The sequence below is a fragment of the Protomyctophum parallelum genome, assembly GCF_964188405.1.
Source record: "Protomyctophum parallelum genome assembly, chromosome: 4".
Classification (NCBI taxonomy): domain Eukaryota; kingdom Metazoa; phylum Chordata; class Actinopteri; order Myctophiformes; family Myctophidae; genus Protomyctophum; species Protomyctophum parallelum.
The window spans coordinates 54,977,398-55,049,486 of record NC_139700.1 but is presented as its reverse complement, the minus strand read 5'-3'; the positions used below and the strand labels follow the sequence as shown (position 1 = coordinate 55,049,486).

Sequence of the window (72,089 nt, the reverse complement as noted above, 5' to 3'; positions counted from 1 at the left end):
TGCCTCACGTGGGCGCGACACGGCTTCATGGAGGACCCCGAGGATGACGTCATCACTGCGCGACACTTGGGTCAAAACCAGAGTGTGAAGTAGGAGAGTAGCGACACGCTTTGGTCTCGCCACAATGGGCTATAGTTCCAAACATTGGAACTATCCCATAGCAGTGTTGTTTTCGTCGACTAAAACTAAGACGAAAAATGTTCGTCGACTACCTTTTTCCACTGACTAAAACTAAATTAAAACGAATCTATGATGACTAAAACTAAGACTAAATATACTGACAATTTCGTCAACAAATAAAAACTAGACTAAAATGTTAGGAAGGGACTAGTGGACAAGAGATCCAGTTTTATGCTGGGTTGCATGCTGAAAATAGCAGATATACAATCTATATATATTGTATAGGCCTATCTGCTATTTTCAGCATGCAACCAAAGTGTAAAATATGTCATTACAACGACATCAAGGCCTGTCAAAACACACACACACAGTCGACTAAATCAACTGTAGATTTAGTCGACTAAAATCATATGACATTTAGTCGACTAAAACTAGACTAAACACTAGAACATTCCAGTTGACTAAAATGTGACTAAAACTAAGTGAAAACTATTCAAGAGACTAATGACTAAAACTAAAATAGAAATTTGCTGCCAAAAACAACACTGTCCCATAGAGATAGAATGAGCACTTTCGCATTCCATTATTACAATGGGAGTCAACCCTCAACGCTATGGTCGCCACTCTTACTATATTACTCTGGTCAAAACCATAGGTCAACTCAAGATATGACTTTATGTATTCATTTATATTATAATTAATTATGCTTATTATGATTCACTGTGATTCATTTAGCTTTTGTTTAGCAACGTTCATCAGTATAGGCCCAGGTTTCCACAACAACTTTTGATGGATAACATAATAAAAAATTAATAACACATTCATGAATTGATAGGGCACTTAAAATGTGTTGGCACTCTAACGTTGGCACACCAAAAGTATTGCTTTTCGCAAAACAGGTTTAAGTGTGACTAGTGGCTGAATATCGACGTGCATCACCTATTGGAGGAAGTGGAATTATTATTTGTCTTCACTTTTTAATGAAATGTTTAACTAAGTAGCAATACCACAATGTAGAATTAATTATACCGTACCAAATATAAACATTGTGCAGAATGGTTGGTTTCACAATCCCAGTATTTGTAACACATGATTAACTAGAAAGAGGCAATTCCGGGAAATTGCAAAGTGTGGTTGCCCACATCACACCCGTCGAAAATGGAATCGCTTTTGGCTCTGCGTTGATTAAGCCACCCTCGACATGTGATTCAGATTTGGGATGGATCGGACATTCCGTGCGTGAATTGTGGCGTGTTTTGTAAAGTAGGCCCCTCCCACTAACTTCGGAAGACGATTACGGCCGAACGATACAGAATATCTAAATTCTGACTGTGCTGTTTTAATCGGATAGGTCCGGAGATCATGTGTACCGATTTTTGTGAAATTTGGACAAAATCTGTAGGAGGAGGAGCAAAAAGTGTGTTTTGAACAAAATTCAAAATGGCGGGAAATCTATCTAGACGCAAATGGGCGGGGCCTATATGGGGAGATGCGTCATGACCCAAGGAATCCAGGGAAAAAATATTTTTGATTTTACGACCTACGGTTCAAGAGTTATACCCCAAAAGGTAAAGTTGGCTGTTATAGCGCCACCATGAGGCCGACCGATATACTTCTAAGGTAATTAATTTGAGTAATTATTATGAATCTCTCCTCCAAGTCTTGTAAGTATAGCCCTTATGGTCTCAGAGGAAAAAATACTTGAAAGTGAGTTTTTGCATTTTCCCATTCATGTCTATGGGGAAATTTAATGCACTAATTAATTCATATCAATTAAACTATTCAACAAATGTCTTAGCAAAATACGAGCACACGATTCCCGATGTAGCCCGCCGTTTTGACATATGGCTCGAGTGCGTGCGACAAAACTGTGGGAGGTATAACGCGACAAAATAAAGTTTATCTATAATAAAAACAAAAATAATAAAAGGTCACAAAAACAATAGTATGGTTGCCTTCAGGCAACCACACTAATAATAAAGTGTTACAATTACTAGAGTCTGGTTGCCCATTCGGGCAACCACACTAATAACAGCAGGAAGGCATGGGCCACAATCCACCGTCTTGGCAAAGACCACACCACCCATAATTCACAACGGTCACAGCAAACTCTATTGCATCACAACTGGTGTAGTTATTGGATGGAGCCCGCACACCACCAAAAAAAGAAAAACAACATACTATAGTATGCCCTCCGTGACCATGGACTTTAGCCTTTCGCTTTTCTGCGATTTAACCTTTTTTCAAATCCTCAACAATGATGAAGAATCGTGCACTATAGCGTGCCACTTAATGACCTTGACCAATATCAATGACCTTGAGCAGTATAAATTACCTTCAATAAGACTAGTAAATGACCTTGACCAGTATAAATGACCTTGACAAGTACAAATGACCTTGACCAGTATAAATGACCTTCACCAGTAGAAATGACCGTGACCAGTATATGACTGTGACCAGTATACATGACCTTCATGAGACTAGTAAATTACCTTGACCAGTATAAATGACCTTTATAAGACTAGTAAATGATCTTCACCAGTATAAATGACCTTGACCAGTATGCGGTCCGTGACCATGGACTATAGCCTTTTGCTTTTCCTTGATTTTCACCTTTAAAAAATCCTCAACAATGATGAAGAATCGCGCACTATAGCGCGCCGCTCAATGACCTGAGACCATGGACCAATGAATGAAATACAACACATTGAGCAGGGCACTGCAGGGAGTTGAACCCCGTTCCGGTAAACCAGAAGTCCGACACCAGTGCCTTAGTTTTTGTGTTGTTGTTCATTTAAAGGTCCAGGTGTGCATACGCATGTGCGCCTGTGCGTGTGTAGGTGCATGTGTGCATGTGTGTGTGCACGCTTCAATGACCACTGTTGGACCCAATGGCGATCAAGGACCTCAGGGAGCCACCCATAATTCACAACGGTCACAGCAAACTCTGTTGCATCACAACTGGTGGCCAACAGTCGTAACCAACACCGCCGCCGACCCACAGGAGAATACCATCGCACAGTGGTATCAGACCAACCACAATCAGCCAGCCCTCAAACCAAACCATTCGACCTAGAAGAACTCGAAACCCGGAAAAGCAGCAGGGATTGATGACATACTGGCAAAAATTATACAGCACCTGGAACCTAACGCAAAGACCTGGCTCGTGGGGATGCTGAACACATGCATGGCACAGAAAACCATCCCTTCTGTCTGGAGAAAGGTCAAAGTGGTTGCAATCCCCAAACCTGGCAAAGACCCATCATCCTCAAAGAGCTACCGACCCATTTCCCTCCTCTGCATCACCTACAAGAGAGGCTGCTACTCCAACGCCTCATACCACTCATAGACACCAAGCTGACTAAAGACCAAGGTGGTTTCCGTCCCGTCCTGTGCTGGACAGAGCTCAACCTCACCCAACACATTGAGGATGGGTTTGAGGGAAAACAAATAACTGGAGCAGCAACTGGAGGGCGAAGCAAGCACGCAGGCAGCTTGTGCCTGCCTGCGTGCCTGCCTGCCTTCCTGCCTGCCTTCCTCATGTGGAAGCTGCATAGTTGACTTTGTGTGTGTCTTTCTTTTTCTGTCTGTCTTTCTTAGGATGAAGATCAAGGTAGACGCCGTTGGAAGGCTCAACACAAGCCGATGCCCCTAGAGATCCATCCCAAAGCTTCCCTCAGGGAGTCCAGCAAGCCAGCTAGCCAGCAAGCCCGCCCAGTCAGCCAACGCAGCCAGCCAGCTCCGCCAGTCAGCCAGTGTAGAAAGTCAGGCTGACAAGCCAGAGCATATCAGCCCTTGCAGTCCGCCATTGCAGCCATACCAGCCTTGCTCAGTCAGCTCAGCCAGGCCTCTCTCGAGGCCTGGCTCTCTGTCTGCCTGGCCCGGTCTGCCCTGCCCTGCCTTGCAGCAACAGAACCAGCCTTGCTAGCAAGCCAGCCAGCTCAGAATACGAGCTCAGCAAGCCAGCGCAGCTGGCAAGCACGCAGTTAGTCTTAACCAGTTTCAGACAGGCAGGCCAAGGCAGACAGACAGGAAGACCGAGGCGCCTAGGCAGGCAGACAGGCCAGGAAGGCAACAAAGTGCAGGCAGGGGGACTATCCGGCCTAAGGCTGCGCTGCAAGGGTTGGAGCCTGGCCAGCTCCTGCTGATCTCCGCTGAGTGGCTGTGGCTGCACAGTAAGGCTGCAGTAACCTAGTCTGGGCTTGTTGCTGCACTGGCTTGCTCAGCTCGCATTCTGAGCTGGCTGGCTTGCCAGAAAGGCTGGTTCTGTTGCTGCAAGGCAGGGCGGGGCAGACCGGGCCAGGCAGACAGAGAGCCAGGCCTCGAGAGAGGCCTGGCTGAGCTGACTGAGCAAGGCTGGCATGGCTGCAGTGGCTGACTGCAAGGGCTGATATGCTCTGGCTTGGCAGCCTGACTATCTACACTGGCTGACTGGCGGAGCTGACTGGCTGCGTTCGCTGACTGGGCAGGCTTGCTGGCTAGCTGGCATGCTGGGCTCCCTGAGGGAAGCTTTGGGATGGATCTCTAGGGGCACCGGCTTGTGTTGAGCCTTCCAACGACGTCTACCTTGATCTCCGTCCTAAGAAAGAAAGACAGAAAAAGAAAGACACACAAACCCAACTATGCAGCTTCCACCTGAGGAACCGAGACGCGAAAAAAGAACTGAGCGTCACTTGGGATGGTCACAAACTCTCCAACCATACCCACCCCATGTATCTTGGAGTTACACTGGACAGGACACTCTTCTTCAAAAAACACCTGGAGAACACAAAAGCCACGGTCAACACCCACAATAACATCCTGTGAAAACTAGTGAAATCCAAGAGGGGCGCAGACCCACAAACAATCTGTGCAACTGCCATGGCCCTGTCTTTCTCTACAGCAGAGTATGCCTGCTCAAGCTGGAGCCGATCACGTCACACCAAATTGGTCGACACAGCCCTAAATGACACCTGTCGCATCAACACGGGATGCGTCAAGACAACACCTGTCCCGTGCCTTTATGCGCTAGCCGGCACCTCCCCCCGCACATCAGACGACTGTGTATCGCTCAAGATGAATGGAGAACACAGGAGATAGACAGTGAAGTTGGGAATGAACGAAGGAAAGTCTGGAATGAAATGATAGAGAACACCTCACACACACATAGTTTCCTTTTGTGGCTGTTTACATTCGAGGGTCGCCGGTCCTCTCGAACGGAACAGTTTAACGTCATGCCCAGGACGAAAAGATATAGAGAACACCAACATGACAAATAACAGCAGGAAGGCATGGGCCACAATCCACCGTCTTGGCAAAGACCACACCACCCATAATTCACAACGGTCACAGCAAACTCTATTGCATCACAACTGGTGTAGTTATTGGATGGAGCCCGCACACCACCAAAAAATGAAAAACAACATACTATAGTATGCCCTCCGTGACCATGGACTTTAGCCTTTCGCTTTTCTGCGATTTAACCTTTTTTCAAATCCTCAACAATGATGAAGAATCGCGCACTATAGCGTGCCACTTAATGACCTTGACCAATATCAATGACCTTGAGCAGTATAAATTACCTTCAATAAGGCTAGTAAATGACCTTGACCAGTATAAATGACCTTGACAAGTACAAATGACCTTGACCAGTATAAATGACCTTCACCAGTAGAAATGACCGTGACCAGTATATGACTGTGACCAGTATAAATTACCTTCATGAGACTAGTAAATGACCTTGACCAGTGTAAATGACCTTTACAAGACTAGTAAATGATCTTCCCCAGTATAAATTACCTTGACCAGTATGCGGTCCGTGACCATGGACTATAGCCTTTTGCTTTTCCTTGATTTTCACCTTTAAAAAATCCTCAACAATGATGAAGAATCGCGCACAATAGCGCGCCGCTCAATGACCTGAGACCATGGACCAATGAATGAAATACAACACATTTGAGCAGGGCACTGCAGGGAGTTGAACCCCGTTCCGGTAAACCAGAAGTCCGACACCAGTGCCTTAGTTTTTGTGTTGTTGTTCATTTAAAGGTCCAGGTGTGCATACGCATGTGCGCCTGTGCGTGTGTAGGTGCATGTGTGCATGTGTGTGTGCACGCTTCACCACTGTTGGACCCCATGGGGATCAAGGACCTCAGGGAGCCACCCATAATTCACAACGGTCACAGCGAACTCTGTTGCATCACAACTGGTGGCCAACAGTCGTAACCAACACCGCCGCCGACCCACAGGAGAATACAATCGCACAGTGGTATCAGACCAACCACAATCAGCCAGCTCTCAAACCAAACCCTTCGACCTAGAAGAACTCGAAACTGCAATGGGAAAGTTGAAACCCGGAAAAGCAGCAGGGATTGATGACATACTGGCAGAAATGATACAGCACCTGGAACCTAACGCAAAGACCTGGCTCGTGGGGATGCTGAACACATGCATGGCACAGAAAACCATCCCTTCTGTCTGGAGAAAGGCCAAAGTGGTTGCAATCCCCAAACCTGGCAAAGACCCATCATCCTCAAAGAGCTACCGACCCATTTCCCTCCTCTGCATCACCTACAAGAGAGGCTGCTACTCCAACGCCTCATACCACTCATAGACACCAAGCTGACTAAAGACCAAGGTGGTTTCCGTCCCGTCCTGTGCTGGACAGAGCTCAACCTCACCCAACACATTGAGGATGGGTTTGAGAGAAAACAAATAACTGGAGCAGCAACTGGAGGGCGAAGCAAGCACGCAGGCAGCTTGTGCCTGCGTGCCTGCCTTCCTGCCTGCCTTCCTCATGTGGAAGCTGCATAGTTGACTTTGTGTGTGTCTTTCTTTTTCTGTCTGTCTTTCTTAGGATGAAGATCAAGGTAGACGCCGTTGGAAGGCTCAACACAAGCCGATGCCCCTAGAGATCCATCCCAAAGCTTCCCTCAGGGAGTCCAGCAAGCCAGCTAGCCAGCAAGCCCGCCCAGTCAGCCAACGCAGCCAGCCAGCTCCGCCAGTCAGCCAGTGTAGAAAGTCAGGCTGACAAGCCAGAGCATATCAGCCCTTGCAGTCCACCATTGCAGCCATACCAGCCTTGCTCAGTCAGCTCAGCCAGGCCTCTCTCGAGGCCTGGCTCTCTGTCTGCCTGGCCCGGTCTGCCCTGCCCTGCCTTGCAGCAACAGAACCAGCCTTGCTAGCAAGCCAGCCAGCTCAGAATACGAGCTCAGCAAGCCAGCGCAGCTGGCAAGCACGCAGTTAGTCTTAACCAGTTTCAGACAGGCAGGCCAAGGCAGACAGACAGGAAGACCGAGGCGCCTAGGCAGGCAGACAGGCCAGGAAGGCAACAAAGTGCAGGCAGGGGGACTATCCGGCCTAAGGCTGCGCTGCAAGGGTTGGAGCCTGGCCAGCTCCTGCTGATCTCCGCTGAGTGGCTGTGGCTGCACAGTAAGGCTGCAGTAACCTAGTCTGGGCTTGTTGCTGCACTGGCTTGCTCAGCTCGCATTCTGAGCTGGCTGGCTTGCCAGAAAGGCTGGTTCTGTTGCTGCAAGGCAGGGCGGGGCAGACCGGGCCAGGCAGACAGAGAGCCAGGCCTCGAGAGAGGCCTGGCTGAGCTGACTGAGCAAGGCTGGCATGGCTGCAGTGGCTGACTGCAAGGGCTGATATGCTCTGGCTTGGCAGCCTGACTATCTACACTGGCTGACTGGCGGAGCTGACTGGCTGCGTTCGCTGACTGGGCAGGCTTGCTGGCTAGCTGGCATGCTGGGCTCCCTGAGGGAAGCTTTGGGATGGATCTCTAGGGGCACCGGCTTGTGTTGAGCCTTCCAACGGCGTCTACCTTGATCTCCGTCCTAAGAAAGAAAGACAGAAAAAGAAAGACACACAAACCCAACTATGCAGCTTCCACCTGAGGAACCGAGACGCGAAAAAAGAACTGAGCGTCACTTGGGATGGTCACAAACTCTCCAACCATACCCACCCCATGTATCTTGGAGTTACACTGGACAGGACACTCTTCTTCAAAAAACACCTGGAGAACACAAAAGCCACGGTCAACACCCACAATAACATCCTGTGAAAACTAGTGAAATCCAAGAGGGGCGCAGACCCACAAACAATCTGTGCAACTGCCATGGCCCTGTCTTTCTCTACAGCAGAGTATGCCTGCTCAAGCTGGAGCCGATCACGTCACACCAAATTGGTCGACACAGCCCTAAATGACACCTGTCGCATCAACACGGGATGCGTCAAGACAACACCTGTCCCGTGCCTTTATGCGCTAGCCGGCACCTCCCCCCGCACATCAGACGACTGTGTATCGCTCAAGATGAATGGAGAACACAGGAGATAGACAGTGAAGTTGGGAATGAACGAAGGAAAGTCTGGAATTAAATGATAGAGAACACCTCACACACACATAGTTTCCTTTTGTGGCTGTTTACATTCGAGGGTCGCCGGTCCTCTCGAACGGAACAGTTTAACGTCATGCCCAGGACGAAAAGATATAGAGAACACCAACATGACAAATAACAGCAGGAAGGCATGGGCCACAATCCACCGTCTTGGCAAAGACCACACCACCCATAATTCACAACGGTCACAGCAAACTCTATTGCATCACAACTGGTGTAGTTATTGGATGGAGCCCGCACACCACCAAAAAATGAAAAACAACATACTATAGTATGCCCTCCGTGACCATGGACTTTAGCCTTTCGCTTTTCTGCGATTTAACCTTTTTTCAAATCCTCAACAATGATGAAGAATCGCGCACTATAGCGCGCCACTTAATGACCTTGACCAATATCAATGACCTTGAGCAGTATAAATTACCTTCAATAAGGCTAGTAAATGACCTTGACCAGTATAAATGACCTTGACAAGTACAAATGACCTTGACCAGTATAAATGACCTTCACCAGTAGAAATGACCGTGACCAGTATATGACTGTGACCAGTATAAATTACCTTCATGAGACTAGTAAATGACCTTGACCAGTGTAAATGACCTTTACAAGACTAGTAAATGATCTTCCCCAGTATAAATGACCTTGACCAGTATGCGGTCCGTGACCATGGACTATAGCCTTTTGCTTTTCCTTGATTTTCACCTTTAAAAAATCCTCAACAATGATGAAGAATCGCGCACAATAGCGCGCTGCTCAATGACCTGAGACCATGGACCAATGAATGAAATACAACACATTTGAGCAGGGCACTGCAGGGAGTTGAACCCCGTTCCGGTAAACCAGAAGTCCGACACCAGTGCCTTAGTTTTTGTGTTGTTGTTCATTTAAAGGTCCAGGTGTGCATACGCATGTGCGCCTGTGCGTGTGTAGGTGCATGTGTGCATGCTTCACCACTGTTGGACCCCATGGGGATCAAGGACCTCAGGGAGCCACCCATAATTCACAACGGTCACAGCGAACTCTGTTGCATCACAACTGGTGGCCAACAGTCGTAACCAACACCGCCGCCGACCCAAAGGAGAATACAATCGCACAGTGGTATCAGACCAACCACAATCAGCCAGCTCTCAAACCAAACCCTTCGACCTAGAAGAACTCGAAACTGCAATGGGAAAGTTGAAACCCGGAAAAGCAGCAGGGATTGATGACATACTGGCAGAAATGATACAGCACCTGGAACCTAACGCAAAGACCTGGCTCGTGGGGATGCTGAACACATGCATGGCACAGAAAACCATCCCTTCTGTCTGGAGAAAGGCCAAAGTGGTTGCAATCCCCAAACCTGGCAAAGACCCATCATCCTCAAAGAGCTACCGACCCATTTCCCTCCTCTGCATCACCTACAAGAGAGGCTGCTACTCCAACGCCTCATACCACTCATAGACACCAAGCTGACTAAAGACCAAGGTGGTTTCCGTCCCGTCCTGTGCTGGACAGAGCTCAACCTCACCCAACACATTGAGGATGGGTTTGAGAGAAAACAAATAACTGGAGCAGCAACTGGAGGGCGAAGCAAGCACGCAGGCAGCTTGTGCCTGCGTGCCTGCCTTCCTGCCTGCCTTCCTCATGTGGAAGCTGCATAGTTGACTTTGTGTGTGTCTTTCTTTTTCTGTCTGTCTTTCTTAGGATGAAGATCAAGGTAGACGCCGTTGGAAGGCTCAACACAAGCCGATGCCCCTAGAGATCCATCCCAAAGCTTCCCTCAGGGAGTCCAGCAAGCCAGCTAGCCAGCAAGCCCGCCCAGTCAGCCAACGCAGCCAGCCAGCTCCGCCAGTCAGCCAGTGTAGAAAGTCAGGCTGACAAGCCAGAGCATATCAGCCCTTGCAGTCCACCAATGCAGCCATACCAGCCTTGCTCAGTCAGCTCAGCCAGGCCTCTCTCGAGGCCTGGCTCTCTGTCTGCCTGGCCCGGTCTGCCCTGCCCTGCCTTGCAGCAACAGAACCAGCCTTGCTAGCAAGCCAGCCAGCTCAGAATACGAGCTCAGCAAGCCAGCGCAGCTGGCAAGCACGCAGTTAGTCTTAACCAGTTTCAGACAGGCAGGCCAAGGCAGACAGACAGGAAGACCGAGGCGCCTAGGCAGGCAGACAGGCCAGGAAGGCAACAAAGTGCAGGCAGGGGGACTATCCGGCCTAAGGCTGCGCTGCAAGGGTTGGAGCCTGGCCAGCTCCTGCTGATCTCCGCTGAGTGGCTGTGGCTGCACAGTAAGGCTGCAGTAACCTAGTCTGGGCTTGTTGCTGCACTGGCTTGCTCAGCTCGCATTCTGAGCTGGCTGGCTTGCCAGAAAGGCTGGTTCTGTTGCTGCAAGGCAGGGCGGGGCAGACCGGGCCAGGCAGACAGAGAGCCAGGCCTCGAGAGAGGCCTGGCTGAGCTGACTGAGCAAGGCTGGCATGGCTGCAGTGGCTGACTGCAAGGGCTGATATGCTCTGGCTTGGCAGCCTGACTATCTACACTGGCTGACTGGCGGAGCTGACTGGCTGCGTTCGCTGACTGGGCAGGCTTGCTGGCTAGCTGGCATGCTGGGCTCCCTGAGGGAAGCTTTGGGATGGATCTCTAGGGGCACCGGCTTGTGTTGAGCCTTCCAACGGCGTCTACCTTGATCTCCGTCCTAAGAAAGAAAGACAGAAAAAGAAAGACACACAAACCCAACTATGCAGCTTCCACCTGAGGAACCGAGACGCGAAAAAAGAACTGAGCGTCACTTGGGATGGTCACAAACTCTCCAACCATACCCACCCCATGTATCTTGGAGTTACACTGGACAGGACACTCTTCTTCAAAAAACACCTGGAGAACACAAAAGCCACGGTCAACACCCACAATAACATCCTGTGAAAACTAGTGAAATCCAAGAGGGGCGCAGACCCACAAACAATCTGTGCAACTGCCATGGCCCTGTCTTTCTCTACAGCAGAGTATGCCTGCTCAAGCTGGAGCCGATCACGTCACACCAAATTGGTCGACACAGCCCTAAATGACACCTGTCGCATCAACACGGGATGCGTCAAGACAACACCTGTCCCGTGCCTTTATGCGCTAGCCGGCACCTCCCCCCGCACATCAGACGACTGTGTATCGCTCAAGATGAATGGAGAACACAGGAGATAGACAGTGAAGTTGGGAATGAACGAAGGAAAGTCTGGAATTAAATGATAGAGAACACCTCACACACACATAGTTTCCTTTTGTGGCTGTTTACATTCGAGGGTCGCCGGTCCTCTCGAACGGAACAGTTTAACGTCATGCCCAGGACGAAAAGATATAGAGAACACCAACATGACAAATAACAGCAGGAAGGCATGGGCCACAATCCACCGTCTTGGCAAAGACCACACCACCCATAATTCACAACGGTCACAGCAAACTCTATTGCGTCACAACTGGTGTAGTTATTGGATGGAGATGAAGAATCGCGCACTATAGCGCGCCGCTCAATGACCTGAGACCATGGACCAATGAATGAAATACAACACATTGAGCAGGGCACTGCAGGGAGTTGAACCCCGTTCCGGTAAACCAGAAGTCCGACACCAGCGCCTTAGTTTTTGTGTTGTTGTTCATTTAAAGGCCCATGTGTGCATGTGTGTGTGCACGCTTCAATGGCCACTGTTGGACCCCATGGGGATCAAGGACCTCAGGGAGCCACCCATAATTCACAACGGTCACAGCGAACTCTGTTGCATCACAACTGGTGGCCAACAGTCGTAACCAACACCGCCGCCGACACACAGGAGATTACCATTGCACAGTGGCATCAGACCAACCACAATCAGCCAGCCCTCAAACCAAACCCTTCGACCTAGAAGAACTCGAAACTGCAATGGGAAAGTTGAAACCCGGAAAAGCAGCAGGGATTGATGACATACTGGCAGAAATGATACAGCACCTGGGACCTAGCACAAAGACCTGGCTCGTGGGGATACTGAATAAATGCATGGCACAGAAAACCATCCCTTCTGTCTGGAGAAAGGCCAAAGTGGTTGCAATCCCCAAACCTGGCAAAGACCCATCATCCTCAAAGAGCTACCGACACATTTCCCTCCTCTGCATCACCTACAAGAGAGGCTGCTACTCCAACGCCTCATACCACTCATAGACACCAAGCTGACTAAAGACCAAGCTGGTTTCCGTCCAGGCCGCTCCTGTGCTGGACAGAGCTCAACCTCACCCAACACATTGAGGATGGGTTTGAGGGAAAACAAATAACTGGAGCAGCATTCAGAGATCTCTCTGCTGCCTACGACACTGTCCAACACCGCACAATGGTCAGGAAAAGCCTCCTCAACAACAGGCGCTTCTATGTCCAGTTAAATGACCAGAGGAGTAAATGGAAAGCCCAAAAGAACGGCCTACCACAAGGTAGCCTGCTCGCCCCCTCCTTTTCAATATCTACACAAATGTCCAGCCACTACCCAAAGTAGTAGTACTGGAATGAAATGATAGAGAACACCTCACACACACACATAGTTTCCTTTCGTGGCTGTTTACATTCGAGGGTCGCCGGTCCTCTCGAACGGAACAGTTTAACGTCATGCCCAGGACGAAAAGATATAGAGAACACCAACATGACAAATAACAGCAGGAAGGCATGAGCCACAATCCACCGTCTTGGCAAAGACCACACCACCCATAATTCACAACAGTCACAGCAAACTCTGTTGCATCACAACTGGTGTAGGTATTGGATGGAGCCCGCACATCACAGGTATAAAAAAAAAAACGTTCTGTATTGAAATACTGACAACGTTTCGATCTATTTGATCTTCATCAGGTCATGTGTACACAAAACATACACTTTTATACTAAGGGAGTGCCCCCATCAACCAATCAAAACACCACATTTTGGTGCCCCTCCCATCACTGCAGGTGTGACACGTCAACCCTGAGTGAGTAGGTGGGGACCCAGACATATTGATGTAAATATAGTCTGTTCAGAAATGTTAGTGCCTCTCATAGAGCTTGTAGGTGATGCAGGAGGGAAATGGGTCGGTAGCTCTTCGGGGATAATGGGTCTTTGCCAGGTTTAGGGATTGCAACCACTTCGGCCTTTTTCCAAACAGAAGGGATGGTTTTCTGTGCTATGCATGTGTTCAGCATCCCCACAAGCCAGGTCCTTGCGTTAGGTCCCAGGTGCTGTATCATTTCTGCCAGTATGCCATCAATCCCTGCTGCTTTTCCGGGTTTCAACTTTCCCATTGCAGTTTCACGTTCTTCTAAGTCGAAGGGTTTGGTTTGAGGGCTGGCTGATTGTGGTTGGTCTGATACCACTGTGCGATGGTATTCTATGTGAGTCGGTGGCGGTGTTGGTTACAACTGTTGGCCACCAGTTGTGACCAAGACCGCCACCGACCCACAGGAGAATACCATCGCACAGTGGTATCAGACCAACCACAATCAGCCAGCCCTCAAACCAAACCCTTCGACCTAGAAGAACTTGAAACTGCAATGGGAAAGTTGAAACCCGGAAAAGCAGCAGGGATTGATGACCTACTGGCAGAAATGTTACAGCACCTGGGACCCAACGCAAAGACCTGGCTTGTGGGGATGCTGAACACATGCATAGCACAGAAAACCATCCCTTCTGTCTGGGAAAAGGCCAAAGTGGTTGCAATCCTTAAACCTGGCAAAGACCCATTATCCACAAAGAGCTACCAACCCATTTCCCTCTGCATCACCTACAAGGCTATATGAGAAGCTGCTACTCCAACGCCTCGTTGCCACTCATAGACACCAAGCTGACTAAAGACCAAGCTGGTTTCCGTCCTGGCCGCTCCTGTGCTGGACAGAGCTCAACCTCACCCAACACATTGAGGATGGGTTTGAGGGAAAACAAATAACTGGAGCAGCATTCAGAGATCTCTCTGCTGCCTACGACACTGTCCAACACCGCACAATGGTCAGGAAAAGCCTCCTCAACAACAGGCGCTTCTATGTCCAGTTAAATGACCAGAGGAGTAAATGGAAAGCCCAAAAGAACGGCCTACCACAAGGTAGCCTGCTCGCCCCCTCCTTTTCAATATCTACACAAATGTCCAGCCACTACCCAAAGTAGTAGTACTGGAATGAAATGATAGAGAACACCTCACACACACACATAGTTTCCTTTCGTGGCTGTTTACATTCGAGGGTCGCCGGTCCTCTCGAACGGAACAGTTTAACGTCATGCCCAGGACGAAAAGATATAGAGAACACCAACATGACAAATAACAGCAGGAAGGCATGAGCCACAATCCACCGTCTTGGCAAAGACCACACCACCCATAATTCACAACAGTCACAGCAAACTCTGTTGCATCACAACTGGTGTAGGTATTGGATGGAGCCCGCACATCACAGGTATAAAAAAAAAAACGTTCTGTATTGAAATACTGACAACGTTTCGATCTATTTGATCTTCATCAGGTCATGTGTACACAAAACATACACTTTTATACTAAGGGAGTGCCCCCATCAACCAATCAAAACACCACATTTTGGTGCCCCTCCCATCACTGCAGGTGTGACACGTCAACCCTGAGTGAGTAGGTGGGGACCCAGACATATTGATGTAAATATAGTCTGTTCAGAAATGTTAGTGCCTCTCATAGAGCTTGTAGGTGATGCAGGAGGGAAATGGGTCGGTAGCTCTTCGGGGATAATGGGTCTTTGCCAGGTTTAGGGATTGCAACCACTTCGGCCTTTTTCCAAACAGAAGGGATGGTTTTCTGTGCTATGCATGTGTTCAGCATCCCCACAAGCCAGGTCCTTGCGTTAGGTCCCAGGTGCTGTATCATTTCTGCCAGTATGCCATCAATCCCTGCTGCTTTTCCGGGTTTCAACTTTCCCATTGCAGTTTCACGTTCTTCTAAGTCGAAGGGTTTGGTTTGAGGGCTGGCTGATTGTGGTTGGTCTGATACCACTGTGCGATGGTATTCTATGTGAGTCGGTGGCGGTGTTGGTTACAACTGTTGGCCACCAGTTGTGACCAAGACCGCCACCGACCCACAGGAGAATACCATCGCACAGTGGTATCAGACCAACCACAATCAGCCAGCCCTCAAACCAAACCCTTCGACCTAGAAGAACTTGAAACTGCAATGGGAAAGTTGAAACCCGGAAAAGCAGCAGGGATTGATGACCTACTGGCAGAAATGTTACAGCACCTGGGACCCAACGCAAAGACCTGGCTTGTGGGGATGCTGAACACATGCATAGCACAGAAAACCATCCCTTCTGTCTGGGAAAAGGCCAAAGTGGTTGCAATCCTTAAACCTGGCAAAGACCCATTATCCACAAAGAGCTACCAACCCATTTCCCTCTGCATCACCTACAAGGCTATATGAGAAGCTGCTACTCCAACGCCTCGTTGCCACTCATAGACACCAAGCTGACTAAAGACCAAGCTGGTTTCCGTCCTGGCCGCTCCTGTGCTGGACAGAGCTCAACCTCACCCAACACATTGAGGATGGGTTTGAGGGAAAACAAATAACTGGAGCAGCATTCAGAGATCTCTCTGCTGCCTACGACACTGTCCAACACCGCACAATGGTCAGGAAAAGCCTCCTCAACAACAGGCGCTTCTATGTCCAGTTAAATGACCAGAGGAGTAAATGGAAAGCCCAAAAGAACGGCCTACCACAAGGTAGCCTGCTCGCCCCCTCCTTTTCAATATCTACACAAACGTCCAGCCACTACCCAAAGTAGTAGTACTGGAATGAAATGATAGAGAACACCTCACACACACATAGTTTCCTTTCGTGGCTGTTTACATTCGAGGGTCGCCGGTCCTCTCGAACGGAACAGTTTAACGTCATGCCCAGGACGAAAAGATATAGAGAACACCAACATGACAAATAACAGCAGGAAGGCATTATAAATTACCTTCATGAGACTAGTAAATGACCTTGACCAGTATAAATGACCTTCATAAGACTAGTAAATGATCTTCACCAGTATAAATGACCTTGACCAGTATGTGGTCCGTGACCATGGACTATAGCCTTTTGCTTTTCCTTGATTTTCACCTTTTTTTTTAATCCTCAACAATGATGAAGAATCGCGCACTATAGCGCGCCGCTCAATGACCTCTGAGACCATGGACCAATGAATGAAATACAACACATTGAGCAGGGCACTGCAGGGAGTTGAACCCCGTTCCGGTAAACCAGAAGTCCGACACCAGTGCCTTAGTTTTTGTGTTGTTGTTCATTTAAAGGTCCAGGTGTGCATACGCATGTGCGCCTGTGCGTGTGTAGGTGCATGTGTGCGCACGCTTCAATGACCACTGTTGGACCCAATGGCGATCAAGGACCTCAGGGAGCCACCCATAATTCACAACGGTCACAGCGAACTCTGTTGCATCACAACTGGTGGCCAACAGTCGTAACCAACACCGCCGCCGACCCACAGGAGAATACCATCGCACAGTGGTATCAGACCAACCACAATCAGCCAGCCCTCAAACCAAACCCTTCGACCTAGAAGAACTCGAAACTGCAATGGGAAAGTTGAAACCCGGAAAAGCAGCAGAGATTGATGACATACTGGCAGAAATTATACAGCACCTGGAACCTAACGCAAAGACCTGGCTCGTGAGGATGCTGAATACATGCATGGCACAGAAAACCATCCCTTCTGTCTGGAGAAAGGCCAAAGTGGTTGCAATCCCCAAACCTGGCAAAGACCCATCATCCTCAAAGAGCTACTGACCCATTTCCCTCCTCTGCATCACCTACAAGAGAGGCTGCTACTCCTGTTTACATTCGAGGGTCGCCGGTCCTCTCGAACGGAACAGTTTAACGTCATGTCCAGGACGAAAAGATATAGAGAACACCAACATGACAAATAACAGCAGGAAGGCATGAGCCACAATCCACCGTCTTGGCAAAGACCACACCACCCATAATTCACAACGGTCACAGCAAACTCTGTTGCATCACAACTGGTGTAGGTATTGGATGGAGCCCGCACATCACAGGTATAAAAAAAACGTTCTGTATTGAAATACTGACAACGTTTCGATCTATTTGATCTTCATCAGGTCATGTGTACACAAAACATACACTTTTATACTAAGGGAGTGCCCCCATCAACCAATCAAAACACCACATTTTGGTGCCCCTCCCATCACTGCAGGTGTGACACGTCAACCCTGAGTGAGTAGGTGGGGACCCAGACATATTGATGTAAATATAGTCTGTTCAGAAATGTTAGTGCCTCTCATAGAGCTTGTAGGTGATGCAGGAGGGAAATGGGTCGGTAGCTCTTCGGGGATAATGGGTCTTTGCCAGGTTTAGGGATTGCAACCACTTCGGCCTTTTTCCAAACAGAAGGGATGGTTTTCTGTGCTATGCATGTGTTCAGCATCCCCACAAGCCAGGTCCTTGCGTTAGGTCCCAGGTGCTGTATCATTTCTGCCAGTATGCCATCAATCCCTGCTGCTTTTCCGGGTTTCAACTTTCCCATTGCAGTTTCACGTTCTTCTAAGTCGAAGGGTTTGGTTTGAGGGCTGGCTGATTGTGGTTGGTCTGATACCACTGTGCGATGGTATTCTATGTGAGTCGGTGGCGGTGTTGGTTACAACTGTTGGCCACCAGTTGTGACCAAGACCGCCACCGACCCACAGGAGAATACCATTGCACAGTGGTATCAGACCAAGCACAATCAGCCAGCCCTCAAACCAAACCCTTCGACCTAGAAGAACTTGAAACTGCAATGGGAAAGTTGAAACCCGGAAAAGCAGCAGAGATTGATGACCTACTGGCAGAAATGTTACAGCACCTGGGACCCAACACAAAGACCTGGCTTGTGGGGATGCTGAACACATGCATAGCACAGAAAACCATCCCTTCTGTCTGGGAAAAGGCCAAAGTGGTTGCAACCCTTAAACCTGGCAAAGACCCATTATCCACAAAGAGCTACCGACCCATTTCCCTCTGCATCACCTACAAGGCTATATGAGAAGCTGCTACTCCAACGCCTCGTTGCCACTCATAGATACCAAGCTGACTAAAGACCAAGCTGGTTTCCGTCCCAGCCGCTCCTGTGCTGGACAGAGCTCAACCTCACCCAACACATTGAGGATGGGTTTGAGGGGAAACAAATAACTGGAGCAGCATTCAGAGATCTCTCTGCTGCCTACGACACTGTCCAACACCGCACAATGGTCAGGAAAAGCCTCCTCAACAACAGGCGCTTCTATGTCCAGTTAAATGACCAGAGGAGTAAATGGAAAGCCCAAAAGAACGGCCTCCCACAAGGTAGTGTGCTCGCCCCCCTCCTTTTCAATATCTACACAAACGACCAGCCACTACCCAATGCCTAATGCCAGCATTTCATCTACGCCGACAACCTCTGCATTACGACCCAACAAGCAGACTTCCAGAAGATTGAGTCTGTCCTTGAAAGTGCCCTCCAAGAAATGTCAAGCTACTACAATACAACCACCTGAAACCCAACCCATAGAGAACACCTCACACACACATAATTTCCTTTCGTGGCCGTTTACATTCGAGGGTCGCTGGTACTCTCGAACGGAACAGTTTAACGTCATGCCCAGGACGAAAAGATATAGAGAACACCAACATGACAAATAACAGCAGGAAGGCATGAGCCACAATCCACCGTCTTGGCAAAAACCACACCACCCATAATTCACAACGGTCACAGCAAACTCTGTTGCATCACAACTGGTGTAGGTATTGGATGGAGCCCGCACTTCACAGGTATAAAAAAAACGTTCTGTATTGAAATACTGACAACGTTTCGATCTATTTGATCTTCATCAGGTCATGTGTACACAAAACATACACTTTTATACTAAGGGAGTGCCCCCATCAACCAATCAAAACACCACATTTTGGTACCCCTCCCATCACTGCAGGTGTGACACGTCAACCCTGAGTGAGTAGGTGGGGACCCAGACATATTGATGTAAATATAGTCTGTTCAGAAATGTTAGTGCCTCTCATAGAGCTTGTAGGTGATGCAGGAGGGAAATGGGTCGGTAGCTCTTCGGGGATAATGGGTCTTTGCCAGGTTTAGGGATTGCAACCACTTCGGCCTTTTTCCAAACAGAAGGGATGGTTTTCTGTGCTATGCATGTGTTCAGCATCCCCACAAGCCAGGTCCTTGCGTTAGGTCCCAGGTGCTGTATCATTTCTGCCAGTATGCCATCAATCCCTGCTGCTTTTCCGGGTTTCAACTTTCCCATTGCAGTTTCACGTTCTTCTAAGTCGAAGGGTTTGGTTTGAGGGCTGGCTGATTGTGGTTGGTCTGATACCACTGTGCGATGGTATTCTATGTGAGTCGGTGGCGGTGTTGGTTACAACTGTTGGCCACCAGTTGTGACCAAGACCGCCACCGACCCACAGGAGAATACCATTGCACAGTGGTATCAGACCAAGCACAATCAGCCAGCCCTCAAACCAAACCCTTCGACCTAGAAGAACTTGAAACTGCAATGGGAAAGTTGAAACCCGGAAAAGCAGCAGAGATTGATGACCTACTGGCAGAAATGTTACAGCACCTGGGACCCAACACAAAGACCTGGCTTGTGGGGATGCTGAACACATGCATAGCACAGAAAACCATCCCTTCTGTCTGGGAAAAGGCCAAAGTGGTTGCAATCCTTAAACCTGGCAAAGACCCATTATCCACAAAGAGCTACCGACCCATTTCCCTCCTCTGCATCACCTAGAAGAGAGGCTGCTACTCCAACGCCTCTTGCCACTCATAGACACCAAGCTGACTAAAGACCAAGGTGGTTTCCGTCCTGGCCGCTCCTGTGCTGGACAGAGCTCAACCTCAACCAACACATTGAGGATGGGTTTGAGGGAAAACAAATAACTGGAGCAGCATTCAGAGATCTCTCTGCTGCCTACGACACTGTCCAACACCGCACAATGGTCAGGAAAAGCCTCCTCAACAACAGGCGCTTCTATGTCCAGTTAAATGACCAGAGGAGTAAATGGAAAGCCCAAAAGAACGGCCTACCACAAGGTAGCCTGCTCGCCCCCTCCTTTTCAATATCTACACAAACGTCCAGCCACTACCCAAAGTAGTAGTACTGGAATGAAATGATAGAGAACACCTCACACACACATAGTTTCCTTTCGTGGCTGTTTACATTCGAGGGTCGCCGGTCCTCTCGAACGGAACAGTTTAACGTCATGCCCAGGACGAAAAGATATAGAGAACACCAACATGACAAATAACAGCAGGAAGGCATGGGCCACAATCCACCGTCTTGGGGAAAAAATAGCTGATCAATAAGCCCCAAACGCGTTGCACTGCGACGCGTTTTGAGCTTGTACATCGGCTATTTTTGCTACAACAGTAATATGCAACGTGGCCCTCTGGAGTGAGAGTGGAAATATAGTGGACTGTGGAAATATAGTCTCTATCGTCAAAGTTGCCCACCCCCATTCTAAACACTACAACATGCAGAGGAGAAGTCATAACAGAACCATCTAAACACTACAGCATGCAGAGGAGAAGTCATAACAGAACCATCTAAACACTACAACATGCAGAGGAGAAGTCATAACAGAACCATCTAAACACTACAACATGCAGAGGAGAAGTCATAACAGAACCATCTAAACACTACAGCATGCAGAGGAGAAGTCATAACAGAACCATCTAAACACTACAGCATGCAGAGGAGAAGTCATAACAGAACCATCTAAACACTACAACATGCAGAGGAGAAGTCATAGCAGAACCATCTAAACACTACAGCATGCAGAGGAGAAGTCATAACAGAACCATCTAAACACTACAGCATGCAGAGGAGAAGTCATAACAGAACCATCTAAATACTACAACATGCAGAGAAGTCATAACAGAACCATCTAAATACTACAGCATGCAGAGGAGAAGTCATAACAGAACCATCTAAACACTACAGCATGCAGAGGGGAAGTCATAACAGAACCATCTAAATACTACAGCATGCAGAGGAGAAGTCATAACAGAACCATCTAAATACTACAGCATGCAGAGGAGAAGTCATAACAGAACCATCTAAACACTACAACATGCAGAGGGGAAGTCATAACAGAACCATCTAAATACTACGACATGCAGTCATAACAGAACCATCTAAACACTACAGCATGCAGAGGAGAAGTCATAACAGAACCATCTAAACACTACAACATGCAGAGGGGAAGTCATAACAGAACCATCTAAATACTACAACATTCAGTCATAACAGAACCATCTAAACACTACAGCATGCAGTCATAACAGAACCATCTAAATACTACAGCATGCAGAGGAGAAGTCATAACAGAACCATCTAAATACTACAGCATGCAGAGGAGAAGTCATAACAGAACCATCTAAATACTACAACATGCAGAGGGGAAGTCATAACAGAACCATCTAAATAGTAATACTACGACATGCAGTCATAACAGAACCATCTAAACACTACAGCATGCAGAGGAGAAGTCATAACAGAACCATCTAAACACTACAACATGCAGAGGGGAAGTCATAACAGAACCATCTAAATACTACAACATTCAGTCATAACAGAACCATCTAAACACTACAGCATGCAGTCATAACAGAACCATCTAAACACTACTCTGTTCACCTCTAGTCGATTATTTATTCAGCCACGGACCACCATTGTGAGCATAGAGTATATTATGAATAGAGAAGGCACCCAGAGGAAACCCTGAGGCGAAATGGACATAGTGGCCGAATGAAGGTATTGCAGCCTGGCCCCAAACACATGAACGCGCTGGTCCGTTGACTATCATTGTGCACGTTCACGACGGCAGCACGCTAGCTAGCTAACGAACTAGCGTGCATCCCAGAATGCTGTTCCTACTGTGTTGTGTTCATATATGTTACTACTACTAATTTATAAAACCATGATCCAGTAGCCGAATGGTTAAGCCGATGGTATGTGAACATCCGGGCCCGGGTTCACTTCCCAGTCGATGACCGAGTTTATTTTCTTCTTAACAAACACAACACTGTTTGTTTGCATCAAGTCGAGGTCCTTTATTCATTCCGTATCTGAGCCACGGGACCACCATTTTTAGGCTCAAATACTGAATGAATAATGGACCTCGACGAGAAAAGCTAAAACAATTGTGCTAGTTTGGTAAGAATGAAGCTAACTCTCAGTCCTCGATGGGGACTCGAACCCGGGCCCTGTTGTCTACTAGGCGCCGAGAATAACCATTGGGCTACTGGAACACGGTTTTACAGAGTGGCACGAACATAATATATAAACATCACAACAAGTTAACATATAAAGTGATCACAGATGTTTGAACAACAACAACGTTAAGTATTAAATAACATTGAACGTACCTGCTTGCTGCGGACACGACGACGACCGACATGGTGACGTGGCAAAACAACACTGAGCAAAACCCCCTCCACGCGTCTCTTCCGTATTTGAGGGGGGGCGGCACTTCCTTCCGGGTATGACGTGAGGCCACGCCCGCGAGGACGTGGAGCTTTCTTGATTTGAAGGGGGGCGGCACTTCCTTCCGGGTATGACGTGAGGCCACGCCCGCGAGGACGTGGAGCTTTCTTGATTTGAGGGGGGGCGGCACTTCCTTCCGGGTATGACGTGAGGCCACGCCCGCGAGGACGTGGAGCTTTCTTGAGTAAGACCCGGAAGCGGGTTACGTCACGGCTTATAAATAGTCAATACAGACATGAGTCCCCTTCCTGGCAGCGTCCTCAGTGGTCTAGCGGTTTAGACACCCGACTTTGAATTAAACTTTATATAACTTCACGGGTTCAAACCCCTCTGATGTTTTTCTCAATCATTGATTCACAATACCAGAATGCACGTTTAATCATAGTACATAAAGCAGACAGCCCTGTGATTAAACCTTCAGCATTACATTACACTGCAACCCCACTGTGGCTATTGAAATTGATTGATTGATTGATTGAAATATTTATTAACAGTTTGTAGAATTTACAGTACATTTTAAGCACAAACTCAATACAAAGACTGTCAACTGTGAGTGGACGACCCAATTAAGCATTACACTTGTTTACAACAGGGTCCACATTGTTCAATTCATCAAAACATTTAAAGACATACAACCATTTAGAGACATACAAATAGACATTTCTATGTAGCTAAAGAACAGAACAGGAATTCATCATATGGGAAGCAAAAAAGGGAAAATATACAAGCACTGGGAAAATATACAATATACAGTGAGGGAAATGGGGTGGGGGGGATTCAGATTTTACAGAGGCCAGTTTCGAATTGCAGCCATCCGTAGGTGCCCTTTGAGAGCGGTTTTGAAGGAGTCAAGGGATTCACATGTCTTAATGACTGTTGGTAGGGCGTTCCACATTTTGGTGGCATAGGAGCGAAAAGAATTTAGTCCCTTGTTTGTGCCGAATCTGGGTTGTACATGGTTTGTTGCACTCCCTCTGGTGTTGTGGGTGTGGACTTCGTTTACATTAAGGAAGTATTTAGACAGGTACATGGGTATCTTGGTGGTGTATCGAATCTTGTGGACCAGACCCATTGCAAGATGCTGTACTCTGTCGACGACCCTAAGCCATCCCAGCCTGTCAAAGTGGGCAGGGGTGAGGTGGGTTCGGGGGGTGAGGCCAAGTAGGAGCCTGACCAGTTTGTTTTGGGAGGTCTGGAGCCTTGTTTTAAGGGCCTTTGAGGTGCTGTGGTACCAAGAGGTGGATGCATAGTCAAAGAAACCTTGTACGAGGGCTCCTGTTAAGGTCTTCAAGGTGTTTTTGCTGACCAGTGAGGAGATCCTGTAAAGGAATCTTGTTCTTTGATTGACTTTTTTGATTACGTTGGTGGCCATTTTATCACCGGAAAGATTAGCCTCCAGGATGGAACCTAGGTAGGTAATTTGATCTTTTCTTGTGATAATATTGTCACCCACTCTAACCAAGAAGCCATCTGCCTTGCTGAGTTTACTATTTGATCCGAAGAGGATGGATTCAGTTTTTCCCAGGTGTAAGGATAGTTTGTTATCAGCGAGCCAGGTGCTATACCTTTTTATTCACAATGCAAAGTTATTGTACTCCTAATAATATATCATGGTGTAGTCTAGCTCTGGTTTGATTGATTGATTTAAATATTTTATTAATAGTTTGTAGAATTACAGTACATTTCAAGCACAAACTCAATACAAAGACTGTTAACTGTGAGTGGACGACCCAATTAAGCATTACACTTGTTTTAGAGGGTCCACATTGTTCAATTCATCAAAAGTCCACATTGTTCAATTCATCAAAAAACAACATTATTACAAACGTACATTATGTGGGATCCTTTAGCTTACAAACGGAGTGACATTTCTGGCCACAACGTGGGTGTCGCTGGGCTGTGGCGCTGCCAACTGACTTTTGTGTTTCCCTCTGCTTCATGATCACCTTTTAGTTCCTTTATTACAGCGAATCAAAGGTGTGTGAAATACTTCTGTAATTAATGACTTGCTGACTATCTCGCGATTTTAGCCTGGATTTAGTGTTCACGCCACATAGGCTATACATTGAAGACCACATAGGCTATAGCCTACATGAAGACCCGACTCCAGCAGCAGAACTGACAGGTAGGCTACAGTACAAAAAAAAAGCCCTATCTTGACCACAGAAACGCCCCTAAAAGACACGGTATCCTACCGTCGGTATACGTATACGTGTAACATAGTGTGTATAAATTGGCAGATTTTATTTTTTATTTTGCACGTCACTTTCTGACTTTCCAAAGGAAACGTTTTAATGCCTTATTGCTGTGTTGTTGGTGATTTGTGGATTCGTTTTAGATCAATCAGGGATCTGTTAATAACGTAATACTGTACTGCAGTCTGCAGTTGTTCCCAAATCCACATTTGTTGAGCCCCCATTAGACCCCCATTAGACACTACTTGATATGTATCAAACAAATTTGGCTATGTCATGTAAATGTATAACGCACAAAATGTATGTCACCATAACCAAACATGTATTTCTACTTGATAAACCTTATTTATTGGAAGACGGAGCACTTGCAGCATGTATAGATTTTGAGTCTATAATTTTGTTCTAAATACCTGCAAATTGACAAATTGTACATAACTCCTGTACTGGACGCTTTATCGTATAAAGTAAAGAAAATAAAGAACCAGACCACGTGATTAGACAAAAAGTCTCTGCAAAAAAAAAAACAGTTTCTTACCCAAACTTACAAGTGAAACTTCAGTAGTATTTAACCCATTCTGACCTGAGATCAGATTCATACGAGGTTTCCACATGGACACACACTGGTCTGATTAACCCATTCTGACCTGAGATCAGATTCATACGAGGTTTCCACATGGACACACACTGGTCTGATTAACACGGTTCTGAATGTGAAAATCTGACATAACATTTCTATGTTCCGCATCTAGAGCCATACTGTAAAATAGATTCCAGCCTCACAAGAACTATGCATACATTTCACCTGGGCTGGTGGTGATTCACATTAAATGCCAGCAAAGCCATCCATCCTTTAATCACTTGAAACATGTGAAATTATCCTTTACAAATGTTCAAAAACAGCCTCACAATGCTGTGTTGTGAGTTTGTAGATCAGCCATTTTTACAATTGAACATTGTTGTGCGACTAAGTGTATATATTATGTAGGACTTAAGAGGTTAATTACAAAATGATGTAACAATAACTGAACGACTTCTACAAACATCTGTCAAAGGCATCACAAATTAAAAAAAATTGCAGAGTGTGGTTGCCGCAGTGGCTTACATATGCCCCTCCCACTAGTATTGCCAGCCAATTACAATTTCAAGTCACGCCTTAGATCATGCGTAAGTAATTCGGAGGGGATTTAACCCCCGAAATTCATGTTTTTGCGACAAACGGTTACATTTCTCGCATTTGCGGCGCCCCCTATGGATGAAAATGGAATTGCTTTGACATGTGATTGAAATGTGGGATGGATTGGACATTCCGTTCGTGATTTATGGCATTTTTTGTGATATAGGCCCCTCCTACTAACTTCGGAAGACGATTACGGCCGAACGATACGCACTTTCAAAATTCTGCAGTTCAGTTTTAATTGGATGGGTCCAGAGATCACGTGTGCCGATTTCTGTGAGATTTGGACAAAATCTGTAGGAGGAAAAGCAAAAAGTGTGTTTTGGACAAAATTCAAAATGGCGGAAAATCTATCATGGCGGAAATGGGCGTGGCCTATATGGGGAGATGCGTCATGACCCAAGGAATCCAGGGAAAACATATTTTTTATTTTACGACCTATGGTTCAAGAGTTATAAGCCAAAAGGTAAAGTGGGCTGTTATAGCGCCACCATGAGGCCGACCGATAAAATTTTAAGGTTAAATAATTTTAGGGATAATGTGGAATTATCCCTAAAAGTTTTGTAACTATAGTGATTACAGTCTCCGAGGAACAAATACTTGAATGTGAATTTTTGCCTTTTCCCATTCATGTCAATGGGGAAATTTAATTCACTAATAAATTCATATCAATTAAACTATACAACATTTCTCTTAACAAAATACAAGCACACGATTCCCGATTTTTCCGGTCAATTTGACATATGGCTCAAGTGCGTACAGCGTACAGTGTGGGAGGTATAAAGCGTCAAAATAAAGACTACTCCAGTGAAATAATAAAGTGTCACAGTTACAAGAGTCTGGTTGCCCATTCGGGCAACCACACTAATAATGCATTAAATGCAGCTGGTTGGGGTGGGGGTTGAGTTTAATACTTCATGTGCTGCTGGGCTTACCCCTAAGTCAATAATAATAGTCAATACAAAATTATATAATATATATAATATGACTGTAGTAGTAGTATAAAAAATACAATATCTGCCTCTGAGATGAAGTGTAGAGAAAGTAAATACCCAAGAGAAAAATAAAAGCACCTCTAAATGGTAAGAAACTGCTGGTGAAGAAACACCATGTCTAGTTACAATAGAAAATAACCACTTAACAAACCTTTTTAATAAAATGAATTGGTTGTAAATGTGTGATTGTGACATTGGTATAAAATAAAAAATAAAATTATCCAAGCCCTGGGTATGCAACACATCTTTATTGAAACTGAAGCCACACCAATTTACAAACCAAGGAAACAAGCTTCTTAAAAATAATAAAATGTTTTTTTTTCCCGAACCCAAAATGACAAACAAAAAAAGGGGGGGGGGGGGGGAGGCCTGCAGACAGGAGTCCCAGCGATTGGACCAGCGGTTTTGCAGATGACTGTTGAGTTTTCCGTACAAAAAAAATAACTTAGAAGTCTTTCAAGTTTACAGGAATATGCGAACACAGGCTCGGTAAGAAAAGACAAAAAAAAAAAACGAGAAAAAAAAAGAAACGAAAAAAAGAACGATAGGACTTTTACAGCTTGGCTTGTGTTTAGGCGAACATTATCAAAGCAGGAATACTTTGATCAATGGAGCCTATACAAAAAATAAGAGACCAGTGATGAAAAGGGAAAAAAACTGAACATTGAGTTATCTGGGGCAGATGCATTCTGGATGTGTGAATTCTTAGGCTTCTGCCTGTGTTTGATGGCCGCCTCAATGCTTTTCCAGTGGAAGTCACGTGGTTTTCCATTGGAAAAGCATTGAGGTGGCCATGAAACACGGACAGCACAGAGCATGTGGGTCTGATGTGTGTGTACAGGGCCTCAGTGGGGGTGTCGTGAAGGCAACAGGAAGAGTGGGCACTAAAGGGAAAGTGGGCACATCGATGTAAAATTGGCAATCTTTTTCCAAAAATGTTACAACTACAATATTTGAAAGGCAAGTCATAATTCCTCCAGTCTGCCACTCTGACAGAACTCACTTCAAGAATAAAGTACTCCATCATTGTGATAGATTAGTCCTCTGATGTATACTTTTTTTCACAGTTCCTGTAAGTAAAAAAAGAAAAAAAAAGAATCTGTTTTCCATTGAATAAAGCTGAAGAGCTGGATGCAGTCGTTTCCATAATCCAAAGACCATCGACTCTGAAAATGACTCTCCCCAGTTGAGGACTTGGATGCCAATTTAGGCCTAATATTTCTACAATTGCAACAAATTGCTACCAAACCCGTTTATCCAATCCTTTTGGGGGCATGAACAAGAAGTTGAAGGATACATTTTTGGTATGTTGTACCGTGCATGACAGTTCACGTCATGTATACTTACATTACTTATTTAAGACCCCTTTTTACCAAATATTTAATTTCTTTACATTTTTTGGACAAAATGGCCAGTTTTAAATCGAGGTGCCCACTCTTCCTTAGCGGCCATGACTTCTTCTTGTGTCCGTTGTAGAGTTAGTGGGTTAGTCAAAGTCATTAGGATCAGTGGTCGTTCAGGAGCGCATGGCCTGGCCGGTGCCTCGAGAGGCTCCTCTGGGGCCCTGGCTGGCTCCTCGCTTGTAGTTGCTCTGCTGGTAACCGTCCTGGAGGGAGGGAGGGAGGCAGGCAGGCACACACACACGAACATTATGACATTGGTTTTCAAAGTGGGGTCCTTGGTGGCGTCATTATGGATCCCACCGCAGCTCTAGGCAAACCCTGCTGTGATTGGCCAGTAGCAGCTGTGAATTACATTATATACAGTTCTCGTTTTTGCAACTATGCGTCGTAAACCTAACCTCAGTAAGACTATGCCTAAAACTAATTTCAGTCAAAGTATACGTAAACTTAAGCTTACCCCTAAGCTAGGGCTTTAAGCAACTCGTCGACTATTCCACTAGTCGACCTTGTTGGTACTAGTTGACTACGTAGTTGATGGGGGGGGGGGTTCCCCGTTTTTGTAGGCCTCAAGATCAGATAGATTATAGTTATACTCACCAATGTACAGTTTTTAAATGTAACTACTATAAACTGTAAACTACTATGAAAACTAGTCAACTAGTAAAAATCACTAGAAGTGAAAGCCCTACCCTAACCTCAGTAAAACTACGGCAGCCCAGGAGCCAATCAGACGGGTCTATCCTAGAGTTAAGGTGGGATTCATAACCACGCCTCCTTGGGGAATAGATCTACAAACTACCATTTGCAATCTGCAATTATTATTTTTTATACGGATTTTATTTTGGTCCACGGCTATACATAACTTTTTGAGGTGTCCTTGACATGATAGATGTTTGAGAACCAGTGCGTTGAGGATCTACTGTGATTTGAGACCAAGGACGATGCAATCTGTACATTACGTCACCAAGCACCATAACTACAGTATAACCATTGTCCATGTTATAGTTGTGGACTCTGCCAGCCACTTCAGTAACTTATTACTACCGTAATTTCCGGACTATAAGCCGCGGCTTTTTACCCATGATTTGAACCCTGCGGCTTATACAACGGTGCGGCTAATCTATGGATTTTTACAGCTAACGCAGAGCCATCTCAGGCTCTGAGCTAACGTAGCTGCGGCTTATAGTCCGGTGCGGCTTATAGTCCGGTGCGGCTTGTATATGGGATTTTCCCTAAATTTGGCTGGTGCGGCTTATATTCAGGTGCGGCTTATAGTCCGGAAATTACGGTAGTTATTCTTTTATATGCATCTTTATAGTTCCACTCGGTGTGGAATGGATGGCCTCTCTATACCCAGGTCTTCTGCACAAAGCTCTACTGCTGCAGAGCTAAGACAGAAAGCCGGCCTGTTCGGACTGGGGAAATATTATGCAATTTATCTCAGACTGTCCAAAACTTGTTTTTATCATACATTTAAAAAAAAACGTGTGAAAGTAGCTGATCTACAAGATCACGATGCGTCCATTTTCATTACTTTTGTGTGCCACTCTTGTATAACAATGTAGGAGGGGAAAAAAACCCTAATATAAAGGTTACAATAGAAGAAGAATAATGCCTATACGGAACTTACCCGCTGGTAGTTTCCGTTTGGGTATTCTCGTGGTGCGCTGAACTGAGTCTGTCCATATCCAGAGTTTGGAGTGTTGGCGAAGGGAGGCCGGTAATCGTAACCGCCTGCAATACAAAATAATTAGAAATTTTTACATTATAATTAATTTGTTCAAACCATTGTATTAAGCCATTTAGACCCGAGGACGATTCTACAAATGTCTTCTAAATCATCAGGACAGTTTTCTGAAAAACCTCATGTTTCTATATTAGTGGTTCTCAAATTATTTCATGTCAAGGAACCCCAGAAAAAGTATGAAATTGCCGACGCCCATCTGAAAATATGTTGTTCCAGGGACCCCCCAGAAGCAAGGTTGAGTTAAAAACGTTCGCCATCAGACCTACAGCGCAGACCTAATAGCAGACCTCGTAGCGCGGCACTCGGTGCCACGCTATGAGCTTTATGAGATCTGCTATTTTTTTTAAAAGTATAACACATGCTTAACCTATTTTGGGGCGGGAACCCCTTTTGGTGTTTCAAGCATTACGTTATACTTTAGCTATTGAAAAATAGCAGATCTACAAGCTCATAGCGCGGCACCGAGTACGAGCTTGTAGGTCTGTTCATTTAGAAAAATCGTGAAAATGTGGCACAAATCTTTGAATATATGCTTTCAGAGAAAACGTTTTTTAACTCAAATCTTTGCTTCTGGGGGGGTTCCTGGAACAACATATTTTCAGATGGGGGGGTCGGTGGCCAAATGCATATAATTCTGGGGGTCCTTGACATGAAAAAGGTTGAGCACCACTGACACAGAAACATAGGGCTTTTCAGAAAACTCTTAGGCCCTCATTTATCAACCGTGCGTACGCCAAAATATGGGCGCACGCCGAAATTACCGACATTTTCGGCATTTAACATTTCCGGCAAAGCTTGAAATTGAACTTGAGTAGGACAAATAGTCACGTCTACTCTTCAGCTGGCGTACGCTGTTTTTCTGTTTTACACAAGCGGAGCAGCCTTGTCTGAACTGCTGAGAGGCTGTCACAGGCATCTAAACATATGTATTCACTCCTAAAATGTTTATATAAAAGGTATGTATAATGTATATGGGCTACATGTAAAAAATAAATAAATAAAAATGTTAAGGAATACATGTGTCATATGAAATTAGTAGGAGATAAAATCGCGCAATTAAAAACAATGTTGCAAGAGATGCTTAAGCCATTTAAACAGTGTTTTGCATGAGCGCATACATGCGAGGATTTGGGCTGTCTGTGCTGAAATATTTCCATGACGGGACGTTGGAGAGTATAGTGCAGCAGTCCCAACGTGGTATAGCCTACTGTAGCCTAATCTACAGCATGAAGGCCGATGTCTTTCTTACGGTATGTGCAATATAATAAACCCGACGCGTCGCTCAATGCCAAATGTACCGTGCCAGGCTCCCAGCGCAAGTGGGAACTGCATCGGAGATATATAGGTATATTACCCAGCCAAGCAACCACCAGCCACATGAGGCTATATACGGTTTTTGCTGCACATTCATATGACAGTTGACAGCCCGGCCGGCGGCCACTGCAGTGACTAACGTCTGCGAGGCAATCTAAATAGACTGTCGAACGTCGGAACGTGCATGGTCAGTTGGTCACGGACGGACCACTGTGATAGAGAGAGACAGACAGACAGACAGACAGACAGACAGACACACTGGACAGGAGGAGCACCTGCAAAACAGCAGCGTGTGTGTGGTGTGCCTATTTGTTATTTAATTATGGTTCACAGGTTCAGGTTTTCGTTCACTAATATATCTTGTTGTATATTAAATAAAAAATACTTTAATGATTTAATATACAACTAACAACACACAGTGAAAAATTGCGATATGTGTGCGGGGGGTGAGGCGGGCAGCAAGGGAAACGAAGCGAGAGGAGAAACAGACAGCTTTATTTAATGTGTCATGTAGGTGCGTGCGTGCGTGGACATGACAGCAAGGCAAGCGAGGTGAGAGGGAACAGACGGGTAGGCCTACAACTTTATTTAATTCATGCAGGTGTTCGTTGTTTATTTATTTAACAACACACCAGTTAGTTGGGCTTGCAAGTTGCGTGTGCGTGCAGCTTGTGTGCGTCTGTGTGTGTGTGTGTGTGTGTGTGTGTGTGTGTGTATGAGAGAGGGGGGTGAGGCGGGCAGAAAGGCACGGTAACCATGGTTTCCAGATCGTATAGCAGTGGTTCAGGTCGCAAAAACGAGGGCGAGGCTTGATTTCTTAGGGCGTGCCAGATCAAATTCAGCCGTGACATTTATTAACGTGAGAACGAAATTAAGGAAGGATCAGCTGTTTGCGATCACTTTATAAATGCCGTGGAGACGTGGGTGTACTACGAAACCTGCACTCGAATTTGTGGCAGATTTTACACTCGATTGATAAATGAGGGCCTTAGGATTTGGAAGACATTTGTAGAATATGGTGTCAGGTCAAAATAACACCAAAATGGGTTAACCCATTTTGAGCGGGAACCCCTTTTGGTGTTTTAACTAAGCATTATGTTATACTTTAGCTATTGAAAAATAGCAGATCTACAAGCTCATAGCGCGCTACGAGCTTGTGGGTCTGCTATTTTTGAAAAATCATGAAAATGTGGCACAAATCTTTGAATATATATTCTTTCAGAAAACTTTTTCTTTTATTTCGACATTTTTAAAAACAACGCTCATACGTTTTGTCCAGTCCAGTCCAGTGTTACCTCTGAATCCGTTGGCAGAGCCTCGGTATCCGTTGATCATCCCCCGGGCGTTGCGCGGTCCACCGCGGGACATCCCCCCCCGGCTGTTGTAGAAGGACTGAGGCCTGCCGCCGAAGGCTGCGTTCTGCTGGCCCGCCGCCGCAGCGTCTTGGGAATGGAAGGCACCGACTAGTGGAAACATTACAGCAGTGGTTTTTTATTTTAAACGCATTATCTATTCGGCATTTAACTTTTTCCTCTGCTATTTTTAATCCCACGATTTTGTCTTTATCTAATTATTAATTAATTATCTAATGTGATCCTGGGCTCTACACACCCTCCACCAACCTAGTCCCCATATATGGGGGACAAGGGGAGAGCAACGGACTTGAACTCATGCTTCCTTCATGCCTGAGTGTCCAAGTTGCTCCTTTACACCTGACAGGGGGGAGTTTCCCTGGTTGGACGTCGTAGCGCGTGGAGGAAGGAACACGTTGTTCCGACCAGATCCTTTCCCCTCCATCAGGCGCCCCGGCTGGCCAGGGGGAGGCAGTTTAGAGACCAGGATTACTGCATGTCTTTTGTGAGGGTACCTACCCTAGGGGACACGGGGAGAACATGCAAACTCCACACAAAAGGACAGTGTTTTGGCTCCATTCTCTTGGGGCCCACTAGCCCACAGGTTGAGAAGCAGCGTTTTTTGTAGGGGGAACGGTTAAACGGTTGCACGGCTGCTCACCAGACTGCAGCTGCTCCGACGGCATGTCCACCTGCTCCACAGGGAGAGCCTGGGATTGGCCGTTGAAGCCCTGGCTGTAACTGTTCTGGTATTGGCTGGCCGGGTTCAAGGCCTCCGTCTCATTGGCTGGAGGGACCGGGGCGTTGAGGTTGAAGACCTTGAGTGGGACGAAACGAACAAAGAGCAGGATTGTGTCAAAAACGGAATCCCACGGGAAAGGCAGAGCTGGGGGTCATGGTCGGCTCATTGCAAACCAAGACCATGGATACAGACTAGAGCAGTGCTTCCCAAACCTTTTCATGTCCAGGACCCCCAAATTGACACCAAGTATCCCACGGACCCCCACTTAAAATACATGCCAGGGACCCCCAAATTGACACAATTATCCCGCGGACCCCCATTTGAAAAGACATGCCAGGGACCCCCATAATAAGAGAAGATTCTTATGGCTTTAGCAGTGATTCTCAACCAGTTTAATTTCAAGGAACCCCCAGTTTTACATGCATTAGTCTAGTCCATTTAGCTGGGGACCCCCTGGAACTCCCTCAAGGACCCCTGGGGCTCTCAAAGTTAAGGAAGGGGTTCCCCAGAATAATTAGTTATTAGTAATATAGCATCAAAATCCATTTTAACACTTTTACCCCGTTTCATAGCTCAGCTATTTAGAAATACTACATTTTTAAATTAAATTAAAACCTTTGATTTTTTTTTTTTACATTTTAAACAAAAAAAGTCTACAGCCAAATACATAAAAAGAAATGTGGAGGGGGGGGGGGGGGGTCCTTTACATTCTCGGCACTATAGAGCCACACCACGCAATGTCAGTAAGATGTCATTTCAGAATTCATGTCAAAAAGGAAAAACAGGGAGGTTGAAATACCACATGATCCAAGAATTTGGTTACTGGGTGACGTTACATTGATCAACACAAATTTCAACAAAGCATACTTTGTGTTACTCGCCAGTACAGCTGCGAAGAAAATAATTTTGGTTAATTGGAAATCTGAAAAATCACCTTCACAGAGACACTGGCTGAATGAGCTTTCATCATACTGTACCCCTGAAAAGATACTGTACAATGTAAGAAGAAGGCCTGCCACTTTTGAAAAGATATGGGGCAGGTTCTTTGAGGTTCTACCTTCAATATCTCCTCTGGGTTGATTTAGTTTGAGTTTTCTTTTATTTATATTGTTATTTTCATGTATTTATCCGAGTTGTTGCTGTCAAGAGGTGTTGTGTACATACAGAATAATGAGAGCTGTGTAGTTTTCCTTTCTGGGGTGGGTGGGGGGGGTTTGTTTTTACTGTTTTTTGTCTTTTCTTTTTGAGTTTGTCTTGTCTTGTTAAAAAAAAAAAAAAAAAAAATCATGATTCTGTAACTTGTTGTTAATATCTGCATTTTCAATAAATAAATCTTAAAAAAAAAAAAAAAGGAAAAACAGGGTGAAGTCTAAAGTCACCTACAATGGATGATGGCTTTCTATTGTCCATAAAAGTAGCAGCAGTGCTTGTTATTGTTCTATTGAATTCAGCTATATGGCAACACGCAAACAGACACCTCTCTCAGAACGCAACATAAGCACCATGACCCACTTTAATAACAGCTTAATTATTATACAGGAAGACACCAATTTAGTTTGGGTCTGAGCAATAAAAAGCAAGGCTTTTGCACACCTACAGGAGACAGGTGCGTATAAGGAGAGGGCACGGGGCCCAACAATGAAAAAGGAACAAACACCCGCACACTGTCTTCAAATGCAGTGAACCAACTTTTAGTATCTATGCAGCCTTCATAAGGCTATCTTTTTCGGTCTGAGCAAACACTCAAACCTCCTGAGCAGACATCAGCAACTACTGAGCAAACATTACGTCACCTTGACACCAACTATCCAAACGTTAGATAATGCGAAGTGAGCGCCCCTCACTTCACACAGGTGTGATCTCTTTTTTCCAAATGGTATACGAGTGAATCAGTGAATAGTTACATAAGTTTACGCACTACAAGTTACATTTCTATTTTATATCAAGGTGGTAGGCTAACAATTTTAGGAATATTCAGGTAGTCTACATCAGTGGTTCTCAACCTTTTCAGGCTTGTGACCCCACAAAGTAATCATATTTGAACTGGGGAGTCGGGACCCCCCCCACCCAGACAAGCAACAGAATGGTTCCACAGATAAATATTGTGAAAATAGCCGATCTACAAGCTCGTTGTGAACTTGTAGATCGGCGTTGAAAAGCCGCCGAGCCTACTAGTCAAAGCTGGAAGTGCATATAGAGACTGTGTACCAATTTGCGTGATGTTTGGACAAAATCTGTAGGTGTACTGTGCAAAAACTTGTTTTGCACAAAGCGGCCTCCTGGTGGCGCTATAACAGGCCGTTCTGGAAAGTTTGGGGCAGAGGTTCATGGTTGGCATCCAGGGAGTGTGTGTGCAAAATATGGCATCGAAAAACTTGTTTTGCACAAAGCGGCCTCCTGGTGGCGCTATAACAGGCCGTTCTGGAAAGTTTGGGACAGAGGTTCATGGTTGGCATCCAGGGAGTGTGTGTGCAAAATATGGCATCGACCGGGTTAACGGTGGCCGAGATTAGCTGTTCACGGACACACGGACACACACACGCGGACGGACGGAGTGCAAAACATACTCTCCCCACATGCCTTCGGCCTGGTGGAGACAATAACTGAGAAAGGAGAGCTTTCGTCAGGTATGACCTGACGAAAGCTCCTGAGGCCCAAACGTTGTTGCCCTGAGGCTGAAATCGTTGTGGGAGCCTTTTTAAAAACCGGTGTGTGGGATCTCCCCCTTTCCTTTCTCAGAAACCTCATAATCTTTTTAAAAACCGGTGTGTGGGATCTCCCTCTTTCCTTTCTCAGAAACCTCATAATCTTTTTAAAAACCGGTGTGTGGGATCTCCCTCTTTCCTTTCTCAGAAACCTCATAATCTTTTTAAAAACCGGTGTGTGGGATCTCCCTCTTTCCTCTCTCAGAAACCTGATAATCTTTTTAAAAACCGGTGTGTGGGATCTCCCTCTTTCCTTTCTCAGAAACCTCATAATCTTTTTAAAAACCGGTGTGTGGGATCTCCCTCTTTCCTTTCTCAGAAACCTCATAATCTTTTTAAAAACCGGTGTGTGGGATCTCCCCCTTTCCTTTCTCAGAAACCTCATAATCTTTTTAAAAACCGGTGTGTGGGATCTCCCTCTTTCCTCTCTCAGAAACCTGATAATCTTTTTAAAAACCGGTGTGTGGGATCTCCCTCTTTCCTTTCTCAGAAACCTCATAATCTTTTTAAAAACCGGTGTGTGGGATCTCCCTCTTTCCTTTCTCAGAAACCTCATAATCTTTTTAAAAACCGGTGTGTGGGATCTCCCTCTTTCCTTTCTCAGAAACCTCATAATCTTTTTAAAAACCGGTGTGTGGGATCTCCCTCTTTCCTTTCTCAGAAACCTCATAATCTTTTTAAAAACCGGTGTGTGGGATCTCCCTCTTTCCTCTCTCAGAAACCTGATAATCTTTTTAAAAACCGGTGTGTGGGATCTCCCTCTTTCCTTTCTCAGAAACCTCATAATCTTTTTAAAAACCGGTGTGTGGGATCTCCCTCTTTCCTTTCTCAGAAACCTCATAATCTTTTTAAAAACCGGTGTGTGGGATCTCCCTCTTTCCTTTCTCAGAAACCTCATAATCTTTTTAAAAACCGGTGTGTGGGATCTCCCTCTTTCCTTTCTCAGAAACCTCATAAGCTTTTTAAAAACCGGTGTGTGGGATCTCCCTCTTTCCTTTCTCAGAAACCTCATAATCTTTTTTAAAAACCGGTGTGTGGGATCTCCCTCTTTCCTTTCTCAGAAACCTGATAGTTTGGTCTTACCGTCTGCATGGACTGGAATGGCGCTGCGTTGACGTTGATGCCGCTGCCCACGGCGGCGGGGGGAGGAGCTTTGGAGAACGCTGGCGGCGTCTGCGAGGCGGCGGGGGGGAGCGATGTGGGGGGAGGGGGCTGCTCTGAGCCCAACGACATGGAGGGCTGAAGAGGGCAGAGACACACGTGTCACATACAGTACATACTAATGCACCAGTGTTGTTGTTTTAGTTTTAGTAATGAGTCTTTTGAATAGTTTTCCTTTAGTTTGTCGTCACATTTTAGTCACCTGGAATTTCTTAGTGTTAAGTCTAGTTTTGGGTGATTTAGTCGACTAAAATGTATTTTGGCGGAACTTGATGTTGCGGAACTCGTAATGACTGATTTTACACTTGCTGAAAATAGCCGATCGACACGTTGTGAGCTTGTAGATCTGCTATTTTCAGCATGCAAACAAGTTTAAAATGACTTATACTCTTGTCCACTATAGTCCCTTCCTAACATTTTAGTCTAGTTTTTATTTGTTGACACAATTGTCAGTATATTTAGTCTTAGATATCATAGCTTAGTTTTCATCTAGTTTCCATTTAGAGTTTGTCAGTGAAAAAAGGTAGTGGACGAACAGTTAGTTTTAGTTGACAAAAAACAACACTGTACTACAACGCAAAACGTGGACATGTGGACTGGGCTTAACACTTTCAAAATGACACACAGGCCGTTTAACCATTAACTTCCCTTATTTGCAGTTGAGCTTGGTGTTGTAACATCACTGTCAACTGAGCCACTCCACTGCTCAACAGGTTTTCTTCACAGCCATGTACTGTAAATGATAGTGGATCTACAAATACATTTTGGGGCGGGAACCCCTTTTGGTGTTTTAAACATTATGTTATAATTTAGCTATTGGAAAATAGCTAAAATGTATTTCAGAAAACTGGACGATTTAAATTTTGAGGTCAGGCCTAAATGGGTTAAATTCGTATCAAGGATTTAATCCCAAGTTGGCCCACACCCTTTTCTCCCTCTACACCAAATGTCTTTGCCCGAAAGTAGCCAATCTACTGTAGATCTGCTACTCTCGAGCTCACAATTCTATCACATTGCGACTTTCTATTTTCACAAGTCTTGACCATTTCCCTCCGTTTATGCCATGCCCGGCCGGAACAGGGCCGCTATACTACATGTCCATCCAGTCCACCAGACCTGGGGCTATTCTGTTCTTACAGAACGGTCCATTCCACCAGACCTGGGGCTATTCTGTTCTTACAGAACGGTCCATTCCACCAGACCTGGGGCTATTCTGTTCTTACAGAACGGTCCATTCCACCAGACCTGGGGGTATTCTGTTCTTACAGAACGGTCCATTCCACCAGACCTGGGGCTATTCTGTTCTTACAGAACGGTCCATTCCACCAGACCTGGGGCTATTCTGTTCTTACAGAACGGTCCATTCCACCAGACCTGGGGCTATTCTGTTCTTACAGAACGGTCCATTCCACCAGACCTGGGGGTATTCTGTTCTTACAGAACGGTCCATTCCACCAGACCTGGGGCTATTCTGTTCTTACAGAACGGTCCATTCCACCAGACCTGGGGCTATTCTGTTCTTACAGAACGGTCCATTCCACCAGACCTGGGGGTATTCTGTTCTTACAGAACGGTCCAGTCCACCAGACCTGGGGGTATTCTGTTCTTACAAAACGGTCCATTCCACCAGACCTGGGGGTATTCTGTTCTTACAGAACGGTCCATTCCACCAGACCTGGGGCTGTTCTGTTCTTACAGGAATGTGAAACTTTCAGGCCTTGAAAGTTCACTGATAATCCATTCACAGAAAGGTGAAAGTGCCTCAGTGGTTTGTTCACATAAATTACCTCGATTGGATCGATGGGTTCTGTCGCTGCTCTAGAGTCTGGTGTGTGAGAGGTCTGGAACATGGGAGGAGGAGTGGAGATGATGGCAACCTGACAGCCATAGGGAGCAAGTAGCAACGGTTACTCAAACTTTTTTTTTTAATTATTTGTATCCCACGATTTTGTAACCCACTTTTCTTTTCACCCAGTGCCAATTATCTAATGTAATCCTGGGCGCTACACTTCCTCTGCCAACCTGGGGGGGCAGCGGACTGACCTCATGCCTCCTTCTATGCATGAGGAGTCCAAGCTGCTTCTTTTCACCTGACAGAGGGGAATTTCCCCGGCCAGACGTAGCGTGTGGAAGGGACACGTTATTCCGACCAGTTCCTTTCCCCTCCATCAGGCCCCGTGCCCTTACGGTTACTCAAACTTGTAGAACAATTTAATTTTAATGAACGACAATACATTCTTAACAGAACTGTATTAACAGAGCTGCTGAACGACTTCTGAATGAATGAAGTTGCTGAATGTTAAATATACATGTTGGCCTATTATTGAACAACTTATTATTAAAATGATTTACCCGTGTCTTATTAAAAGATCCAATTGAGCCATGTAGCTTTAATTACATGGCTGGACATTACTTGCTAAAGAGAAAGTGGACATTACTTGTTAAAGAGAAAGTAAGATATGAGACAGATGATTTGGGTGAATTATTTCCCCAATACAATTAATAAATCACATTTCCCATATTGTAATATATCGTGGAGCTCTACAGAGCCCGTTTGTGAGTGTACTCACTTGCGTTGGCTCAGGTGGGACAGAAACAGGGTTGGGTTGCGAGAGTCGAGATTCTGGGTGAACTGAAATGGAAAGGCAACGAGTGCATTAAACACACACCGCGAGACATGATGGCCAAAGCATCTCTGGGGATCCCCAGACATGGCCAAAGCATTTCTGGGGGTCCCCAGCCAAAAACCTCGTAAAGATCTGGTAGTTTTTAACTCAAATCTTTGCTTCTTGGGGTTGCGGTCCCTGGAACAACATTTTTGGGGGTCCTTGGCATGAAAATGTTTGAGAACGACAGACATAGAAACATGGGTTTATCAGAAAACTGTCAGGATTTAGAAGGCATTTGTAGAATCTTACTCAGGTCTAAATGGGTTTGAGAAGGACCAGCACAGCTGGACTACTGTGCAATCAGTAGTATTTGGTGCAGTTGTTGTGGTCAACATACCAGGAGGACACACCATCTGTGGCAGGTCCATGTTCTGGCCTGGTTTCATGGGCTGAGCGGACACGATGGCCGGATCCATGGGCTGTCCGTCAAACAACTCCAACATGGAGTCCTGAGAGAAACACACACACACACACACACACACACTTAGCCGCACAGCTACAATACAGACTATTTTCAGCCGGATTATCATGATACGGAGCTAGAATTACGAGGCATTGACTCTCCAAAAGGTAACTGTAAACATCGGCAGCGACCGTAACTTCTTGAGGCCTATTAATACTCTGGATTGTCTGTGGTGAGGTGACCACCGCTCCGGTGGTGAGGGTGACCACCACTCCGGTGGTGAAGGTGACCACCGCTCCGGTGGTGAAGGTGACCACCGCTCCGGTGGTGAGGGTGACCACCGCTCCGGTGGTGAGGTGACCACCGCTCCGGTGGTGAGGTGACCACCGCTCCGGTGGTGAGGTGACCACAGAGTGAGTAAAAACAGAGAGAAGGGCTGGGGAGAGCAGTGGTTTGCTCTTCACCGCGGCTCAGTGACGTCATGTTGTAGTTTCGGTTGTCACCTCACCACCGAAAATATTAAGACTATGAATAACGCTTTATAATGTTAACTACGGCAATAAAGGTGTTAAACCACTTCCCCCGGGAGCACCTATCGGGCGCAGATTGTTCACATTTGTTCAAAGGAATTTAAAAATGTTTTGTCATAAGATGACGGCATGCCGGTGGTGCGCCGCCCGCCTCACCTGCATGAAGTTGTACGTCCCCTGCATCTGCTCCATCAGGTCCTGGACCACCTGCTTGCGCACCACGGGGTCAGCAGGGGGCGCCACAGCAGCAGCGGGTGATGATGTCAGCGGGTGGGCGGCGGTCTCCAGGGGGGCGGGGGGAGGAGGAGGGGTGGTCTGGACAAGGCGTGGCTGCATGGCGCAGACCGCCTGAGAGGGAATGGAGATCTGAGACACACAGACAGACAGACGTCAGGGTAAAGACATCTGACGGACGTTGCACCCCAAGCACTTTTTCTGAGGCCTCAATCGCACTATTGAGACGGCGGTCTTGTCCGTGTCTTGTCCGTGTTTTAATGGCCACCCCCAAATGCATTTCCAATGCTAGTCACATGGAAATGCATTGGGGCGGCCATTAAACACGGACAAGACAGTGCTGTGCAGTGTTACTAGTGTAGCGTACCTCCGTTTCTGACGTGGTCCACTCGTCTCCCTGCTCCTTGTCACTACTGCTGAACGCGTCTGGAATGAACTGTCGGTTTACAAACTGGACAGACAGACAGACAGACAGGTCACACATGGGGTGCATACTTAGTTTAGACTAGTCATTTGTTAGACATGGGGTTAAGGTTAGGTTTAGGTGTGCTGCCCCATGGGAGGTTAGGTTTAGGGAGATAGGTTGTAGTTGTAGGACTAATGACTGGTCTAACCAATGACTAGTCTAAACCAAGTACTGTCTAAACTAAGTACTGCACCCGGCACACATCACCTTGACACAATCTCAACCCGTTCCATTTCAAGGACAGGTCTGCGTTCATGTTTGACACAGACGCGTCGTCACCATGGGAACCAAAAGGCGATGGGAACCTGTCGCCGGCGGCTGTTTGCTTAACGATGTTGACTGCTACGACGATGGCGTCACAGCCCCTCATATAGAGAGGCAATGAGACAAGAGAAGAGAGCTGCTCACCTCTGTGGCTTCCACCTCAATGGGTTCTGTGTAGTCCTCTATGATCTCCACTTCTGTGGGTAAAAGAAACCCCCAAAAACAACAACAATTCAGCGTATTATTCCTTGAAATAAGTAAAAATAGAAGTGTGGTTGGTTTGGTGTGAGACGGATTGAAAAGAATAAGATAATGACCTGCATCCACTGTCTGGTCCTCGGCCTCCGAAGACTCCACTGCGACCGGCTCCGTCTTGACGGCCACGGCCGCCAACTCCTCTTCCTCCTCCTCCTCTTCGTCATCTTCGTCCTCCTCCTCTTCCTCTTCCTCCTCCTCCTCCTCCTCCTCCTCCTCACACAGGCCGTTGTGGTGACGAGGAGGTGCCTTGTCGAAGTAGCCACTCTGCACCACCTGCTCCAGACTCTCTTTGAGTGCTTTGTCTACGAGGACAGGAACACATTTAGAGGTCAATGGACTGTGGTATTTAAAGGAGTCCTTCAATTCATAATCAGCTGTGTTAGAGAGGCCAAGCTGTTGAATACAGAGTTAAGCAGAAGAAACGTACTGTAACTGAGAAGCCGTCTGCCTTGCTGAGATTACTATTTGACCCAATAGTCTGTTAGCGAGCCAGGTGCAGATTCTACCGAGTTCAGAGCTGAGGGCCTTTTCAACCTGTAGTTTGTTCCTGTCTGCCAGTGCACAAACAGGAACAAGTTACAGTCACAAACTGATGTCATGTCGTTTTTTACATATATTAGGAACACTAAAGGCCCTAGTATGCTTCCTTGTGGAACGCCAAAGCTCACTGGGAGAGGGGAGAGTGATCCATTCACCTCCACCAACTGTTCTCTCCTCTCCAGGTAGGATTCCATTCAGCTCACTGAGGTGCTATCAAAACCAATTGCTTTTAGCTTATTAATCAGTATGGAGTGGTTTACTGTGTCTAAAGCCTTTTGGAGGTCCAGCAAAGTTAAGTCAAAGGGAAATAGAAATGTGTCCAAACTATATAATAATAACCTTGGACCAGACTCAAATTCACATCGTAAACGTAGCAGAATAGTACATTTGTAGAAAAACAAGGCAGGTTCTGAGGGTACAGGATTTAGTTCCGACATACTATTGATCCGAAACCTCAAACCTAACCATAACCGCAAGCACGGAGCAGCGCATGTTGGACCATCGCATTTTCGCATCGCATGTTTCCGCGCATCGGACCTTCAGTGTGTCAGATCTTCGTGTGCATCCCAGGTTCTGCTTGCCGAGTTTCCCACCCCGCTCTCAAAGGGCACCAACGGACGGCTGCAATTTGAAACTGCCCCCCGTAATCCCCCACCCAGCCCTTTTTCCTCCTCACTGTATACATTTTCTTTTAACTCCTTTATGATGATGATTTCCAGTTTTTTGGTTATATAGAAGTGTATATTGGTACGTCTTTAAATGTTATGATGAATTGAACAAGGTGGACCCTCTTGTAAACAAGTGTAGTGCTTTATTGGGTCGTCCACTCACAGTTAACAGTTTTTTTAGTTGAGTTGTGCTTGAAATGTACTGTAATTCTGCAAACTGTTAAATACTTCAAACAATTCCTGTTGTTCCTGTTGTACTGTGTGATGTATTTGCCAGTGTACTGTACAAATATTGAACGACATATGTATGTTGTATGCATCGCTAAGTTCCCAATGAGTGAAGTAAGGCATACACGACATCGACGCATTTCTCAACAGCGCTTTGGTTACAGCTAGTGATCTCTCAATAGCCATTAGGACTACAAATATAGACACCATGATTAGACTACAAATATCAGACACGGTGACACTGCGAATATAGACACCGTCACACTACAAATATAGAACATTAGAAACCTAAGAATCTACAAGGCAAACGGGGGCATGTCTTCATTCAAAAGCACAATCAATGTGGGCTCTGATTCAGACAAATCCCATTGGGAGAGGTGATTATACCCATTTATTTAGTTTGACAAAGACTTTAACCCATTTAGACCGGACGTCGAAATTAAAAAAATGTCTTCTAAATCCTGACAGTTTTCTGAAATACCTCATGTTTCTAGGCCAATATTTCATGTCAAGGATATTTTATGTAATTGGCCGCCGACCCCCATCTCAAAATATGTTGTTCCAGGGGCAACCCCAGAAGCAAAGATTTGAGTTAAAAATCGGTCGCTCTGAAAGAATATTCCAAGGTTTGCGCCACATTTCCACGATAAAAAAATAAAATAGCAGACCTACAAGCTCGTAGCACGCCACTCTGTGGCGTTGTAGATCTGCTATTTTTCCAATAGCTAAATTCTAACATAATGTTTAAAACACCAAAAGGGGTTACCGCCCAGAATGGGTTAAAGGGCTGAGGCTGCTGAACAAAATTTCTACTAGATCAAAATGCAGTTAATGCACCCTCCCTGACCTGAACAACAACGATACAGATCAACTTACATCAACCACACTGTGCTCTGGCTTCTCATGCCATGTATTATAAGATACTGTCGGTTCAGGAGCTATAGCACGACGTTTATAACCCCCCCCCCCCGGTAAAAAGATACTGTCGGTTCAGGAGCTATAGCACGACGTTTATAACCCCCCCCCCCGGTAAAAAGATACTGTCGGTTCAGGAGCTATAGCACGACGTTTATAAACCCCCCCCCGGTAAAAAGACAGACAGGCAGCACAAATAAACCTCGACTTTAATCTCTTTGTATTGCAAGACATGTACAGTAAGTAGTAGGAGATTAGAAACTCAGGCTAGATAAATGTGGTCGGGTCAAAGCGTCGGTCAAAACCCAAAGCACCGCAGCTGCATGAAGAAAGTATTCCCCCAGGCAGTGACCAACTGGGATCTCCTGGCCGAGAGGAGGTTACCGGGGGTTTCACAAATTGAGACCCTGGTCCCACATTGTGACTGACAGGCATCAGTGTTCAAACGGAGACCCTGTCCCACATTGTGACTGACAGGCATCAGTGTTCAAACGGAGACCCTGTCCCACATTGTGACTGACAGGCATCAGTGTTCAAACTGAGACCCTGGTCCCACATTGTGACTGACAGGCATCAGTGTTCAAACGGAGACCCTGGTCCCACATTGTGACTGACAGGCATCAGTGTTCAAACTGAGACCCTGGTCCCACATTGTGACTGACAGGCATCAGTGTTCAAACGGAGACCCTGGTCCCACATTGTGACTGACAGGCATCAGTGTTCAAACTGAGACCCTGTCCCACATTGTGACTGACAGGCATCAGTGTTCACATTGAGACCCTCCCACATTGTGACTGGCAGGCATCAGTGTTCAAACTGAGACCCTGTCCCACATTGTGACTGACAGGCATCAGTGTTCACATTGAGACCCTGTCCCACATTGTGACTGACAGGCATCAGTGTTCACATTGAGACCCTGTCCCACATTGTGACTGACAGGCATCAGTGTTCACATTGAGACCCTGTCCCACATTGTGACTGACAGACATCAGTGTTCACATTGAGACCCTGTCTGTCCCACATTGTGACTGGCAGGCAATTGCATCAGTGTTCAAATTCCCTCATAGTTAGTCCCCTAATAGTTGGTCTTCTGTTGTAAAGCTCTCTCATTGTCTCTTCCTGCAAGATGTACATGTTTTTAAGCCTGTTAAGATAGCATAAAAATAAAAATAAAGCATGATTTTTAAAACAAAATGTGAGACACCAGAGGAGTTTATAAATGATAGCCGAATAGGCCTATGGTCTAATATGACATCAAGGCATTTAATAGCAACTCAAGTAGTAAGTTGCTAACCCGGTACTCCAGTATCGCTTGTGTGGGACAACTTGTCCCACACAAGCGATACTTCTGCCCCTCAAATGAACAGTTTGGATCTGGTCACCCTAGGTGTGGGACTGTGTGGGCGTTGTGACCGATTGGTGTCTACTAGCCGGGTCGCCACCAATATCCTATCCTACATATCAAGTCTCCCCGCTCCTTAGAGGCCTTTAAGACTTTACTTAAAACCCATCTCTTCTCCCTTGCTTTCCATGTTTTACCTAAGTAATATTTGTGTTGCTTTGATTTTGTTTTACTATTTATGCTACTTGTGTTGATTGTATGTTTGCCTCATGATCGTGTACAGCACTTTGGTTGACATTCTGGTCTTTGTAAATGTGCTCTAGAAATACATTTGATTTGATTGATTTGATCCTTACGTGGCTCCAGTCCTCTGGCCAGTAGGAAGCACGGCCACTGGCACCGTGCCCGGCTCCAATGCTGAGTCAGGCAGCTGTGGGTGTGCGGTGTGTGTGTGTGTGCGTGTGTGTGTGCGTGTACGTGTGTCCAAAGGCTGCTGAGAATGCAGCCACACTCCCAATAACCCCACAGGCCCCTCATTTACATGATTGAAATCAGCAGATGCTACACAAACCCATTGATTCACAAGGTGGGAGAATGTGAGACAGCAGAAAGACGGGAAAAGTGCTTCATCTTGTACGTGACTGGCAACGCTGCCACAGACAAGTAACCATGGGTGAGGAATCCAACACAGCGTCTCTCAGGAGACTAGTAACATTTAACCATGGGTAGGGAATCCAACACAGCGTCTCTCAGGAGACTAGTAACATTTAACCATGGTTAGGGAATCCAACACAGCGTCTCTCAGGAGACTAGGAACATTTAACCATGGGTAGGGAATCCAACACAGCGTCTCTCAGGAGACTAGTAACATTTAACCATGGGTAGGGAATCCAACACAGCGTCTCTCAGGAGACTAGGAACATTTAACCATGGGTGGGGAATCCAACACAGCGTCTCTCAGGAGACTAGGAACATTTAACCATGGGTAGGGAATCCAACACAGCGTCTCTCAGGAGACTAGGAACATTTAACCATGGGTGGGGAATCCAACACAGCGTCTCTCAGGAGACTAGGAACATTTAACCATGGGTAGGGAATCCAACACAGCGTCTCTCAGGAGACTAGGAACATTTAACCATGGGTAGGGAATCCAACACAGCGTCTCTCAGGAGACTAGGAACATTTAACCATGGGTAGGGAATCCAACACAGCGTCTCTCAGGAGACTAGGAACATTTGCACAGCAATCGACTTGTCGTTTCCTCCCCCAATTCCCCAAGAGGCAAAACATCAAGAATCTGTTGTAGACATACTATTTGTCCGACTGTCATTACACCATGCTTTAGTTCCGAACTTCCGACATACTATTGATCCGAAAACTCAATCCCTAATCGGATCTGCATGCGCACCCCTGACCGACAACCTACCTCAAACCCTAACCTAACCAGAAACCTAACCAGCTCGTACCTCAGACATTGGAGAAAAGTCTACAACATATTGTTAGTATAATCTACAGTATATATAAAAAAAGCACAGAGCACAGAGCAGCACATTTTCGACCGCACGTTCGACTGTTGTTTCCGCATGTCGGTCCGTTCGTTGGTGTGTCTAATCTGTGTGTGCATCCCCTTACAAGGCGACGTCCCAACTCGGATTTCTCCGACTCCAACTACTAAAGAAAATACCTCAAATATGCCCCGTTCACTTTAGCCCACATGGAAAAACAACAAGAAATCCAGCTGGATTAGACTTACACGTCGTTCCAACTACAGCCTTGTCTCTGGCCTCCAGCAGGTCCCACAGATGTACGGACGCCTCTTCATACTGCTCGGAAAGCCTGCAAGGGTCCAGAGCAGACAGGTACTTAGTTAACCCATTCTGACCTGAGATCAGATTCACACGAGGTTTCCGCCGGACACACACTGGTCTGATGAACCCATTCTGACCTGAGATCAGATTCTAAAAATGTCAGTCTTTTTTTTTAGATTTTTCAAAAATAGCAGACCTACAAGCTCGTATCGCGCCACTCGGTGGCGCGATATGAGCTTGTAGATCTGCTATTTTTCAATAGATAAAGCATAACATGATGCCAACACCAAAATGGGTGCCCGGTCAGAATGGGTTAAGCACAGAAGATTCTCTTCTCCAGAGTGACTTACAAGTGTGAAATCAGAGTAAATAACTTGAACCCTACTCAACAGCAGGGTAACTGGTCAATTAAAAACCTATTTAGGACTGAGGCCGATTCTAAAACTCCATTCTAAATCCTGACTTTCAAAAATTACAAAAATGTTATGGTGCTATATACGGTACATAGCGACAAGAACCCCAAAAGGGGTTCCCGTCCAGAAGGGTCAAAACACCAAAAGGGGTTCCCGTCCTGAATGAGTCAAGTAAGTAGAATGGAAATAATATTCAAAGTAACTAGGATACGAGGTAAACATCAAACCTAGAGTCTGTCTAAACAACATGCCGTCTAAAATACATTCTTAGCAGTTGTGTGATCAAGCAAAACAAATCCAATTAACAGAAAACATGTGAACAAGGAACCAATAACGATCTGGACAGTTTAATCCATTTTGACCTGAGGACGATTCTACGAATGTCTTCTAAATCAGTTTTGACACAAATCCGACAGTTTTCTGAAAAACCCATGTTTCAAGCTCGTAGCGCGGCACTATGAGCTTGTAGATCTGCTATTTTTCAATAGCTAAAGTATAACATAATGCTAAAAACAAGGGGTTCCCGCGAATCCCGCCCAAAATGGCTTAACTAGCATCATTCAAAGCGCAGCAGTTAAAGTACAGTTACACATTGGGCAAGAAAAAGTCTACATACAGCAGGGTAAAAGATATCACACACACAAAGCCATTGGGGCCCGGGAGTGATACAAGAAGAGAGGAATGCCGGTGGGCGATAAGCAGCACCAAGGGGGTGATAAGCGGCACCAAGGGGGTGATAAGCGCCAGTATCAGAAAAGCTGCCGTTACCACCTAAATGCTGGGATCCGATGGCATTTATGTGTTATTTCACAACAGTATATTTTGATTGCTTCAGTTATAGTTTATACTCTTACTGTACTACTTACATTATTATTTTTACTAACTTGCAGCTGCGCTTTAACAATTATTATTATTATTATTATTATATATTTTTTAAGATATTTTTGTCTGCCTTTATTTTGATAGTTGACAGGAAATGAGGGGAGAGAGATGGGGGAGTGACAGACACGCAGCAAAGGTCGTCGGGATCGTCGGAACCTGCGACACGCTGTCAGGCTAGGATTACCAACCTAGGTTTCCGGGCCACACTTTTAACAGTTATTAATGGAAGTTTAATGTATTCATAGATCAGTGGTTCTCAATCTAATTTTAATGTCAAGGAGCCTTACAACTCTGTTGGACCTGTGAGGGTCCATTTGGAACCCCCTCCTGGTCCCCACCTAGATAGTTTTTAAATGACACACTGGAATCGGATCGGTACTCGGCATCGACCCTATAACACAAGGGTATCTGAATCAGTAAGGAGAAAAATTGCATCGGTACATCTCTATTAACCCATTCTGGGCGAGAACCCCTTTTGGTGTTGGCATTATGTTATGCTTTAGCCATTGAAAAATAGCAGATCTACAAGCTCAGTAGGTCTTGTAGGTCTGCTATTTTTGAAAAATCGAAGAACGACTGACATAGAAAGATAGCTTTTTCAGAAAACTGTCAGGATGTAGAAGACATTTTTAGAATCTGATCTCAGGTCAGAATGGGTTAATAACCGGTGCCAAATGTTAACTAGTGGTCCCTTCTCTGAATTGCATTGTAGTAAATCCCGACGTTTATTCAGACCCACCTGACGTTCTGATCGCGGTCGGGTCCCACCAGCTTGTAGAATTCGTCCAGAGCGGTGAGGTCGGGGTCAGAGAGCAGCGGCGAGCCCCCGGCACCCTGCCTCAGCTCCTGCCGCACGCCGTCGTCTCCCAGGCGGTCCAGGACGTACTGGAGCTCCAGGACCGACTTCAGCCTCTTCTGTTCGCCCTCCTCCCGCTTCAGCTGGTCTCGCCGCGCGCTCTTCTTCTGCGTCTTCTGGATCTGGTGGCGAGAAACAAAATGGTAAATGGTTCCATTTATATTTAATCCAGGGCGCTTTACATAGATTGGTGTGCATTACATTCACCCATTCACACACACACAAACCATGCAAGGCACCAACCAGCACATCAGGAGCAATCAGGGGTTCAGTGTCTTGCTCAATGACACTTCGACACCAACTCTGGGGGAGCCCACAGGGTTCGAACTGGCAAACTTGCGTTTACCATCCAGCCACTCTACCCCTGAGCCACTGCCGCCACAAAGAGTAACGAGACCAGGAGGAAAACATAAATGGGATGATTCTGGTGAAATAATGGAGTTTTATATTAACTGTACAATATGTAAATACATTGACTACGGGGAAATAAGCCTAGATCATAGCCAGAGCACTGACTGACTCTGTGGCAAGTTTGGAGGCAACTGGAGTGCTCGCCTCGTGAGCTGGGAAAAAGCCGTCGGCGTGGGCAGTCTAGTTGTAGGTGTAAGATCATGGACAAAAAGGTATCGATATAATAATCCAACAACATAATGTTGGATAGTCGCAGCCCTACAGAAGAGGTTTCGTCCAGATCTTACGTCTAGTCCCAACACATGGAAGTTCTTCTGCAGCTCTCGGGCGAACTCCAGGTTGTGGGCGATCTCCTGGAATTTGGTCAGCGCCTCCTGCAGAGGACCAGAGAGAGGAACGTTGAGTTAGAGGACTCAGTCCAACACACAGTTTGTAATGTTAAGAAAGAGTCTGAGTGAGAACCCACCAGCTGATCCTGGTTGAGGCCTTCCCCTTTATTCTTCTTGGCTTGATAATCATCCAGCTTGCCCTGGAACAGAGAAATACAAAATAAACAAAATAAATTTAATGAAGCCCATGCATTGGATAACACATCGTCTTTAACCCATGAAGACCTGAGGCCGAATCTACAAATACCTTCTAAATCAGTGCCAAGGAATGTCAAATTGACATGTATTTGGCCACGAACCAAAATCGGGAAAAGTTTTGTGCCAGGAAAGAGAGGATTCCGTAACCTTCGGCGTATGAAGGTGTGTGCGTGTGAATGGAATGCACAATCTATGTAATCTAAGTGCTTTGGATAAAAGCAAGCACTATAGAAATGCACTATTTACCATTTAAGATTTGTGTTAGATTTCTCAGATGGTTTTTGGCATCCGTATTTTAGACATGCCATAGGCAGAGGAAAGCTTTTGCACACCTAGAGAAGTGGCTTAGGAACAGGTGCGTAGGCAAGTGCATAATCAATAATGAAATAGAAAAATACGCCCCCGGTCCGCACACTGTAGATCTGCTCGGTACAGGAGAACATATTTATTATAAGAACGTCACGCCTGAAGGTGGTCTGGAGTCTGTACGGACAGAAACATTGCCTCTATAATACATGTGTTCTCCTGTACCGAGCAGATCTACAGTCTGCGACTGTGCGGGCGTATTTTTTCATTACATTTCCATCTATAAATGCACCAAGTCTCTGTCTGTCTGTCTGTAATCCACATAACTCGGGAAGCGTTCGCCCCACCGACTTCAAATTCGACACCAGCGTTCCACGTCACCACCACAGGGGGTGCAGTGCCCGGTGTCGAGTCGGTCGGCCCCAAGGTTGTTCGGAACTGCCCCAAAAAGGCCCCTGCCCAGGGCCCTTATATGGAGCTGGCCTGTTTTGACGACATTCTGACATAAAAAGGGACGGTCATAATATCTGGGTGGGGCATGCATTTCACAGTAGGCCAGTGCCCAACGGGAACCACTGTAGATGCCCCACGGTACCCGTGGTACCACTCTAGTTAGAGTTAAACAATTAAGACATAAGCAAATACAAAAAATGTGCAGATCTACAACATCACAACCTGTCACGCAGTCACGTGCATTTCACAGCGAGCTTTTTGCAATTTCTTGAGCTACACTGTAGATCTACAAGCTCACAGTGCATAAAGCTTGTACATCTGCTATTTTTTAACATTTTAGAAAAATCTTGAATATTGAGACTCGGCCTCGGCCGGGTCTTATTATGCGTTTCGTATTGACCTTTTTCTTCTCCATGTTGCGAAGCTTCTTTTCGATGACGCCCAGCACCTGCTTCAGCACCTCCGATTGTCCACCCAGCAGAATCTGGCCCACGGCCCCAGGAGCGGACCCCACATCTGGGCTGGCAGTCTGCGGCGCAGTCCCGTTCCCGTTCATCGCCGAAGGCATCTACGGATTAAAGAACAGACAGGTGGTGGTAGTGATGATGATGATGGTCTATCTCTGGGAACAGACTCGGTCGGGGCTGGGCCACATTTTCAAGATGTTTGAGGGTAGTCTGACTTCAATGCCAGCCGAGGGTTACAACTTTGTCTGAACATGGTTTTCCGTTTTGAGTCACAAATACTACTGTTGCAATTATTGTGATTAATTTATGAGTGCAATTCATCCAGAGATAGCTCAGCCCAGACATGAGATTTCACACTTATGTAAACAAAGGAAAGGAATAAAAATGCTTTTTAATATGATTAATATGCGTTCCATGCCATCTGCAGTCTCTGATCTTCTCAATCTAAACGGGAAGCATGTTACCTGAACTGTAGTACAGTACACGTACAGTATGTCTTAATTGTAATAACGTGTCTGTAGTCATTATGATGACTGTTTTGTCATACCTCTGTCAATCGAGCACCACATCAGCCCAAAGACAATGTTAATTGTTAATCCTAAATAGACAATAAAGCGATTTTCTATTAGGATTCAGACATTATTGTACTGAATGGGGGGGCGGTTGTTTGTCAAACGGCCCCCGGGCAGCGCTAACTGTAGCGCGGCTACCCACGTTAGCATTACATCCTTGACTTAGCATCCCTTTGCTAAACGCCGGGCGAAAACAAGCTTGGCTAATTAAACGCACATTTTTACAGCCCCCACACGTACCGACCTTGTTTTGTTTCCTATCCGCGGAGGAGACTGCTCTAGAAATGAATCGAAATGAGGAAGAATTGTCGTTGTTGTTGTTTTTTTGTGTAGGGGTTTTCTTTATTTTGTTGCGTTTTTTATTGTATTTTGGTTGTGGTGTTCAGTCTGGTGTGGGATCCGCCCCGCCGGCCTGCCTCACCGACAACTGAGACGGTTCGAGAGGCGAAGCGACACTTTATACGGGCGAAGGCCCCCTTTTTCAGCTGGCCCCACATATGGCCGGTCAAAAATGGTGTAAACAAAAACTAAATGATAAATTAAACTATTGTTTTTATAACATATAATCGTGATTTGTGTCGGTCCGTAACACATAATTCGGGTTAGTGAATTTACGTGTCCCAGCGGGCAAAATACATATTTTTACATGTGTTCTTTTGCGAACCGGCATAATCGTGTCCAGTCCGTGGCATCGAAATCTGCAAAATCATTAGCATTGATTAACAAAATTCCTTTGCCAAGCAACAAGAGAACTACATTTATTTCCGCGTGTCAGATCTGTCCCTTTTGGCCATGCTTTTGGGACACACGCAACAACAATGACCCACATCTGAGGTTCAGGTTGTGGGGGGCGGGGGGCAGCCATGCACCCATGTCAAAAACGGAGATATTATTAATAAATGATGTATTACTTATTTGTTCATCAATACAGGCACACTGGCACAGCATTTGAAAAATATGGTCAAATGAAATGGACCTGTGTAGGCTATACTTTCGTTGTTCCTGTTCTGTTCTTTAGCTACATAGAAATGTCTATTTGTATGTCTCTAAATGTTTTGATGAATTGAACAATGTGGACCCTGTTGTAAACAAGTGTAATGCTTAATTGGGTCGTCCACTCACAGTTAACAGTCTTTGTATTGAGTTTGTGCTTGAAATGTATACTGTAATTCTGCAAACTGTTAATAAATATTCCAATCAATCAAAAAAGTACTGTACTCAGCTGTTAACCATTTAGACCTGAAGTGCCCAAACATTTGTGATATGAGATATTTGACTAAACACACGTTTTCTGCCAGAACCTTTTAGGGGGATCAATAAAGGTCTTATATATCTTATCACTCATTGCTTCATTTTGCTGCTCATCTTCCTGTTATAACTGTTATATCTGGTTGAACTCAGAACTGCCCCTTCAAACTAGACTAGTAGGTGTCTGTCTTATTTCCAACAGCAGGTGGCAGTAATATACAAAATATTGACATGAACAAGGCAGGGATGCTCAGCATTTGTATAACCCCAGTTTTAAATGAATAATTAGTTTCTCGTGATCTCTGTTTTTATTATTTGAAACATTGCTTCAGTTTTCTCGTTGTGCTATCAAACTAAGGTCTCAGACTGCCACACGTGCACACACACACACACACACACACACACACACACACACACACACACACACACACACACACACACACACACTTTTTTTTTATTGATTGAAATATGTATTAACAGTTTGCAGAATTACAGTACATTTCAAGCACAAACTCAATACAAAGACTGTTAACTGTGAGTGGACGACCCAATTAAGCATTACACTTGTTTACAAGAGGGTCCACCATGTTCAATTCATCACACACACACACACACACACAATTTACAATTTACAATTTAGGCATTTAGCAGACGCTCTTAATCCAGAGCGACTTACATTTAGGCAAGAACAAAAGCATGGGAATACAACACATAAAAGCATTTATCATGAAACATGCGTAAGATAAGAAGGTAACAGTGGAATATCTATATGATGAAACTATACATACACTATACATAATAAACTATACATATTCACTACTATGCTATACATATGTACTATGGTGTGCTATGACTATATACAATACAATTATAGTGCTGTCTACATAACATGCTATAAGTCTGTGTCAAATGCTATCTAAGCCAACAGAAATGCTATCTAAGGGGTTAGGGTAAGTGCTATGGGCCATGATGGAGTCTGAAATGGTATGTTGGGGTTGGTGTTGGTTGAGTCAGATGCCACTTTATGTGGGAGGGGAGGAAAGGAGCTGCTGATATCATCAACCTTCTTCTCAAAGTAGTTGACAAAAACATCAGCAGTGAGGGATGAGGGTTGAGTGGGGGGAGGGGGTTTAAGGAGGGAGGTGAAAGTGGAGAAGAGCTTCCTTGGGTTAGAAGTACAGGATTGGATTTTGGTGTGGTAGAAGGAGGTTTTAGCAGTGGTTAGTGAGTGGGCAAAGGCAGAGAGGAGTGAGTGAAAGTGTGAAAGGTCATCTGGTAGCTTTGACTTGTGCCACTTTCTTTCGGCTGCCCTTAGAGGTGTTCGTTCAGATCTGAGAGTTTCAGATAGCCAGGGAGCCGGTGGACATGAGCGAGCTGGCCTGGATGAGAGCGGGCAGTGTTGGTCGAATGCAGATGAGATAGAGGAGAGGAAGGATGAGGTTGCAGTGTCAGGTGAGACACACACACACACACACACACACACACACACACACACACTAAGAGATATGCCTTTTGTTTAAGTTTAGAGATATTTAAGAATATAGCCTATTGATAATTTGCATGTAATTCTTCAACACTTTCATAGAACTTCACCTTGAATGGTGCATCAGCATCTGAAGATTGAAGAAGGTCGTGTCTGTCATGATATATATGACCTCAGCTGCTTGACTCAGTGGCCAAACACTTATCTGCCTTAAAGCATATTGATAACCATGACATGATTGTGCACTACTGTATCAGAGGAACTGACTGTATGTGTGCACTGATATGAAATGCATTCCTGTTCATTATGTTCTTATATCTTTGTTTCCATAATCTGTTATGGACGTCATAGATCCACTGTTCTTACTGTATATTTCTCTGCGTGTGTAATAGACATCAGAATGTACAGTATATGTAGGTACATTGTTGTGTTTGGCATATAGTATGTTCTCTGCGGATCCTCACCCACCACCCCTTGGTTATGGATGGAGACCTTATTGCGAACGCAATGAGCCACTTACTATGACAGCAAGGGCTGAATGTCTGTGTGTGTGTGTGTGTGTGTGTGTGTGTGTGTGTGTGTGTGTGTGTGTGTGTGTGTGTGTGTGTGTCACGCTGTTACACTACCCGCCCGCCACCAGAGGGCGCAGCTGTAGCACACAAACACACACACACACAGGGCGCAGCTGTAGCACACACACACACACACACACACACACACACACACACACAACCACACACACACGAGCTGCGTTCGCTTCACGCGTTTGCGCGTCTTACTTGTAGACTAGAGGGTATGCGCATGCAGAAAGTGAATGGCAAATGAAGTGGCAAAGTGAGTGACAAAGTTAATTTAATGTTGTTTATGCAATCAGATAGGACTTTTTTGTTTGGATGTATATGGGCTGTCAAGGCCAGAAAGTAGGTTTTTTTTGGCCACTCAGTAAAGGCGTTCCCGCATTACTTCCAGGTATGATGATGATGATCACGCGCATATATAGGCTACCCTCTATAGAAGGTCAACCTAAACAGTGGCGTGCACAGATAGACACTAGGGGGTGCTAGAGCACCCCCTGACCTTTTTGGCAATGTGCTCTAAAAAAAAAAAAAACGTTTTCTTTTTTTTCTTAATGTGTAGTGTGTGGACCATGCGGTGACATTGATCAAATCTTGATAAAAAACGCTTCTACTATATTATTTAGGCCCCCCACAATCTAAAGCTATGTTTCTATGTCAGTGGTTCTTCGATAAATAAATAAATAGCAGACCTACAAGCTCGTAGCACGCCACTCGGTGGCGCGCTATGAGCTTGTAGATCTGCTATTTTTCAATAGCTAAAGCACCAAAATGGCTTCCCGCCCCAAAATGTGCTGCACAAGGTGCACTTTTCTTTTCACTTGAGCACCTGCCCCTCTAAATGTCTGTGCACGCCACTGAACCTGAATCACAACAGGGCCAAAACTAACAATAGGTTGAAGTCTAAAAATGGAGGAACGTGTGAGGCTGGGAGCAGCAGCAGGCAGCAAAGAACACACATGTACGCATGCAGGGTTTGGTTTGGCAAATCCAGGAAGCAGTTAACATGGCTGCACTGCTCTTTGATTGCACTGCTCCATTGAAAGAGTGTTTTCTTTCAGGGATAATACTGATTACTAGTGGATGGAGCCATTAAGGAGAGTGCTTTCTTTTCTGGGATAATACTGATTGTGGAACGGATCCCAGGGGTGACAGAACGCTCCTCTCTAAAGCAGTGAGTCATTTCCTCCTCCCTGCCGGCCCTGGCTGCTGTTTCACCTCCACTATATTATATGCGGCCTCCCAGGCCAAGGCTTTTAGTGTGTGTGTGTGCGTGTGTGTGTGTGTGTGTGTGTGTGTGTGTGTGTGTGTGTGTGTGTGTGTGTGTGTGTGTGTGTGTGTGTGTGTTTGATTTAAATTCTTTATTTGGAATTCCCCATTGAGATACAATATCTCGTTTTCGAGAGGGTCCACAAGCATACAGTCAATACAAGGTAATTAACAGAAAAGAAAAAGGAAAAGAAAAGAAAAACAAAACACAAAACAAACAGTTACAAAACACAAAACAACACAAAGCAGGGTATTGCACTAGACAGAGTAGCAACAAGATGGAAAAGTTGTTCCGTCAGTATCACTGTGTGTGTGTGTGTGTGTGTGTGTGTGTGTGTGTGTGTGTGTGTGTGTGTGTGTGTGTGTGTGTGTGTGTGTGTGTGTGTGTGTGTGTGTGTGTGTGTTCTTTCTTTCTAGGAAACATATTCATAATCTGTCTTATTTGCTGCAGGATATTCTTTTAATTTTGACTCCACTACACTAATAATAATAAGGCCTTCCCGGGATCCAAACGTACAATATTACACTGTCAATTAACCAATTAAGCCGCCATGTTTCAAAAATATATAGCTAATCTACTTTTAAGTACCTCATGTCATGTATATTTTAATACATAGGCTACATGTTTATAAAAGCAAGTATTCGTGATTTTGTACTTTTTCTGTTTTGTATGTGTCTATGGAGTTAACATTACTAACAGACCCCAGGTGACCCCCTGTGCAATTTTGGTTTCAGTGAACTGGTGGGTGTGGCCACATAAAAATATAATTTGAAAGTTGTAATTGAAAGTTGTGATTTTAGATTTTTGTAGGCTATGTGCACACACTGCACAGTAGGAACTTTGACTCGAGTGCTGGGGTTGAGTACTGTGTCCACCGTCCACTGGTCACTCGTAGTTGTTTTAAGACACCATGTTGATCTCTATATGCACTCACGAGTCGACTCACAGCAGTCGCCGCCACACGGCACGAAAGTGGCCGTCACGTTGTGGTGAAGGTGAGGACCTAAAAGCAGGACAGCCAGGCAGGTGGTGATCAAACCAGGGTGGGTGTTTTAATAAAGGCAAACAGAGACAGATAGCACACAAACTCAAACTAACAAGCTGAACTGACACCAAAGAATGACTCGACAAGGACTGACTGGGGAACAAGACTAATATACACATGAGGGAGGGCTGATTACACATGAGAAACACCTGGGGAAGACAACGTTGAACCAAAACAACTAGAACAAGAACATGGAATACAACATCTAGATAAGCAGGACATAGAATCAAAACAAGTAGAACATAGCAGCATACAACATCTAGATGGGCAAAGTCTGTGACCGTGACAGTGGCGGGGGTAGAGTGGCTCCCTCAGAGTTAGTGTCGAAGTGTCCTTGAGCAAGACTCTGAACCCCTATTGCTCCTGATGATGTGCAGGTTGGTGCCTTGCATGGTTTCCTCCGCCATCGCTGTATGAATGGGTGAATGGAATACACAGTGTTGTTTTGGGCAGCACATTTCTATTTTAGTTTCAGTCATCATAGTCCCTTGAATAGTTTTAGTCACATTTTAGTCACCTGGAATGTTTTAGTGTTAGTCTAGTTTTAGTCGACAACATATAAGATTTTAGTCGACTACATCTATGGTTGATTTAGTCAAACAAAATATATTTTGGCGGGCCTTGATGCCGTCGTAATGACTGTTTTTTTTTCACTTGCTGAAAATCTCTTGTCCACTATAGTCCCTTCCTAACATTTTAGTCTAGTTTTTATAATTTGTTGACGAAATCGTCACTTATTATTTAGTCTTAGTTTTAGTCATCATAGCTTAGTTTTCATGTAGTTTCCATTCAGTTTTAGTCGATGGAAAAACGTAGTGGACGATCATTTTTCATCTTCGTTTTAGTCGACGAAAACAACACTGTACACAATCTACGTAAAGCGCCTTGGCTAAAGGCGCTATATAAAATGCACCATTTAATTCACGGCAGCAGTGTGCAGTGAATCAGTTACGTACATTATTAATTCACGGCAGCAGTGTGCAGTGAATCAGTTACGTACATTATTAATTCACGGCAGCAGTGTGCAGTGAATCAGTTACGTACATTATTAATTCACGGCAGCAGTGTGCAGTGAATCAGTTACGTACATTATTAATTCACGGCAGCAGTGTGCAGTGAATCAGTTACGTACATTATTAATTCACGGCAGCAGTGTGCAGTGAATCAGTTACGTACATTATTAATTCACGGCAGCAGTGTGCAGTGAATCAGTTACGTACATTATTAATTCACGGCAGCAGTGTGCAGTGAATCAGTTACGTACATTTGTCGATCTGTGAAGAGTTCAGAACGAGGCCTCCGAAGCAGGAGACGATTATCACTTCACTTCAGATTAGACCGGAAGTAGCCATTTGGCTATTGCTGTTCAACAGGAAGTGCTATCAAAGAGTCAACAGTGTGTCCAGAGCTCCCTGCTTTCAGGAAACTAAAAGGCCTGTTCTGTGTACGCATAGCCTGTGATGGCGTTGGTTCAACACACCCCATTACTAACCCTGTCCCTAAACCCTATAACCGGACGCCAAGCCATGTTGTCGCCTTGTCGGACTAATGCGCCAACTCCTAATAGGCTACAACAGTATCATACTGTGGTTGTACTGGCCAGCTCCTAACAGTATCATACTGTGGTTGTACTGGCCAGCTCCTATACTGGTCAGCGCATACATTTAACAAACGTATGCATTTTAAATAAGGTTGGGTCCTGGGCGTAGTTTGTAGTTTGTCCAGAGAGTGAGTGGAGGTCTTCACTGGGTTTTGGTATACAGGGCATTCCACATCACTGTGGTGTTATTGTTGCTGAGGTCATGGTGGTTTATTGCTGTTATGAGAGCTGATTGTTGTTTTTACTCTTTCAACACCTCCAACAGATCCACAGGAAGACAAGACACTGTAATTGTGATATTATAGTTTTATATACTTTGTTATAGAAGTCTCACTGCATGACGTGAGACAAGAAAGATAGGGCTGTTTGAGTATAAAGACGTTTGTTTTGACCTGACTCTCATTTTCCAGACAGCCCTCAAGTCTCCACATACTACACAGTGAAATCCTGAGGCACAGTTTAACTCTGAAAGTGTACAGACAGACCCTATCGGGTCCGTCTGTACACTCTCAGAGTTAAACGAATGGACCCTGTCGGTCCATTTGTACACTCTCAGAGTTAAACGAATGGACCCTGTCGGGTCCGTCTGTACACTCTCAGAGTTAAACGAATGGACCCTGTCGGTCCGTCTGTACACTCTCAGAGTTAAACGAATGGACCCTGTCGGTCCATTTGTACACTCTCAGAGTTAAACGAATGGACCCTGTCGGTCCATTTGTACACTCTCAGAGTTAAACGAATGGACCCTGTCGGTCCATTTGTACACTCTCAGAGTTAAACGAATGGACCCTGTCGGTCCATTTGTACACTCTCAGAGTTAAACGAATGGACCCTGTCGGTCCATTTGTACACTCTCAGAGTTAAACTGTGCCTCAGCCTTTTGTACCATGTGCCCTCTATACCAAACAGGAAGCTGAACATGAGTGACACCATTTCCCCAAAAAAGGTCATCTACATTTATACTCATGTTGTAAGTTTATCTTGTAACCCCCCCCCCCCCCCCCCCCACACACACACACACACACACACACACACACACACACACACACACACACACACACACACACACACACACACACACACACACACACACACACACACACAGTCATTTGTATACAATTCTTTAAATAACTGATATTGTTGTCTAGATATGACTATATAAGTAGCCTACTGTATGTAGTCGCTCTACCTTTACTCGTGTGCAATTATAGGTCAGTGGTTTCCAAACAATGGGTCAGTCGGTCGGCAACGATTTCGATTTGTATGCGTTGCGAATAAAAATACCCCTATTTTTTATGCTTAGCCTATTATTTCAAAAGATTATTTTTAAATATATATAAAACTTTGAGACATTTGAGAAATGTTTTAGCATAAATGTAACAAATGTATATGCAATTTAAAAAAAGGTTGGGTCCTGGGCGGGAAGAAATGTATCTTTCGGGTCTCGATCTGAAAAGAAAACGTCTGAGAAAGCACAGCTTTAGGTCTCGTTAGTCTTAACGCGCTGAGCCTGTGAGCCATGGAGACAGTCTTACACCAGATGAGATGGGTGGGTGCTGCCATGGGCCGTGGGGTGGGGGTCGAGGGACAGGGGTGGAGGGGTTCAGGGCTCCCCCTCCACCCCCACCATGGGGTGGTGCATGGTGGGGGTTGAGGGACAGCGGTGCAGAGGCTCCCCCTCCACCCCCACCATGGGGTGGTGCATGGTGGGGGTTGAGGGACAGCGGTGCAGAGGCTCCCCTCCCCTCCCCCTCCCACATGCTGGCTTGTTGCACATCCTCTGTCAGCTCCACAGGAAGTATAGCTTCACTTCCGGTTCCTTGCGGTTTCACTTGTGTCGTAATGTGAAATGTGACAAATGTCACACAATTGTTTTCATATATATATATATATATATACTTTCAACCTGGCGTGCCATTGTTGATTGATTGAATACTTTATTTACAGTTTGCCTAGAAGACAAGCACAGGGAAGTACAGTACAATGTTTGAGACGCTGAGGAAGGCCGATGTGCCGAAACACGTCCGTTTCTCTAGAGTACAGTGGCGTGCGCAGACATTTAGAGGGGCGGGTGCTCAAGTGAAAAAAGGGGCACCTTGTGCAGCACGTGGAACCGGCCGGTTGCCTTAATAGTGTGAGATTTATAGATTTTGGGGCATAAATAATATATTAGAAGCTTTTTTTTAAATCAAGAATTGATCAATGTCACCATGGTCCACATATTGTACACTGTACAAAAAAAGTGTTTTTCTTTTTTCTTTTTCTTTTCAAAAGGGCACATTGCTGTCCAGAGGGCAAGGGCAGGTGGTGCTCTAGCACCCCCTAGTGTCTATCTGTGCACACCACTGCTAGAGTAGATGGAGCGCTGTGTTCGCTGAAAGAAGAAACTACTGCGAGAGAGTGCGGATATTCCTTTCTCTATAGACTAGCAGTAAGACGCCTAACGAGTGCACGCAGCCGCCTCGTTGGCGGCAGACTGCTGGGCGAGCGCTGGCGCTTTGGCATGGGGGGGGGGGGGGGGTCAGATCAACATATGGAATTAATTATGTTCTGGCCATATAAGGAGCATGTCTTGAGTGTACAGGGTTTGATGGGGCCAGATCAACATATTAAATGTCAGAACAGGTCAGCTCCATATATGATCTAAGGGTGGCAGCGGGGACATTCTCTTGAGTGTACACAGGGTTTGATGAGGTCAGCTCCATATATGGAGATCTAAGGGTGGTAGCGGGGACATTATCTTGAGTGTACACAGGGTTTGATGAGGTCAGCTCCATATATGGAGATCTAAGGGTGGTAGCGGGGACATTCTCTTGAGTGTACACAGGGTTTGATGAGGTCAGCTCCATATATGGAGATCTAAGGGTGGTATAGCGGTAACATTCTCTTGAGTGTACACAGGGTTTGATGAGGTCAGCTCCATATATGGAGATCTAAGGGTGGTAGTGGGGACATTCTCTTGAGTGTACAGGGTTTGATGGGGGCCGGGCCTTCGTTTTCGGGCCTGTTGAGAACTTTAGTTTTCGCCATGTTTAGTTTTCGGCATGGATGCACTAATGGCCCGTCTAGAGTTTGAATGGACAGGTATCAGTCATAAGGGAGACGAGGTCACATGCACGTATCTGGGCGCGCACTGACGCTTTGGAATGGGGGTGTCAGATCAACGTGGAATGAAGTCTGTACTGGCCAATGGCCATATAAGGAGCATGTATTGAGTGTACAGGGTTTGATGAGGTCAGATCATATTTGGAATGTCAGAACAGGACAGCTCCGTGGACTGGGAAATCATTTTAGAGAGGGCTCAGAAGGTTCTGATTCCCACCAAACATGCAATTTAATATTGTTCATAGAACTTACTTTTACCCCGTTCAGGTTACACAAGATTGATAGGAGTATTTCCCCTACGTGGCAAAGATGAAAGATAACAGATGTATATATTATATATATTACATATGTTATGGAGCTGCCCACTTTGGTTGATTACTGGAAGTTCATCATGTCTACTGTCTCTGATATAGAGATTGATATACGACATGATCCAAGAATGTGGTTACTGCGGGTGACGTTAACCTGATCAACACATATTTTAACAAAGAGTATTTTGTGTTACTCGCTGCAAAGAAAATCATGCTGGTTAACTGGAAATCTGAAAACTCACCTTCACAGAGACACTGGCTGAATTAACTTTCATCATACTGTACTCCAGAAAAGATACTGTACAGTGTAAGCAGAAAACCTGCTACTTATGAAAAGATCTGGGGTAGGTTCTGCTGTGTAGTTACTAGTTTATATAGAATCTTTATTTAAGGAAGGAAATCCTCTTGAGATGCAGCATCTCGTTTTAGAGGGGGGCTGTTTTTCCAGTTTAGTTTTTCCTGTTGCCGTTTGTTTTGCCTGTTGTTTGTTTTTGTTTTTCAGTTTGTCTTGTTTAAAAAAAAAGTTCCATTTATGGAGATCATGGTAGCGGGGGTGTACAGGGTTTGATGAGTGCTGGGCCTTAATTTTCAGGCCTGTTGAGAACTCTAGTTTTCGCCGGCTGCCACGCGCGGCTGCACAAATAACTTTGGGGCACACTAATAACTTTGGGACAGGCCCGTCCATAGAGTTTAAATAGACAGGTATCAGTCAAAAGGGAGACATCGAAGAGGAAGGAACATATGGAATGTCAAATCAGGTTATGGACATATATCCATATATGGAGATCTAAGGGTTTGAGGTTGGAGAGGTCACATGTAGAGTTGCTGGCCAATATTGATGACATCAGGGATCACCATATATGGGCTTAATTGTGACAGCATATCGCATTTACTATGACATCAGGGATCTCCATCCCTGATGATGTCACGTGATGTCACGAGACCTGGGCAGTGTGGGCAATGGGCACCATATATGGGAGTCTTGCATGTATGGTGATTTTGAGTGAAAAATGTACGATTTCATAGTAAATGCGACATGCGGTCGCAACAGTACAAGTTCTGCTAAATGGATTTATCCAAGATAACCCATGGCTTGTTTCCATTGAGGTCCTTTTGTATTCATTAAAGATGCATGTCATAAGCATGTTAAAACATGCTACAAATTAGATAAAACACACATGGTATAATACGTACTGTTGTTAGTAGTGTTGTTGTTGAGGATTGTCATTTCAATAATACTTAACTTTCAACCATATCTTTGTATGATTGGTCCTCACTCCTCACTGATGCACATTTTCTCATAGAGTACACAAACCCCTTTACATGACATGAACAAAATTACAATATTATAATGTACTTATGCTAAAGACAAATCACACCTGTGTGAAGTGAGGGGCGCTAAAGTCTAGAGTAAAAAGCATTTAATTGCACCTTTATGCTCAACAGTCTTTAACAATTTTATGTTACAAACTCATCCCTAGACCAAAAAGGGTTTTGTAACAGCAAGAATACACACAATGTTTAGTAATCTTTAGGGTGGTTGTGTTCCATTTGATATACTTCTATCTTGCCATTAGAGAGAAGTGTTGTCCACACTGATGACATCCATAGGGTTTCTCTCCAGTGTGAATTTTCTGGTGGCTTTTAAGGGTGGACAATTCAGAGAAGTGTTGTCCACACTGATCACATCCATAGGGTTTCTCTCCAGTGTGAATTATCTGGTGGCTTTTAAGGTGTGCCATTAGAGAGAAGTGTTGTCCACACTGATCACATCCATTGGGTTTCTCTCCAGTGTGAATTCTCTGGTGTCGTTTAAGGCTTGACATTAGAGAGAAGTGTTGTCCACACTGATCACATCCATAGGGTTTCTCTCCAGTGTGAATTCTCTGGTGGCTTTTAAAGCTGGACAATACAGCAAAGTGTTGTCCACACTGATCACATCCATAGGGTTTCTCTCCAGTGTGAATTCTCTGGTGTCGTTTAAGGCTTGACATTAGAGAGAAGTGTTGTCCACACTGATCACATCCATAGGGTTTCTCTCCAGTGTGAATTCTCTGGTGGCTTTTAAAGCTGGACAATACAGCAAAGTGTTGTCCACACTGATCACATCCATAGGGTTTCTCTCCAGTGTGAATTCTCTGGTGTCGTTTAAGGCTTGACATTAGAGAGAAGTGTTGTCCACACTGATCACATCCATAGGGTTTCTCTCCAGTGTGAATTCTCTGGTGGCTTTTAAGGCTGGACAATTGAGAGAAGTGTTGTCCACACTGATCACATCCATAGGGTTTCTCTCCAGTGTGAATTCTCTGGTGTATTTTAAGGTGTGGCAATTGAGAGAAGTGTTGTCCACACTGATCACATCCATAGGGTTTCTCTCCAGTGTGAATTCTCTGGTGGCTTTTAAGGCTGGACAATTGAGAGAAGTGTTGTCCACACTGATCACATCCATAGGGTTTCTCTCCAGTGTGAATTCTCTGGTGTATTTTAAGGTGTGGCATTTGAGAGAAGTGTTGTCCACACTGATCACATCCATATGGTTTCTCTCCAGTGTGAATTCTCTGGTGTATTTTAAGGTTTGGCATTTGAGAGAAGTGTTGTCCACACTGATCACATCCATAGGGTTTCTCTCCAGTGTGAATTCTCTGGTGGCTTTTAAGGCTGGACAATACAGCAAAGTGTTGTCCACACTGATCACATCCATAGGGTTTCTCTCCAGTGTGAATTCTCTGGTGGCTTTTAAGGCTGGACAATACAGCGAAGTGTTGTCCACACTGATCACATCCATAGGGTTTCTCTCCAGTGTGAATTCTCTGGTGTATTTTAAGGTGTGGCATTTGAGAGAAGTGTTGTCCACACTGATCACATCCATAGGGTTTCTCTCCAGTGTGAATTCTCTGGTGGCTTTTAAGGCTGGCCATTTGAGAGAAGTGTTGTCCACACTGATCACATCCATAGGGTTTCTCTCCAGTGTGAATTCTCTGGTGTATTTTAAGGTGTGGCATTTGAGAGAAGTGTTGTCCACACTGATCACATCCATAGGGTTTCTCTCCAGTGTGAATTATCTGGTGTATTTTAAGTTTGGACATTGTAGGGAAGCGTTTACCACACTGATCACATCCATAGGGTTTCTCTCCAGTGTGAATTATCTGGTGGCTTTTAAGGCTGGACAATACAGCGAAGTGTTGTCCACACTGATCACATCCATAGGGTTTCTCTCCAGTGTGAATACTCTGGTGTATTTTAAGGTGTGGCATTTGAGAGAAGTGTTGTCCACACTGATCACATCCATAGGGTTTCTCTCCAGTGTGAATTCTCTGGTGGCTTTTAAGGCTGGACAATACAGCGAAGTGTTGTCCACACTGATCACATCCATAGGGTTTCTCTCCAGTGTGAATTCTCTGGTGTATTTTAAGTTTGGACAATACAGGGAAGCGTTTACCACACTGATCACAGCAGTGGCATGTTTGTTCATTCACCTCTGGTAGAACAGGGAAGCCAGACTGATGATGCAATACTGAATTGGAAACAAATACAAAGGAAATATTGTTTAGTAGAGGTATTTCATGGACTTAAAATCACATTTAAAATTAAAAGTTTTACCAGCCATTTATAATTTGATTCTACATTTTCCCTCCCTATCCCTCTGGCACAAATGGCATGTACAACAGATGTTATTATATAATAATATGGGAAAGTGGACAGATTCATTCATTCATTCAAGTTTTATTTATTATCTTATTAATTAAACTCATTTTCAGTGTCGTCGAGTAATACAGTATCATATAAAAAACATCACAATACATCAGAAGATCAGGAAAAGAAAAAAAACAAAAGGTATACATGTGAATTACATGATGTTTACAAATAAATAGTTAAGACAAATTTCAAAACGATCTAAAAACAGTTACATATTGTGGAGGTCTGTATGCTCATCAAGGCTTTAAAACGACTCAATGTAATGTTGTTTGCAGGTCATTCCATGTATTAGGGCCACAGAAGCTAAAATCAGATCTACCAAGTTCAGAGTTAACTTTAGGTATACCTTGAATTTGGGGAAATTACTTGACCGGGTGTAGGCCTATTAGGGTTCAGAGATACAATGGTGAGTACCATAGCTATCACCCGTAATAAATCGAATCGATGAGTGATAAACAGAGTCTAGGAGTGGATCCATAATCCAAGACAGACACTGCCTCAACTACCCTCTTTCTGCTAATGACAGGACAGGACAGATGCGTGTTGATCGCACGACTATGTACATATAGTGTATACTGATTTGCGTGATGTATTATGGATAAAATATGTATGACTTATGTACAGAAATGTTTTTACAAAATCAGCCTCATGGTGGCGCTATAACCGGCAGATGTGGCATATCTTCCTCATCCTAGTGGGAAATTGGGAATGTGTGTGCATAATATCATGCAAATCGCACGCTGTGTTAATGATTTGAGGCATTTAGTTGGAAATGGACAAATGGGATAAAATCTGTACACGTAATATAAAAAAAATGTGTTTTGCAAAAAATGGCATCATGGTGGCGCTATAGTAACAGGAAATCGTGGCAGAGGTTCGTCGTTGGCATCCAGGAAGTGTGTATGCACAGTTTGGCATCAGCTGGGCCAACGGTGGCGGAGATTAGCTGTACACAGACGGACGGACGGACAGACGGAGGGCAAAACTCTCCCCATGCCTTCAGCCGGGCGGAGACAATAAAAACTAGAACTGCACTCTGTCGAGTGCCTACTTGCTTGTTGCACACTAGTAGGCAATAAATGGCCTACTAGTGCGCAAGCAGAGCGTGCAAGTACTGTCGAGCACTACGAACTGTCAACTCTCCGTTTCTCCTTGAAGGAACGTTTGAAATGTTGAATTATTAGGTTTAACTATTTGCTACCTACCTACTTTATGCATGTAAAAAAGTAGTATTATGAAGTATGGTACAAGTTTCTATCTATAAAATAAATACAGTTTTATCGATTTAGAATTATTCTGGATCCCTTTTTAGTTTCTCAAAGAAAAATAAATCATCGATATCCGATGAAAATAAAAGGTATATAAATTGAAATAGAATATGTTATCACGTATAGGCCTACAGTATAATTATTTAATTATTTATTTTAAATTGTCAATTGCTTTAAATTTACTTAATCTTGGACTATAGTGATATTAATACTAAATGCCTCTGTGATATGTCATTTGTAAGTTGATTAGCGGTATACTGTGGTTACTTTGCGCCACTTTTGATGCGTATGTTATGCACCGTCCCAGCATATGACGTCAGGGTATAACTGGTATAACTAGCTCTCAATGATGATGTAATAAAGTTGTGGACCCAATGCCAGAGTGTAATTGGTTTTCGATGGTGACGTAATGATGATATGTTTTAGTGTTGGGAGGATTAAAGGTAATGCCGCTGTGTATACATGTATGTAATCTGGCACCACTGCCGTATCAGGCACAAGTAGACATTACGTCATTTGCTGGGACGGTGCATACACATCGAATATCGTCCTGGGCGAAACTAGTACTTGCGCGCTCTGCTTGCGCAAGTAATGACTAGATAAAAGTCAGGGGAAGAGGCACGCGAGTCTACTCAGACAGTTTGATATAGTTCCAGGCATGTGCTGGGTGCAGATTCCAAAAGAACATAATAGAAAATGAATTAAATCCGCACTTCCAGTCGAGTAAAAGTCTTTATTAATAAAGATAGTGCTCCGCAGCAGCAGTCATACCGGACAGACAAACGCGTTTCGGCGCACACGCCTTCGTCAGTGTCAAAATACACACTGACGAAGAAGGCCTTATGACATGTCACATGCAGTACCCATATTGACACTGTAAGTAACTTACAGAGGTCTGGGTGGTCATTGGGTTTTAGATTAAAAAAAACATCCTTATATGACATGCTGTATATATTCATATAAACACTGTAAGTACTTACAGAGGTCTTGAGGATCATCCTGTTGCACAGAATTGTTCCCAGTGGGTTTGAGAGAGTTCATCTTCACCTGAAGCCCGGAGTCCACAGTCAGATAAGTGATCAGAAATGATTGATATCCTGGAGGAGTTGTGGAGAACTGTCACTGAACACAGCTACTGTACCACCATGCGTTCAATTATCCTATACCGCCACTTGAGGTTGAGGAGTGCACCAGATCTCACGCGTCATTAATCCAAATTGATTGTGTGTGGCACTGTGTGCGTAATGTGTGGAGCGGAGCGTGGCTCATCAGTGTCTGCTCTCTGGTTGTGGAACGCAGCGTTCCTCTACAGTCTACAATAGAGCCTTTTTATTGTGCAACAGCAGCTAGGCAGGCAGCGTTTGGTTTCCTGTCTGTTCTTGCATCACGACCGCTTGACACCATGAAGGGAAATGCTTCTTAAAGTGACAGGTAGCGACAGGTAGAGACACTGCAGCTGCATAGTGAGGGAGATTAGGGCCATATTTTAGAGAAATTTGGACAAAAGTGCGACTTTTTTCCACATGCTCTCCATCACCATACGTTTCATTTTGGAAGGGGGGGCCACGTCCAATTCAGTAGCTTAATGCCACTTATTGGCAGTTATGTGACCATACCATTAAGAGCCTATACCAGTTACATGTGACCATACCATTAAGAGCCTATACCAGTTACATGTGACCATACCATTAAGAGCCTATACCAGTTACATGTGACCATACCATTAAGAGCCTATACCAGTTACATGTGACCATACCATTAAGAGCCTATACCAGTTACATGTGACCATACCATTAAGAGCCTATACCAGTTACATGTGACCATACCATTAAGAGCCTATACCAGTTACATGTGACCATACCATTAAGAGCCTATACCAGTTACATGTGACCATACCATTAAGAGCCTATACCAGTTACATGTGACCATACGATTAAGAGCCTATACCAGCAAGGGGAGGTCGCGTGCACGCATCCACCTGGGTGAGGGCAGACTGCTGGGCGAGTGCTGGCGCTTTGTCATGGGAGCTCAGATCAACATATCACACCCCCCCGGCCATGACCAACCTTGGGTCGTCTGGAAAACCTTGAACCGCCTGCGGGTCGGCGAAGGACGCTGCAAGAAGGCATCCATGAAAACATGTAAACTAACATTTTCTGATGCATGCGTGTGTGTGTGTGTGTGTGTGTGTGTGTGTGTGTGGCGAACCACAAACAACGGACCACATCATGAGATGTATCTCTGCTCCACAATGTACTGGAGGTGACCTGGCCGAACGGAACGCCGCTGCACTCGCCTGCACCAACCACTGGAAAGACGGGATATAGAGGATGGTCAGACACGAAGAAGAAGATCAACATATGGAATGAATTCTGTACTGGCCATATATGGAGCGTGTCTTGAGTGCAGTCAGTGCACAGGGTTTGATGTGGTCAGATCGACAAGAGTGGCTCCATATATGCAGATCTAGGATGATCCATCTCCAGAGGCAGCGGTGGCCGAACGGTTTGCGGAGCGGTCTTGATATCGGAAGGTCGCTAGTTCGTATTCCCGGACTGGCACGTTAAAATGACCACCGCTGAAGTGCCCTTGGACAAGGCATTGGCCATGAAATGTTCTATGAGCAGGGCCTGGCTGTAAACCAGTTCTTGAGCATAGTACCTTTCCTTTCCTTTCATGTATGGTTATCCAGGGTTAGATGAGGTCAGTGTCATGAACTTCATAAGATGGCCATAGATGATGTCACAACGTCAGACCCAAATATGGAGATCTTTAAGAGAAGAGAAGAGAAGAGAAGAGAAGAGAAGAGAAGAGAAGAGAAGAGAAGAGAAGAGAAGAGAAGAGAAGAGAAGAGAAGAGAAGAGAAGAGAAGAGAAGAGAAGACTGCAGCTCAGGCACAACACCGCTATGGCTATAATTATTTTAGGTTAGTTTGTAGTTTGTCCAGAGAGTGAGTGGAGGTCTTCACTGGGTTTTGGTATACAGGGCATTCCACATCACTGTGGTGTTGTTGTTATTGTTGCTGAGGTCATGGTGGTTTATTGCTGTTATGAGAGCTGATTGTTGTTTTTACTCTTTCAACACCTCCAACAGATCCACAGGAAGACAAGACACTGTAATTGTGATATTATAGTTTGGAGTGGAACAAAATGAAAAGATTGCACTTTCGCTCTCGCTGTGCGTGCACACACACACACACACACACACACACACACACACACACACACACACACACACACCCCCACACACACACACACACACACACACACACACACACACACACACACACACACACACACACACACACACACACACACACACACACACACACACACACAGACCTATTTTGTATAAGTTTGTGTCCCGACCAGCGAGGAGAAACCAAATGTATCTTCTGGGTCTCGATCTTAAAACGTTTGAGAAACCACAGCTTTTTAGGTCTCGT

General features: G+C 45.2%; 1 protein-coding gene across 2 annotated transcripts; it reads right to left on the bottom strand.

Moving 5' to 3' along the window:
* Positions 1-27,580: 27,580 nt before the first annotated feature.
* On the bottom strand, positions 27,581-53,459 carry caprin1b (cell cycle associated protein 1b). 2 transcript variants are annotated; one of them, XM_083762533.1, is made up of 18 exons: positions 53,284-53,459; positions 52,405-52,572; positions 51,125-51,187; positions 50,946-51,032; positions 50,131-50,369; positions 48,042-48,124; positions 42,655-42,897; positions 42,482-42,534; positions 41,975-42,058; positions 41,530-41,739; positions 40,778-40,889; positions 40,342-40,403; positions 39,559-39,648; positions 37,694-37,849; positions 33,825-33,981; positions 33,107-33,274; positions 30,381-30,484; positions 27,581-28,953 (listed from the first exon to the last, which is right to left on the bottom strand). In XM_083762533.1, exons 2-18 carry the CDS (start codon positions 52,570-52,572, stop codon positions 28,864-28,866), a joined length of 2,169 nt encoding a protein of 722 aa, XP_083618659.1. In that variant the 5' UTR covers positions 53,284-53,459; the 3' UTR covers positions 27,581-28,863. The 2 variants fall into 2 exon arrangements, with proteins under 2 accessions (XP_083618659.1, XP_083618658.1); XM_083762532.1 differs by having other exon boundaries at positions 53,288-53,459.
* Positions 53,460-72,089: the final 18,630 nt, after the last annotated feature.

Coding starts and splice junctions, on each gene's coding strand:
- caprin1b (XM_083762533.1), bottom strand. CDS start 52,572: ATGCCTTCGGCGATGAACGGGAACGGGACTGCGCCGCAGACTGCCAGC. Junction 42,535..42,654: donor GGACCAGACAGTGGATGCAG/GTCATTATCTTA, acceptor TTTTACCCACAG/AAGTGGAGATCATAGAGGAC. Junction 41,740..41,974: donor GGACCACGTCAGAAACGGAG/GTACGCTACACT, acceptor TGTGTGTCTCAG/ATCTCCATTCCCTCTCAGGC.